Source organism: Alexandromys fortis, unplaced genomic scaffold (assembly GCF_014885135.2).
Source record: "Alexandromys fortis isolate MF-2015 unplaced genomic scaffold, M_Fortis_MF-2015_v1.1 scaffold_128, whole genome shotgun sequence".
NCBI lineage: Eukaryota > Metazoa > Chordata > Mammalia > Rodentia > Cricetidae > Alexandromys > Alexandromys fortis.
Window position 1 is genome coordinate 2,049,311 of NW_026068012.1, and position 71,655 is coordinate 2,120,965.

General features: G+C 48.3%; 1 protein-coding gene across 1 annotated transcript; it reads left to right on the forward strand.

Moving 5' to 3' along the window:
- Positions 1-9,232: 9,232 nt before the first annotated feature.
- Positions 9,233-25,770, forward strand: Ets2 (ETS proto-oncogene 2, transcription factor). Its single transcript, XM_050162069.1, has 11 exons — positions 9,233-9,415; positions 12,936-13,007; positions 15,767-15,878; positions 17,536-17,655; positions 17,949-18,149; positions 19,388-19,471; positions 20,035-20,259; positions 20,961-21,224; positions 22,643-22,761; positions 23,630-23,846; positions 23,892-25,770. Exons 2-10 carry the CDS (start codon positions 12,936-12,938, stop codon positions 23,843-23,845), a joined length of 1,413 nt encoding a protein of 470 aa, XP_050018026.1. The 5' UTR covers positions 9,233-9,415; the 3' UTR covers position 23,846; positions 23,892-25,770.
- The last annotated feature ends 45,885 nt before the right edge of the window (positions 25,771-71,655 follow it).

The window sequence follows — 71,655 nt, forward strand, 5'->3', positions numbered from 1 at the left end:
CGCAAGGTTGGGTGAATGCAAAGCTGTTGCAGAGAGGGGAACAAGGACGCCAGGCGGGGGGGGGGGGGGGGGGGGGGGGGGGGGGGGGGGGGGGGGGGGGGGGGGGGGGGGGGGGGGGGGGGCCTGGACTGAAGGAATGGGACAATGGCAGCAGTCTCCTCTAGAAGCCCAGGGTGAGATTCTAACGCACGAAAACAAGGAATCCAAAGCAGGGGACAGTTCAGACTTTGAACCCCAGACTAGACACAAGCAGTCAGCTTTCCTTACAGTGACTGGACTCTATGTTAAGGGGCCCTAAGAGACCCAGCTCTGAGAACCTAGAAACAGCAGAAGCTGGAAAGCCCACATGACTCCTCTGCTCTTCCTGATTTTCTTGTCCCCGACACTACTGTGGAAATTTCTGGGAAACGGAATCACCAAACGTTTTACTTGAGTAGAGGAAAGTTCACTGCGCCTCCTGCTTTTATGAACAAACTATCGATTCAAATTTGTAAGCTTTTAAGATTTTCAATGTTTCTCCCATAAGAACTGTAGAGACTGGCCATCCCTTGGGGCTGGCAGTTAGCTCCCCAGCATTTAATCACCCCTACAGACTGAATGCTGATCAGCTGACAGCACTGAGTTTACAAGTCCTCCTCCTCCTCCTCTTCCTCCTGCTCTTCCCTCCTTTTCTCTCTCTCTGTCTCTCTCTCTCGTTTCTCTGTGTCTCTCTCTGTCTCTCTGTCACTCTCTCTGTCTCTCTCTGTCTCTCTGTCTCTGTCTCTCTCCCTCTGTCTCTGTCTCTCTGTCTCTCTCTCTCTCCAGGGTCTCACTATGTAGCACTAGCTGGCCTGGAACTCTCATGTAGATCAGTCTGGCCCTGAGTATCTACCTCAGCTTTCAGAGACAGCTGGGATTAAAGCCACAGTCCATCATGCTGGGGTGTTCCCATTTTCATGGAGATATGAAAGCACTAAGTTACTGCCTGGTTAGTCGTTTTAGGCTGTTACTGCCTGGTTAGCCGTTTTAGGCTAATACTTTTACCCTTTAGACTGTAAAGATTTGTTTTTACTCCCAATTGCTTCGGCGAGACCCTCATTTTCTTAGACGGTTTCTCACTGTGACTTCCTGTGTTCTTCCCACTTTCTCTGCGTCACTTCTCACAGGAGATTTATACTAACCTCCTGGGATTGTCATAACTAATTGTACAAACCAAGCATCTTAAATGAGAGAACCCCATGGCTTCAGTGTTCTCTAGGCCAGAAGTCCAGAGCCAAGGTGTCAACAAGGGCCCTGACGGCATTGATGGCCCCCAGGGAAGATCCTTCCTCACCTCTCCCAACTTCTGGTGGCCCCAGGCATCCCCTGGGTATGACTGCATCACTATAATCTCTACCGCCATCTTGAGCCGTCTCAGTGTCTTAGCTCTGCGTGTTCCTCCTAAGGATATTGTCATTAGACTCAAGGGCCATCAGAGTAGCCCAGGGTGGCTTCATCACCAGATCCCTACTGCGGAAGAAAAGTCTTTTTATCCAAATAAGGCCATACTCCTAGGCATTAGTTGCTAGATGAACAGGGTCATCCCTCACCCCTGCAGGACAACATTCCCATCCTTCGTGAAACGTGACTGCACATCCAACCTCACCACAGCGGGATACGAGTCTGGCGGTAGGTTATGTTTGAGGTGTTCATGCTAGCCACGCGGCCGAGACAACTTAGACCTTAAGTTCCAGAACTTTGAGGGCCTTCTAGGCTCCTGAACAAGGAAAGCAAACATTGTTAGGTTAGGGTTAGGGTGGCCTTAGAATGTTAAATCTGCAAAGCAAAGGGAGGTCATGTGTCCTTGAGCATGGACGACCAGCTTGTCTGTAGAAAGAGCAGGGGCCGAAGGGCCACCGAGTCACTAATCACATTGACTAGGGTAGACAGTGCCTGTTCTGACTACCATGGGGAAAGGAGTGGTGTCATGGACCACATATATCTAAAACTCCATTCTGCCTGTTCATGTGGGAGAATATTCTGGAGAAAAACCCCGAGATGGTGTTGGAGCTTCTGGGAGCTGGCTCTGGGACTCGGGGCAAGTGACTGACACCGGATATGACGATGTCACAGAGGGCTGTGGCCATGAACAATGGAAGTATGATATAAACAACGGGCTGACGACATGGCTCAGCAGGTAAAGGCACTTGTCACCAAGCCTGACCACCTGAGTTTGACCCCTGGAACCCATGTGGTGGAAAAAGAGAAATGCCTCCCACAAGTTATCTTCTGACCTCCATATGCACACCATGGTGCACACCTAAGCGTGAGTGTGCGCGCGCACACTCACACATGCATGCATGCACTCACACACACACACACACACACAGTAAATGTAAAAATTAATTGGTTAATCAAAACACCATATAAATGAGAATGTTGGCATTATAGTTTTTATCAGTTAGCAGAGAACCTCAACTATAAACCTTTAATCCTTAGATTTACATATTGGTGATACTCAAGAGGCAGGGCCTTGGGGAGGTTTTCGGGATTAGATGGGGTCATAAAAGTGAGACCCATGTGGAATCGGAGGCTTTATATTTAGAGAGCTGCACTGGTGTGTCCTGCCTGTCATAGCTGTGGCATCACAGCCGTGCTCTGTCGCATGAAGAATACAGTCATGTATGTACAGAGGCCATAAAGGCAGATATGACACTGTTTGAGGGAAAAAAAGGGGGGCGTCAAATGGGAGAGAGCTTGTAGGCAGAAATTTCTGTCCTGCCCGAATCTCAGCGTCGTGGGTTTGAGTCCCACATTGGACGCCAAGAGTGGGAGGAGGAAGAGGAGGACAACAGGATGTAACAGAATTGCCTAAGGTACCATAAGCACTTGCATGACAATGGCCTTAGTAAAGACATAAACAAATGTAAAGTGAATTAAAAACAAAGCCCCAAAGCTCACCAAATGTCAGTGCAGTGCGATGTTCTTAGATTTCCAACCCCTACGACTATGGGCTTAATAAAAGTTTATTCTTCATGAATGACGCGGTCTCGAATGCCTTGCTGTCGCAAGAGATCACAGACTGACTGGCACGACGCAGCGTGTCTTTTTAACTGACGGAACTTTAGGTCGGTGTTTGCCAACTGACATCTTACATCTCCATTTGAAAGGTGACAAAAAGCCATCCTGAGAATAGTTGGGGTGATTTATTCCACAGATATTTCTTAAATGCTATGCCAAGGAAGTGTTCTAAGCACCACAGAAAGGTAATGCCAAACCAGATACAATTCTGACCTTAGTGGAGTAGACAAAGAATTAATGAACAAGGTAAAACGACGAATTAAAGGACAAAGAAATGTAATAAAAGAACACTTCCTTAGCAGAGGCAAGGGCCCATCTCCTGGATGGCAAAACCAACAGCTTAAACTCTAAAGGACATTAAATAACATTGAGGTTTAAGAAAAACAAATAAATCTACATGCCGTAGCCAAGTAAGTCGAAAAGTGTCCCTGACTGGCAGGGAAGCTCTCCAGGTTGCTTCTTAGTTTAGCTAAGGTTGAGTTGAGAGGGAACTCAGGGTGTGGAGTCTTGGAAGGAAACAGCTCAATTGGAAGCCTCCTGCCTGGCAGTTGGGGGTTGTGCTGAGGCCAGTAGAAGAGCCCAGAGTGGGGAGAAGAAGCACTGTGAAGAGATGAGCCAAAGGGAGCCATGGAGGAGGCCCATGGACAGCGAGGTGTCGTGGCGTCCTGCGGGGCTCTGGCTTTTCCTCTGAGGTATGAGAGAGCTACTAGAAGGCTCAGCTCAGGAAGGGCTGAGCCTACATAACACAGCCCCTCTGTTAGTCTCCAGAAGAATTCAAATTCACAAGTTCTCTTGGAAAGTCATTCTCTAAATGTCAAATGCTTGCTCCCCCACCCCCACTAGAGTACAGCAGGTGGTTCTTGGCAGGGAAACAGTTCATTCCTTCCGACACAAACACCAAGGGTGGGATGGAAATGAAGAACGGGAGACGCACACTCGCTAAGTTTAGCCGGCGCGCTTGCTACCGAGAAGCACATATGCTCGGGCTCCTTGCCGGGAGAGGGCTGCCATTGTCTCTCCCGACACACAGCCCAGCTATTTTGGAGTGGCCAAGTGTCTGGAGGAGGCTCTGCTACCCCCCCATTCTGCCAGGAAGGACTAGGCTTAGGGGCTGGGATGGGACATAAGGGGCTGGAGCGTGGCTCCCAATGGGTTGTCACCGTTGCTTCTTGCTTCTTCCTCACCAACTCAGGCTAGTCCAAGAAGGGGACCGTGGTGTTAAACACCCCACACAGTTCAACCATCATCATAGACCAGCCACTTCCCATGTACCTCCAAACAGACATGGGATAATTGGCCACAATAAAAAGGAGAGAGAGTGAGGGAAACAGCAAAACTGCCTTTGCAGCAGGGGCCGCCACCAGGCTCACTGCCGTGACTAAGGTGCTGCCTTCCTGCACCTTAGATGTCCCTCCCAGGCCTGAGCTGGGAGTCCCATCGCAAAATCAAAAGGGATCTCTTGTCCAAAATCTGTGACTTTCAAGCAGGCAATAGCAGAGCTGGAGTCCAAAGGGGCGTTTCTTTGCCAGGAGACTGGAGGTAATTCCAGCACGCTGTGAGAATCTTCCAGCAGGCACAGGATGTTGATCGTCTTTATTAAAAGCTAAGAAAGGAGGTTGGCCCTCTTCCTCCTTGGACTGCAGCAAAAGTCGTATTCAATTCAGCTACACTGGGGACGGAGAGATGGCTCACTAGTTAAGAGTGCGCACTGCCCTTCCAGAGGACCCAGGTTCAGTTCCCAGCATACTACCAGGCAGCTCACAACTTCCTGTAACTCCAACTCCAAGGGTTCCAACACCCTCTTCTGGCCTCTCTGGGCATGCACATACACACGGTAAAAATAAAATACTAGTATAAGAAGCACAGACGGCGGGGTTTGCCCTTGAAGACAGCATGCAACTGGAGCAGAGGTAACTACGCCACAGTGGAAACCGGGCTCTGTAGCTCAGCTATTCTGGAATAGCTGATACTGAGAACATGTGTTCCAGGGCATGGGAGTCTCGCAGTCGCTGAAAAACCCATTCCTCGGAGGCATCACCAGACTCTGAAGCCATCTCTTTCATCTTGAACTGGAAGACGTGAGTTCCCACTGCTCCTCAGCTCCCCAGTGCGCTCAGCAGCTCTCCGTGACCACAACAGACACCCGAGCTTACCCCTTCGGCCTCGGTCTACATCAGCACATGGTTTTTGGAGGGTTGAAACTGAACTATTCCACTTTCTTAATGATTTCCTCCCATGCCTACTTAAGCCTGGTACCTTGGTTTTTTGGTCTTTCATCCAGCTCGCACCTTAATCCAGGCTTTGTCTCATCTCTGCGGGTATTGTCATAGACTGAACTTTCCCTAAGCATTTGCTAGTGGGTCGGACAGAATCATGACGAACTCTTAGTTTATTTGTGGTTCACTGATCCTGGTTACTCAGAGCAAATGTAGGAGTCATGTTTGATTCAGAGAAAAAAAAAACTGAAAAATCATCTCTCTGCACAGGTCTGACTCAGAACAGACACATTTATTTAGAGATTATCAATTTTACAAATACCATGGGTCCTTATTATGAGTTCAGCTGTTCAGACATGCCTAAGGCACACCGCCCTGCAGGTTAATATCAGAGTGGATTTTCGGAGCTGTGATGAGCTTCCAGAACAGAGCCTTATAAGGGAAACAGCTGTGAGAGGTGAGAGAATGACGGACACGGGGCAGTGCCGAGGCCAGGAGTGTGGTCCAGTCCTGCAGGGAAAGCCGTCGAATGTCCCTGAGAAGGGAACCACCCCTCCAGAGGCCTCCGTTTCCTGTTCTGTAAATGTAGGCATTGACCTTATTTATTGGCTCCGTAGTTTTCCAGCTCTGAAATTCAGCATTTCAATCCCTGGTCTCTCTAACTACCCAAAGTCAAGAAAATCAAAGAAGCCATGAGACTCCTGTTGAAGGCACTGCTTTTGGCCCTCTTTGCTATGAGGGTGGGAGGCATAGGGTCTCCCTAGGCAGGGAAATGGCTGTTGTTATTCCCTGCTTTCTGTCCACTGTGTGGCCACCTTTGTTCTGAGCTCAGGAAGCAAGGGACTATGGTAGAAATTCAGACCAGAGAAGCCAAACAACTTGCCCCCAGGGCCACAGCTGTGTAGCCAGAAGGAGGCTTAGTGAGGGTGAGCCCAGGCAATGCGGCCCAGCAGCTGCCCTCACAAGTCAGGACAGCAGGCTCTATCCCAGAAGTCTGTGCATGCCTAGGGCCCTGAGAGACACAAGAGGCCCGAGACCAGCAGAAAACACGCTGGAGGGACAGCAGGAAAAGGTTTCCCCCCAGGGTTGTCCACACTGACACTGGAGAAGCCCTAGGACCCAATAGGCATTTCTTGGGAACACTTTAGGTGGGACCCCACCTCGTACAGATTCCTGGTACCTATACAGGCCAGCACACTGGCAAGAGACGGCTGGTTCGGGAGGCATGGAGTTAGAAAGCCTTGACCTGACATCAGTGGGATTTATGGCCAGGCACTTCTCCCTGACACATTCTAGATCATACATGAATTGGGGCAATTCTACCTCTCCACACATTCCAGGCCTCGCCACTTGCCTCTGCTGCCCCACCCTCTGGGTTCAAAGGGTCCCCTCTGTGGGATTTTCAGTATCTGTGTTCCTTTTCTTCTCCGAGGGGCAGGAACTCAGCCTCAGTCTTTGTCCACCTCACGTTGTGTTTGCTGAGTGAATAAATAGTACCTCTCACACTAAATGTTTAACTTGGAACTGGGAATCCCCCACCCCCGAAATGGTGCTATTGACTAGGATCACAAGGTAAACACAAACCAGGAGGCGGAGCCTCACAGTTTCTGCAAAGGATGGTTTAGGGAGTTAATCATTTTTTATTTCATAATTACACCCAAGGTCCTAAAGAACTCTGTCTGCATGTCACTCTCTAGGTAGTTCGTATTTATGTGATTTCATATTCTGCCTCCCCTTCTGCTCAGCGAAGGGTTATGTTTGCCCTCACACTCCGCCTCCACAGTCCACCTGCTCCCTCTGCTCAGGAGCCTACCAGGCTCCCATTTCCTCCTAACACCATTGACTTTTGATCTCAGAGCAGAAGGGGTGTGCTTTTATTAGATTCAATTTGCAGGAAGGCCCCAGGTTCCCTGTGAATCGAGTTATAATAGCCAATGAATAATCACAGAGCTCAGCCAAGCTCCAGTAACTAGGAAACCGCCCAAGAAGAGGAAGGGGGGAAAAGAAACAGAAAAGGTGAACATGTATCCGTTACATCCCTAACCATGCAACTGCCCACGACTGATCAAGGCTGGGCTATGAGCTGCTTGGCCAACCCAGGTCTCCTTCCCAGGGGAAGGCAGGGGCAAGCCCAAAACAAAGGTGCCTGCAGTCTCTGAGACTCACAGGTCTGCCCTTGGTGCTTCTAGCTGCTATTGCTTTAGATCAGGTTTCACATCCTAAGAACTCTGAGGACTGGGGTGGCTTTAGTGAATGCCTTCTCTCCTCATGTATACGACAGGTTGTGCATCCTAAAATGCTCACCAAGGAAAGATTGTCATTCTATTATTCAGAGCCTACCTCTACCAAGTTCTCAACCCTGCTGATAAATTCCAGTCCAGGTTCCCCTCGGTGACTAACGAACGTTTAATGACACAGGTGCCGTGACATTCCTGTGACAACTTCTTTTGTAGCTTTCTGCTCAGTGTTACCAAGGGCTGCCTTTCAGCCCTCAGCTGGAGCAGCCACAAAAGGTCTGCCTTCTTGGCTCAAGAAGACCTTGAGTACCCAGCCACCAGCGCCCACAGTCTATGGAACACATCCTGCTTGGGTACCTGAGCTTCGAGAGGTCTCTCAGTGTGTGTCAAGCTTCTCAGATAGATACATAGTCAATGCATGGGAATAGGTGGAGGCAAGAAGACACCCTCCTTCAAGCCGGAACTGAAGTCCAGACAACTCAGTACCTTCTCTTATGGTTTTAAGAAAAAAGCTAACATATGTTCCTCCATGTCTCCATGGTAATGGACTAGGGACTCTGCATCCATTTATGGAGTTCTTCCTTGACCTGAGTTCTCTGGTCCTGGCCTGAATACACACTGAGAAGCCATGAGGAAATATCAATTCCCTCTGAACACAGCTGTTTTAGCTTAGTGGAGTGGGCTTTGACTCCTGAAAAGGCAATACACTAGAGAGAAATATCAATTGCAACAGTAACTCAATTGGCCGATAACTTCAGATGGGGGTTGCCATGGAAACCAGGAACCCTGAGTACCAGAGAAGCTGGAACCTTCTGCTTCCCTCCCAGTAAGGCTGTCCTTGGAATGTACCAGTCATCAGTCCCATGGCCTTGCCTAAGCTGGACATCTACAATTTCATATCTACGCTAAACTTTTCTACTCAATACTGAACATATACCTGTGCCTACAGAGCGAACGCACAGGTTTCCAACCATGGACTCGCCACTTTCCGAAAAAAAAAAAAGGGAAAACTACCCTACAGCTGGTGGTTTTGATCATGCGTTTGGGAGACCCACGCTGGACTTGGCATGTAGTTGCCCTGCTAGACTGGGTAAAGTAGAAGAGGAACAGCAATGCCTTAATGAGTTACTGAGTGCTCAACCAAGTTAGCGCTAAGGCTTGGCTCAGCTCTAGGGGGCGCCATCCCTACCGAGGCAGTAGGAGGGGCCTCCCAGAGCCAAGCGGCTACGCCACGTTTTACTCTTCCACTCGCGACTCTGCCACCCGCTCACTTTGCGCCTCCCTAACCCCACGTAAGAGTCTTTTCATGACGGAAGGACCAGAAATCAAAATTCACACGTAGTTCCAAGCACAGGGCCGGCTTCACAGCAGAAGCCCAACCACTTAACCTGAGTGCCACCAGCGCTACTAGCTCGGACCTGCGAGCAGCCCTGTGCTGGGGACGCAGGGGGACACGGCTCTGCCCTGCCCGCTGGACCTCCAGGACACACGGCCCGAGTCGGGTCCCCAGGAGCAGAGGACAGCAGGCAGGAGACAGCGGGCTCCAGAGGCGCAGCGAAGGCCCCGGGAGGAGCGTGGACCCGCTGCTGCGCTGCCCGAGCTCGGGTCTCCTCCCACGCCGGCCTGTAGCTCGCTCCTCCTCCCCGCTCTCCCCGTCACCCCTGCTGTCCCCTCCCCCGGTCCCCTCCGGCCCTCCCCCAGCTCCAGAAGAGCGCGCGGCCAGGGGACCGGGCTGGTTACTTCCTCCACCGCGGAGCTGAGCACGGAGTGGACACCACCGAGCCCCACCAATCCTCGCCATCGCCCCCGGCCCCGCGATCCCGGATCGGCCCTACGCCCTCGCCTCGCCGGGCCTCGCGCGCCGGGATCACCGCGATCTCCTCTCACAGCCGCCCTCCGGCCGGCCCTGCCCGCTGCGACGCGGTAAGAGCGACCCCGTGCGCGGCGCGACGGTCGGTCCGCGGGAGGGACTCCGCCCGGGGTGGGGTGCGGTGCGGACGGCCCCTGCTCCAGCCGGTCGGTCGGTCGATCGCGCGTCCCAGAGTCGCTCCGGCTGGTTCTCACGCACCCAGTGGCCTCGGCGAGGGACCAGGGCACCGGGCAGGGCGTGGGCTGCCAGCTTTTGTTTTGGGGAAACCAGAGCTCGCCTGGTGCGGTTCCTGCCCAGGGCGCGCGACTGCGTTTCTCAAAGGGGCTTGGGCCACCCGAAGAGGGTGGCCGAGGTAGCCCCAGGTTCGGAGTGACTTGAGTGGGGGAGGCGCTAGGCCTGGGAAGATATGGGGGTGCCCGGCGCCTGAAACACCTGGGAAGCTATGGTTCCTCGGGAGCGTGTCACCTGCTTGGCCAGGTCTGCGCCCCCCCCCCACCCTTCCCTTCCTCTCTCGCCTTCCCCCAACCCCGCCAGGGACCTGCGAAGCCAGCGTCCAAGTGGGGGTGCGCATGGCTGCGTTGCTTTTATTTTTTTTCTCCTTAAAGCATATGAATGAAGATGTAACCCGAAGCATTTGTATGTGTATTATCCTGTTTTATTTATTCATTTATTTATTATTTAATCTCGTAAGACTTGTGCTAACCTGCCCTCAATTTCAGCAGAGCTTAAAATAGTGGTTGACTCGCTACTTAATTAGAAAGTAAAGCGGTGAGCAGTCCTGGTTGGAGACGGGAGTCGCTTAATTCACCAGTTAAGAGATAGACTCGCTCCCTGCGGTGGAAGCTCCGATGCCTTATCTGCCTGCCCACACCGCCGCTGATCGGGAGATACATCTCAGCGTTGAGCTTTTATTAAAATTCTGAGTAATCTCACAGTACAGTAAATGTGAACACCGTGCGCCCTACAGGGAAATAGTCCCTCATATCTGGAATTAGTCATTCATCTCTCTAAACTGATCACTTTCTAAGCGAAAAGAAACCGAACTTCAAAAGGGTTTGCTCTTCCCAGTTTTACCTCACTACAGGCCTGTGCTCTCTTATGTAAGTGGTTACCTGCTCCTATAAGGGCACTGTTGCCGGTGAGACCCTTGCTTTAAAAGTTACCACTCTCGGTCATTACGTTTCGGCCGTGTGCCCCCGATCTTCCTATTCTTTTCTGAGTACCAAAGGGTCTAAACTTGAACACTGATTTATCTAGAGTTTTGACTTGTCCCAGGAGGTAGCACGCACATTCAGTAGGATAAGTGAACTTAAATTTGATTAGCTGTGTGTCTGCCTGAAGCCATTTAGTAGAGCGCTTTAATTCTTCAGGGTTTTTTTTTTTTTTTTAACAAAACTCATTAAAAGCCGGGCAACAAAGGAACCCTGTTCTGCAGCTGGTAATTACAGCTCTTTATGTGGGAGTGGGAACCTCCCTTTTCTCCTCCTGTTTGTACACAAAAGGCGGGGAAGAGCTTCCTCGCCCTCCACAGCCATTCATCTCGGAAGCTAAAAGTCAGAATTAAGCCCGCAAGTGTCTGCATGTTGGTCCTGCAGACCCTGGAGGGACCGTGTGGACGTTTCTGGCGCTCTGATTGGTTTTCTGCTTGAGGCTTGTGTTTAGTCAACGGTTCCAGGGCTGACTCCAACCAGGTGGGCTATAAGAAGTTCTCAGGTGGAGCAGTTCACAGGGCCGGGACAAAAAGACCTGCTTCAATCGTATTTATACGCTCTCTGCTTCGGTGGGATGTGGCATTGAGAGCCACATTCGTGGTCAGGATTTAAGGCTCTGCTCACCTGATGTGCAATCTCCATAGACACCCCAGGAGGAGGGTAGCCCCAGGCCAGTGACTCAGTATCTTGGGCCTCAGTTGCCTCAGAGTAAGGAACCTGGACACAGGAGAATTGAGGAGGTGGGACTTGGGGCTTCATTCACACTGTCGTGTTGGCATTGTAGGGAATATTGAATCCTTTCGTGAGTGTAGCTGAGATAATATACCAAGGGAGAACCTGAGCAAATGTGCCCACTGTGGAGACTGGGCAGCCCTACCCTGACTTCTTCCCCCAGAACTGTTGTTCCTTCCCTGCTCCTTCCTGGGCGTTCCTGAGCTACTTGAACTCAAATCTGCATATCTGAGCTCCCAGCAGCCTTCCCCAGGGCCCCTTTCTGCCCTTGTTGCCTTTTATCAAGGTGTGCGTGTGTGCATGTGTGCATACGTGCATATCGGCACGTGCACATGAGTGTGTTTAGCAGGAACCTGTTAAGACATCTGCACTGACCATAATGTTGACTATAAATAAAGAGGACACAGGAAAGAACAATGCCAGCTAAATAATTCTTCAAGACTGTGCTAGCTGCTGCCTCTAGTGAGCGCTATCAATTGCACACTCGTCTTAGTGAGTGTGTAACAGGTGGGCACACATCCAGGAGAGCAAGTGTGGCCCTGAGGTGGCACCAAGGCTGCTGAAGGCGTCTCTTCTGTGACCCGGAGCCTCGGGGGTGGGGGGCTGCCGGCAGGGGCTGATCCTTGGTGGGTGGAAAGGAGGTTCTGCGGCTCTGTTTACCAGGCGGAGGGGACCGATGAAGAAGGCCTTCCTCGCCTTCTTGGCCGACCCAGAAGAACACATTAGGGTCCCAGAAAAAAAATTTTCAGCCCACTGCAAATCACATTTTTGGTTTTCTCTTCAATGTGCTCAAAACCATCTTAGCAGGTCAAATTGATTTTACTATATTCAGTAAACCTAATGTATTCAGAACATTATATAAGCACAAAGTAAATATTCAAGATACTGAGACTCTTTCCTTTTCCCTCTAGTTCTTAAGATCTCACATGTACCCTTGCTGCGAGCCTGTCTCCCTCCACAGGTGCCTTGTCAAATGCCAGTAGCCACCATGGCCATCTGGTGGTCAGCCCAGCTCTGGGATAAGTCCCTCTAATTAAAGCAAGGCCTAACTTCTTGGGGAAATGCAAAACTGTGCACATAAAACTGTGCACACAAAGCAGAATAGTTCTGAGATCACACACTCAGAAAATCTGCAGTGGCAGGGGCCATGTGACCCAGGACCACGTGCCTCTGCATGGTTCTGAGAAGAATGGTGGGGAGGAGGTGGTCTGGTTTGACGCCCATGGGAGCTTCCAAGGCAGGTGACCACCCTCCCTCCGCGTGCATGGCTCCCACTGGGTGCCCAGATTGAACTGACTGCTTGTGCAGACAGGAGGCAGCGTCTTGTGGCCCTGCCTAGCTTGACCTAAGCTGTCATCTCAGCTGCCCATATCTGTGTAGCTGGGACTCAGGGCACAGCCTCCTTGCTCAGCTAACCCAGGGTGTGGGAGCAGCCCCTAAGTGGGACTCTGTGGAGACCCTCGCGTGTCCTCCTTGAGAGCTACTTCATCTAGAGTCCTCTTAAATAATGATTCCCCATCCAGGCGCCGGACTTCCGTCACCTGAAGCTTGATGCCGCCGCCAGCGTCACCTTTCAAGTGTGCTTCAGTGCTGACCTCTCTGACTCTTGTCTCTTTTGTTTTTATTCAAGATGAATGATTTTGCAATCAAGAACATGGACCAAGTGGCCCCTGTCGCTAACGGTTTTCGAGGGACACTCAAGGTGTGTGCGTCTTAATTAAATTTTCTTGACAATTTTCAAAGTTCCATTAATAAGAGGGGAAAACCTATGTTGAACTGTGTTCCACAAAAAAAAAAAAAAAAAAAAAGAAAAAAAGAAAAGAAAAAAAAACTGGTTCTGGCCCCAGGTTTGAAATATCTGTGTGGCTCTAGGGACATGGTTTACTCTCTCTGAGACTTAGTTTTCTGCACTGTAAAATGGGTATCATGATGCTGTTTGTACCTGTCCCCTAAGATATGAAAGGGTTTCATTTGCGGATGAGGTGGCCGCTACAGGCCATTCATGAGGCTCCCTTCAGATTGGGAAAACCAGGCCCACAATTCTGGAAAACAGCTGGAGAGGCTGTGTCCACCACCTTTTTTATGTGCTCAGGAGTTTTCGTGACTGATTAAAAAGGCTAATTAATTTTTTAATTTGTTGTTTACATTCACATACCGTGATATACATGTCGAAGTCAGGGGACAGTTTGTGGGAGCCAGTGCTCCCCTTCTTTTTTCCATGTAGGCCCTGGGGAATCAAACTCCGGTCGCCAGGCCTGGCACCAAGTTCTGCCCACTTTACCCACTGATCCAGCTCTCCGTTCCCAGAAGGAATTCAGTTTACAGACTGAAATGAAAGAGCTGTGAGGTTTCCATCAGGACGGGCTGCACCCGCCAGGCTCTAGGGAGACAGCTCTCTCTGGTGCGGCAGCAGCAGGCCTGTTTATACAAACCCCAAACAGATTAAAGATGCAAGACCTGGCTCCCCTGAGTCAACACTTTTCATGTCACGCCAATGGGACACTCTCGCAGCATGAGCTGGTAATTTCGTGAGTGTTGTGTGTGTGCACACACGTGTGTGTGCATCCACACGCGTACACACGTGCATGCACATGTAGTGAAGAAGCCAGCAATGAGTGTCTTTCTCTGTTGCCCTCCACTTTATTTTTGGAGACAGCGTCTCTCACTGAACCTGTTCCTCACCTGCTAGGCAAGACTGGCTAGCTATTGGGCTCCAGGAGCCTCCATCTCTGCTCTCCTAGTGCTAGGATGACAAAACCACAGGACAGTCGCTAGTGCTGGTTCTTGCCTTCCCCTTATTTGAGGCAGTGTCTCTTGTCCTCTGCCTTGTACACAGGAGCTTCTGGTCCCGAGCTTCTGGGGACTGTCCTGTCTGCTGCCCCTCTTCCTAGCACACTGGGCTGACAGACAGGGTCCCTTGTCCAGCCTCATGTGGGTTCTGGGGATCCCGACTCATGTACCCCAGCTTGCCCAGCAAATGCTTTTTCTGCTGAGCCTTACCCCAGCTCCCTAAACCTTTTTTAAGTTATGTGTCTAGTGCAGGCTCCAGGGGCAGAGCCTGGCACCCATTACAGTGAAGTCACCAAACCCTGGTGCGCTTTCTTGTTTGATTTGGTCATGTGTCTTCAGCATAAAAGGCACAAGGAAATGTGGCAGAGCAGAGGCCACATACACCCCTCAGAAAAAGCCTTTCTGTCAACGGAAAGAACTTGCTGATGTCCGGATTCGGAGAAGGCATTCGCCAGAGACTATGTTGAAATGCGTAGCCAGGCTTTGCATTGTTCTGGAACTTCCTGGTTTTAAAAAAAGAACTTCCAGAAAGATACTTCCTAGAGGCCCGGGCAATATCTGGGAGGGGGCAGTTTTTTGTTAGACATCTATTTAATATTTCACCAAAGTCAACCCCTCGTAAAGTCTCTGATAAGTCCAGTTGCCTGCCCGCCTAGGTCGTTGGTATCTTGGGGGCTTGGGGCTTGGGGGCTTGGGGATTGAGGGCTGGGGCTGGCAGCCTGCCCTCTTGTGCAACACACCCTTTGCTCTTCTGCATTTCTGAAATGAAGGCGCAGCGCTGAGCTGATTTTATTTGTAAATGTGTTACACATTTATTTGCCCATGATGCAACACACGGGTCATCGTGTTACACACGATGTGGGATTTCCAGATTATGTTGGGAAATGGAACTTTTCTTCACGTTTCCTAAACGAGCCCGGCAGGGGTGGGTCGCCCTGGTTGGGTGCTTATTCGTGCCCCTCCCATGCAGGGCTGCTGTTTTTCATAAACTCTGCGTGTGTGAGATCATGCAACCATCGATGGTTTCCAGGGCTTGTCTTTACGTGTGTATCCGATGCTTCCTGAAAGATGCTTTGGAAAGTCTCTCAGTAGTTAGTTTGAAGTTTCTTTTCTATAGTCTTTTTTTAATTTTATCATGGAAAACATTAAAGGCTTTATTATTTTTCACGGATTACTGTTATCTGAGCCACTGGCGTGCTGAAGGGCTTCCCTCATTTTACTTAAAGTGGTAGATACTTCAAAGTAACTGTCCAAAGATAAGAGCAGCTTCCTCTTGCTTCAGCTCCCCAGGTCCTTCCATCCTTCCATTTTTGTTTGATGTGTATTTGCTTTTTCTTTTCCTATGCGCCTAGTCTGGCGAACTGGGGGCCTCTCGGTGTAGTCCTAAGGTTCTGCTGCTTTATAAGTTGGCTATGCTGCTGAAAGAACCTCCCAGGCCATCTGACCCTGTCCTATTAATTAAAGAATCTAGGGTGAGATAGGATTGTTTGGATTACTTTGAACTTCATAGGAAGCGTGCTGCCAGCACCGAGAGGCCACTGGCCAGCGTTGCTTTAGAACAGTTGATGTCATCGGGACCTGTCGTCAGGTTACTGTGGATCACTAAGAAAGCAAGCACGTCATCAAATGAGTTCATGCTATACATCTCTTTCTTGTCCCTGTGTTTTGCAGCGCCAGCCAGCCTTTGACACCTTTGACGGTTCTCTGTTTGCCATGTTCCCCTCTCTCAGTGAAGAGCAGACACTCCAAGAAGTGCCCACGGGCTTGGATTCTGTCTCCCATGGTAATGTGTTACTCCTAACCTAGCGGAGAGGGTGCACGGCTTCCCTCAGTAGCTGGGTTAATAAAGGCATGATCAGTTAGCAAAGACAGATCATTTTGCAGCCAAAAATGCTGATATGTTGGGTGTAGACGGTCTGATAGAAGTCAACCAGTCATCCCTCACGCGGTGCCCCTGTGAACTAAGGAAATCTGGGAATCCCACGTTAGGTGTTTTCAAACACTTCCTCATCTCCCTGGTGTCTTCTTCATATAGAAGGTAGTGGACATTGAAATGTGGCCCAGCTTCTAATGCTCAGTTCACATTTCTAGTTAACACATACACACCCTTTCCCTTTGAGTTTTGGGACCACAAACTACTCTTGCTCATCTTAATCCTTTGTATTCTGGTAGTAGTTCTCACTGCCATTCTTTATTCTTCTCAAAGGGCTAGCATGTCCAATACGTCTCTGCGATTACTTCATAGAGTTATTGGCTGGACACATTCCAGACTGATGTGTCATATGAAGTGGGTGCTGGAAAACGCGGCCCAGAAAGATCTATCAAAGCGCCCGTGCTTTCGTAAGCACGGTGTCGTCTGGCCGTCACTTGTCGTTCCTGAAATTTCTGAGCGCGTCAGAGAAGACTTTTTTTTCAAAGATGTTAGGGGCGTGCCTGTTTCACAGTGCAGAGTGCTGTCTGAGCCCAGCTTGCCCAGTGTCCTTTGCTGTCTGCTCAGCTTGATGGACACAGCTCCCACATCGAACACTCCCAGCCATGGAAGGCAGCCAGGGACTGTCCCACCTGCCGCATTGCCGTATGCATTGTCATCTGCAAAGGCCACCCTCAAGAGCCATGCGAAAGTTACCAAAAGAGTAAAATCTCATGATTTGAATACTTCTGACAGTTTTATGCCATGTTTCCAGCTGTCCTTGACTATGTACAGGGCACAGGCTGCAAGATCGGACACATCTGAAGCCTTCTGAACAAAAACCATACAATTGAAAGTATTTAAATATGATTTAGGTAGAGGTGGTGTCAGTGTGTCCTTGCTTTATGAAGCTTTGAAAAAAAAACGATACTCAAAAAACGATACTCGATTTTTATTTTAAAAGTTTGACACACACACACACACACACACACTGGGGACTTTGCCAGGCTGGCTCGGAACTCACTACGTAGCTCAGATACTCTCATTATCCTCCTGTGTCCGTCTCCCAAATGCTTGAATTACAGCTGTGTACCACCAAACTCATTTTAACTCTGGATTTTTCTTTTTGTAAGTGGAATTCTAAGAAGCATGATTGGTTTTGGTTTTTAATGTCATTGCTTACTTTTTTTTTTAAAAGAAAAAAATACCATGTCAAGTAATATCTCTGTCATTATTATGACAGTATACTTTTAAAAAAATCTTTTCTTGTTGCTTTTGGAGGTTTTTTTTTTTTTTTTTTTTTTTTTTTTTTTTTTTTTTTTTTTTTTTTTTTGTAATACTGGGTATGGAACTCAGGCCTTCTGCATGCTAGGTGAATGCAAGCATCGAGTTACACCCCAGCCCCACAGCTGTATGCCGTTAAGGAATTCGTTCTAGATTTGTGATCACAGTTCTCAGAAGACCGGGGCTTATCCTAAGCTTCTGTTGACATTGCCACCCTGGTCTTGACGTCCCTGTGTTCTCTGTCTAGACTCAGCCACCTGCGAACTGCCTTTACTCACGCCCTGCAGCAAGGCGGTGATGAGCCAAGCCTTAAAAGCCACCTTCAGTGGCTTCCACAAGGAGCAGCGGCGTCTTGGCATTCCCAAAAGTAAGTGCTGGACTTGGAGGCTGGGGAGTCCCCGGAAGACAGGGGTGGAATGGTTTAGCTGAGTCTGCCTTTAGGATGCCCTTGGTAGGAAGAATGTAGGAAGAGTGTTCCTGCCCTGGCCTGTGGCCTGCTGCACCCCTAACCCTGCACTCATCAAACGCCGAGTGTCACTGGTGTCTTAGAACATGCCTGGGTCACCGCATGGTGACGTCTCATCATTTCGTGGGTTTGGAGCTTCCTCCCTGCCTCCCGGCTGTTCACCCGTGTTGTCCTTTCTCACCCTCCCTGCGCAGACCCCTGGCTCTGGAGCGAGCAGCAGGTGTGTCAGTGGCTACTCTGGGCCACCAACGAGTTCAGCCTGGTGAACGTGAACCTGCAACGGTTTGGCATGAACGGTCAGATGCTGTGTAACCTCGGCAAGGAGCGTTTTCTGGAGCTGGCACCCGACTTCGTGGGTGACATCCTCTGGGAACATCTGGAGCAGATGATCAAAGGTAAGGCTGGACTTGGGGAGGCGGGGACCCAGATGGAGGAAGGCGTGCCCTTCCACCTCAGGCTGCCCAGTGGTCAGAGTCCATTGCTTCAGAACACCCCCAAGCGAGTCAAACGGGGAGGTGCTGATGGGTCTTCATTCCACGGAGGGAAGTGTGTGCGATGTCCGTGCCAGGTGTAGCCACGAGGCGATAGCCTGAGTCACCAAATTGCCAGTTGCTGCCAGGCTGCGCTGGTTGTGCCAGCTCAGAGCACCTTGGATATGTAGGCCAGCCAGAGTGCCAGGTGGGTGAGCTCACTGGAAGGGCCAAGAGAGACAGCGTTGCTTGAATGTGAGGTGGCGTACACAGGTCGGTGTGGATTTTGTAGGAAACTTGCTGCAGTCCACTGAGGATTTTGGAGCTCAGACCGTAACTGATCAACTCACATACACACTGAAATGTTGAGGGAAAGCCCTGAACTCAGGAATCTCATTGAGACTAGAGGCACTCTTGTCTCAGAACTCAAAGATCACCCAACCTGCTTAAAAGATACCTGGGTTTAAATGAGAGACAGTTCCCGTAAGACGACCTTTGTTTAAAAAGCCAAAAGAGTCAGAAAATGGTTAGTGTCCTAGGTAAACACATCTGCTTTCAACGTATAAACTCAGAATCTCATTTGGGTTCCTATTGCCAGGCTGGTTTAGTTATTGCTTCCTAGAGCCAAGGGAACTGACTTTAAAGAAGCCCTGATTCTTTGGGAACATAGACTGGTCTCACCCTGTGTGTTTCTGGGCAGCCTGTTCAGCATGTACATTTGTGTAGCGCGGCTTCACGGGATGGGGTTTGTGATGGCGTGTTCCTCATAAGGGTCCTTCCACAGAACGCCGACTGCTTGCCCTGTGGACCTCACAAAGACACCTCAGACTAACCTACAGAGGATGTTCAGCCTCTCAGGGGCAGGCACTGAGTCTATTTCCTTCATCCACTGTTTCCCAGCCCAACAACAGATGGTTTTTTATAAACATAGGCGTGAAATGGATACACAAATTGGACCGTCCTAGACAGTGACGTCATTGATTTTGGAAAACTTATCCTAGATTATTAGAAAAATATATTGTAATTAAAAAAAAAGACACATAAGGGTGTTGAAATCAAATCAGCAAGGTCATTCCAATATCCACAAAACAGAAGCATGGAAGTACTGCAGTTCTTGCGGAGTCTTTAAACTGGGTTTCATGTCTTCTGCGTCTGTTTTTCAGAGAACCAAGAAAAGACAGAAGACCAATATGAAGAAAACTCACACCTCAATGCGGTCCCTCATTGGATCAGCAGCAATACATTAGGTCAGTCAGGTGACCTTTTCCTAAAAGCTCTGGTTTTCACCTTTCAAGCCCCTCAGGTAGCCCAGCCCTCTTCCTGTGGTGGCTACACATGGATATCGTTCGACTAAGCAGCTGCAACATGGTAGATCCACGTGAAATGCGTAAAGACAATCTAAGACTCTGACTCATCTAGACTACCTCAGAGGTCGTAAAATGAAACCAAGAGTATAAACTATTCCTTGATGAGTTAGGATAGTGTTTATATATTGAGGTGACCACTGATATGCTGACCAGTTCAAGTGGAAAATTAACTTCACCTGCTTCTTGCGTTTTTAATGTGGCCACAGGAAAACTTAGCCTTGCTTAAGAGGCTCATATAATCTCTAGGAGTTAACACTGCTCAAGGCCACTTTAACCATAAAGAGGAAAAAGAAGTCAGGAGATGCTACAGTTGCTGTGCTCTGAATGGAGACACCTGTCTCGAAACAGGGTCTCCTGCTGGTGGCTCACAGGGTCAGGTGTGGGGCTAGCTGTCGTGATGTTGGCTTTAACAACTCTGCCATCCATCCCGTCCTTGTGTTCAGGCTTTGGCATGGAACAGGCTCCGTATGGAATGCAGACACAGAACTACCCCAAAGACAGCCTCCTGGACAGCATGTGCCCGCCGTCGGCGACACCTGCCGCTCTCGGCTCTGAGCAGGAGTTCCAGATGTTGCCCAAGTCTCGGCTCAATACCGTCAGTGTCAATTACTGCTCCATTGGCCAGGACTTCCCTGCTGGCAACTTGAATTTGCTCGCCAACAGCTCTGGTAAAAGAACACTCTAGCATAAGGTTGTTGTTGGTTTGTCCTGGAAGCTGTCAGTATGAGAGACTCTTGGTTAAGGGCATTCTGTCTTCTGCCGCCAGAGAAGGTTAAAAGACAGGGTCATCTTCCATGTGACTTTCCAATAAAGCACAACCTGTCTGAGCCGGGTTCTGTAGGTATCCAGTGAGCAATACTGAATAGCTTAATAGCCTTAAGCTAATTTCCTCACAGTGGAGTTACTCTGTTGGGACACAGGAATGTGTCAGATTCCTGTTTAAGGGTATAGCAGACACAGTCCACACATCTCAGGGTGTCCATCTGGTTGAGATAAGATAGCTGGGTACACCTGTGTTACAGCCATCCACGTGGAGATAGAAGCTTCACGCGGATGGGCCCCTGCTAGCTGATTTCTTCAGGGTTTGTCTTTTACCAGCCATTATGACCTAGCTTTTTTCATGGCTATATAGTGTTCTACATTTTATCCGTGCTTCTGTTGGAAGAAGGTATCCTAAGAAGTTGGCAACTTTGTTGATGAGTGCTTGGAAGGGTCTGGGTGATGCGGTACCTGGTGTGTATATCGTGCTGGGGCTCGCTGACAGTATTGCAGGGATTGGTACCCAGATGCACCTGAATTGGTGATCCAGGGGCCCAGGCCTCTCACGTCTCAGAGGAGGTCTCAGCATGTGTTTGGTTGCTGTCACCAGGGAAAGCCAAGGACCACGACTCCGCAGAGAACGGTGCGGACAGCTTCGAGAGCTCCGACTCGCTGCTGCGCTCCTGGAACAGCCAGTCGTCCCTGCTGGATGTGCAGCGGGTACCGTCCTTCGAGAGCTTTGAGGAGGACTGTAGCCAGCCACTGTGCCTCAGCAAACCAACCATGTCCTTCAAAGATTACATCCAAGAGAGGAGTGACCCCGTCGAGCAAGGCAAACCAGTTATTCCTGCGGCGGTGCTGGCTGGCTTCACCGGTGAGTGTGCGCTCGGGGTCCCAGACAGCTCCTGTGTGACTGCGGTACCCGTCGTGCTGCCGAGACGATCTTCCGCACTCAGAGGCTCCCGGGATCCAAATCCCGCAGGAGTTTTCACGTTCGGGTCTCGGGGTGGGAGGAGATACCAAGTCACACCCTCTCCCTGGAACAGGAGGCGGAGGGGTAGGAGAGGGGACAGAAGGACAGACTGGTCCTGGCTCTGACTCACACTCCGGATCTCTAGGAATGTAAACTGGCCTGGGGTAGGGCGGGAGCTGGCTCAGGGCTTACCGGCACTATTTACCTCGCCCCTGGCCTCCAAAACCATCGCAGAGAAGGGGAGGAGAGCTCTTCTAGACAGAGAAAGAGTCTTAAAGCTGTTTTTAGAACCAGACAGTTTCAAAACTGGGGCAAAAATACCAAGAATGTTCATTTTTTACCACTTCAGAGGCCTTTAAATAGACCCTCTTTTCATATCTTTTCATATGCTGGCCATAAGAAGCCACTGTGGATTTATAAGGTGAAAGTGAGAATGTGTGGATTTTTTTCATTGTCAAATGACTATGTAGATGTATAAAGACTCACAAAGGGGTTTGCCCCTGAGGCCTTAGGATACCTGGGAACCCGAGGACAGCTAAGGGAACCGCACAGCATTAGGAGTGTCTGCCTGGGTGGTAATAGTAGAGGACTGTGTGTCGTCTAGCCCAGCCTGTGGCCAGTGGTGTTACCGTGGGTAGTATGGAAACCCAATGGGAAAGTCAGTTCAGAGGTGGCCCCGAGTGGCCGTTGAGTGAGTCGGCTCAGTCTGGTTCCATCCGAAGTCTTTCCGAGCTTCCCCAAAGCCTTTTCCTGTTTGCAGGCAAGGTGACCTCAGCTTCCCTAGACTGTGATGGGGACCCAGGAAAGGTCGCTGTCCTGAGTACATCCTTAAGAAAGACAGCGCTGCAGCCAGCGTCCCTCTCAAGGGGGTGCTTCTAAGTTCCCGCGGAGTGGAGATAGGTGGTTGCCAGTACAGGTCACCCCATGGGTGTGTTTGCGTACCCCACGAAAGTTTGCTGTGGTCCTGAGAGCCATGCCTGTCATGAAATGATCCTTGAGTGTCCACCCCAGCCCTGCTGGGTGTTTATAGAAATGAACATCTAAGGTTCTTTACTAGGAAGCATTAAACAGCAGGAGAATTGGTGCTGATGGTGATTGCTAGCCCTGAATCCTCCTCCTGGGGGAACAAGCACAGCAGCCTAGGAAGAGCCATGCCCCAGCCATCCTGCTGGAGGAAGAGGAGGCCACTGTGGCTTCTGCGCATTGAAGTATTTCCCTGAGGCCCCAGCCGCTCATCACAGCAATGCCCGGTGGGGTCCATGTTCTCAAGACAGCCTGGTCACTGGGAGGGTCAGTAACCTGCCTCTCTTTGTCCCCAGGAAGTGGACCAATCCAGCTGTGGCAGTTTCTCCTGGAGCTGCTCTCTGACAAGTCCTGTCAATCATTCATCAGTTGGACAGGAGACGGATGGGAGTTCAAGCTTGCTGACCCTGATGAGGTATGGCCACTTGCACACTCAACCCCAGTCCATCACCTTGGGCTCTAAGGGAAGTCAGTCAACAGAGCCAGTGAGAACCCTCCCCTGACCACAAGTTCCCTGGCTCTGGGGATAGCTGAACTGAGGCCACGGTCCTTGTTGATGCACGGGCCTGGTGTCCTTTGGGCAGTGCCCTCCCTCTGTGGACACTGTCTGTTGGAGGCTGGTTACCTTCAGTAAGTTCTGGAGGGAGTTCCCCTTTGTCCCAAGTTGGACAGGGCACATAGCAGCCAGGCAGCCTTCAGGGCTGGCCCTGGGGCCCTCTGCGGGAGACAGCTTTGGTAGGCATGATGCCAGCGATATAAGTAGTGTGATCTGTCGCCCTCTCCACGTCTAGGGAAATAAGCATGTCTCACAGGCCAGGATAGGCGCATCAGCCGTCACATGACTTCAGATGTGTCTCAGTTGGCAGAGTGGCTGCCTAGCTTGCTCACAGCCGCGGCTTCCATCCCCGGCCCCACATAAATCAGGTGTGATGGCTCATGCCTATCTGCCGTCAGAGCGTGGAAGTGGAGGCTGGAGGATGAGTGGCGTTTTAAAGGGGGGTGGGTGTTGGAATAAGAGTTATGGAGGGTGGCTGATAGCACCTGTCCCTGTGTGAGGGACCCCTGGTTCCAAATGGCTGGCCCAGGAGGCTTAGCTGAGCTGGAGCTGGGGGCACAGACAGCATCATCACTGACCCCTGTCCGGTGAAGCGTCAGTGCACATTTAAAGTGACCGGACAAGTCCCTGTGACTTAGGGTCTCTAGGGTGAGCATCCATGGCCAGGGCAGCCAGTCACGGCTCAAGAGTGGACCCCGGTGACTCTGACCTTTCTGTCTTCCCAAAGGTGGCTCGCCGGTGGGGAAAGAGGAAAAACAAACCAAAGATGAACTACGAGAAGCTGAGCCGGGGCCTGCGCTACTACTATGACAAAAACATCATCCACAAGACGTCAGGCAAACGCTACGTGTACCGCTTCGTGTGTGACCTGCAGAACTTGCTGGGATTCACCCCCGAGGAACTGCATGCCATCCTGGGTGTCCAGCCTGATACAGAAGACTGAAGTCCCTGGGACGACCCTGAGCTGGCCCCGGGGCCCGGGGACTGAGTGGGAAGTCCGTCCTGACCCACTGCTCCAAAGACCCATGGGAGGACAGGATGGGACCCCTCTGGGAGTCGCCAAGCAACAGTGGCCTTCTTTCATCCCTTGCCTCTTCCACAAGGCCAACTCCCCAGTGGTGGAGGGGGCATGGCCTCTCTGTCCTTAGCGAGACCTGGAAGGGAAGACGCTCTGGGGAGCCACCAGAGCACCCAGGCTGTGTGTTTATCACAATCCTCACGGCTGTTTGAGGTGTTCCAGGGAGCCAGCATGTGGTGGACGCAGAGACATTGAAAAACATTGTTTTTCCTTTGGCCTTTTGCCACCAGGAGTAGCAAATGCAAGAGCCACCTCCTCTTGAGAGTGGGCTAGGCGGGTGGTGGAGCGCAGCGATTGCTCCAGTTCAGAAGTCATTTTGTACATATTATTGTATCTTATATAATGTCGAATCCGCCAACAGTTCTATTTAACAGAAATTGTATATTGTATTTAAAGTAATTATCACTGTTTGAAAGAATGTGATACCTGCTAGGTTATCTTTCTTTTATTTTTTTTTTCACTAGCACATAGATAGGAATGTCCTTTTACAGAGATTTAGTCTCTCGGAAGCCGACTGAGAGAATTGTGATATACTGTTTTCATTTGATTTTCCAACAGGAATGGGGTCCAAGGAATGACCCCTGATTTTTATTTTTGTTGTTTTTTGTTGTTGTCGTTGTTGTTGTTGTTTTGGTTCTGACTTGCTCATTATCTGGCCAGAACTTTGTATATTGGGATTTTTTTTATAAGAAATCTAATGTTATTATTTGAGGGTGCCTCAGGCCTCTCCACTTCCTCCTGGGCTGTAAAGTAAGAGCTGAAAAGCAGTATTTTTCTTGACAAATGGCACATGTTTTCCACTTCTCTGCATGCCTTAAGACGGTTTATACACAAATGTATTTTATTTTTTGGCGTAAAGGTGTTTTCCAGGCATCTTCCCCCTCCCCCCCAGCCAGCCGTTTCCTTCCTTCGCCCCAGGGTATTCTGTGTGGCTCCAATAAGAAGCCTATTTTTGGAAATATATGACTCCTTTTCAGAGATCAGAAGGGATTTATGTAGCAGCTATTTTTACTGCAAAAGTAACTCACTGGAAAAAAAATGTAATTTGTACGAAAGCTTTATTTTTATCTTAGCTTGTGTAAAGGGAACTGTGCCGGGCAGTGCTGAGGGCACCGGGAGGGGATCTTCCATGGCCTTGACCTTAAATGAAGCATGGCGCTCCCTCTCTCGCTGGCCTGCCGTGTGTCTTACCATCTGGGTTGCATGTTCTTCTTCCTGCTCTGTGTCCTCAGAGAGTTTGCTCCTCTTGTTTCCTTGGCCATGGATACCCAGCAGCACAGACAGGGCATGCAAGATGGGAAAAGGTGTGGAGCGGTTTGTGTGATGTTCTTATCTGGTGAGGAGCTCACCATGACACCGCACACCTTCCTCCAGGCTTCGCTACTTGCCAGCAGAGTGGCCTCAGGGCCAGCAGGTGATACTGATAGAGAGACCTCGCAATGGACACAAGACCATCTGGGTACCTGCTGTGCCAGTCCTGGGAGTCCTAGCCTGCAAGCCCAGAAATAAGCAAAGGATGCCTTTCAAAGGGGCCTGTGTGTCCCTGGGACATGTGTCTATAATATGAACAGACGTGGGACTGGGGACATGCTTTTATAAAAGCCTAGCCATCACTCAGTTGAGCCACATGAAATTGCCAAGTTTAGCCTGAGTTTTGTCAGCCAAGATGGCGGCTTTACATGGTTGAACCTAACAGTTATGGAAGTCCTTGGAAGACTTTGGCGTGGTCTTAAGTATAAAGGTTTTGTAATCTGGCCTTTTCTTCCTCAAATAATAAAATATTTGGTTTAGCCAATGCCTCCTTGTAATGTTGGCTCCTTGGAATATTTTTCCTTCTCAGTCCCGACACAGAGGAGATGCATGAGAATTTGAACCCATTCTGTACCCTCATCTGTATGGCCTACAAGTCCAGTGTACAGCTCATTACCTGGAAACAAGATAGGACCCATTGAGCTCCTCCCCAAGGAATTAGAATACAAATGTTTCATGTGAAAACTTACTTAGGAAAGGATTGGGATAGAAAGATTGGCCTTGGCTTCATCAGAAGTTTAGAGAGGGAAGAGGACGCTTGTGTAAAATGTTAGAATATGAGGTTGAGGCATCGTTGTTGTTTGAGATCCACAGCTCCATTCCCCTCACTGGGATTCTGGTAAGACAACAAGATGGCTCACGGTCACAGAATACATGCCCCAGAATATTTCCACACTCCAGAATCCACAAGTATATACAAAGAAGCAGACCACGCCCGGGTCTCACAATTTAAGTTTGCTATGATTGCACATCTCTTCAATGCTTGGGCCCTTATGTCTTGTTAGTCAAGCCTAACAGATTCATAACCAAATTAAGGAGGAGCACTCAATGACTGTGTCAGATATTGTGGATGCTTTCTATGATAATGCAACAAACACGTGTGTGGTAACAAGAGGAGAGGTGAGCTGTGATTGGGTGTAGCCATACAATACGCTTCCAGTTACATCAGTCTATTCTGGATCCCTGCCCATACGTAATTTTGTAGCCTGCATTGTTTATTTGAAAAAACCCTTCAGATGATAACACAGTTTAGTGGACACTGTCAAAGGGTTACTGGACTTAATGCCGCTGCCCGACTTTACAGAAAAGCTCCAGGAAGCTTATCGGGCTCACAGTGACATATACAGAGTCTTAAACATTGGGAGTTGAACCTTTTATCATCAACAACCATCCTTTCCTAAATCGTTTGCTTTGAAGTGTCGAGCTTGTCTTATTTAATTTTGAGAAACAACCAGCCAAATATCCATGATAAGATATAGTTTACCAATTATTATTTCATGTAAAGATCTTATTTGGATGAGTGGTTAGTTTAGCTGGCAACTCTAACATGGCTGCATTCCCTTGGGGGCAGTTGCCATATTTATTCAGAATGCAGCAGGCTTCTATTACAGATCATATGGAAACTTACTACTGTAGATGTTTCCTAAAACAGATACATACATGAGGGAAACTTAAATGTAGTCACTATATAACGGGTGAGATAATGCCCCATCTGGACATCTTATACTACCAAGTAAAATCTCCAGTGTCAGGAATAGGTTACATCTTGGTGTGTCACTGAACAAAGGGATTTCTTAGACAGCCCCCCCTCCAAAGAAAACCCACAGGCTATTGCAAAACCTATTGGTTGTTCTCCACAATATGATGGTAAGGCCCTATTGTGAAGACACAACTTACTATGTCATCAAACATGGAGACATCGAGCTGGTGCCCTATTAGAAGCTTCACCCTGACTGACTAGCATCATGGTACTGGAAGGTATACCCTGCCAAAGGAGAAAGTGATCACCTATTTTGCCCAGCTACAAACCCTTCAACCTACAGCAATAACTTGCCTGTCAGACACATTGCTGCAACAGTGGCATAAATGCTATGGAAACAACCAAACAGGTTTTTGTTTTTTTAATCAGATTTAATGTCCACTCCATGGGATGGAACTCATGCATGAGTTTGCTAAAGTGGTCAAGAGTCTCGGGCTAAATGGATCACGGACCTAGGGAAAAACCAATTACTGTTATTCTTCTAAAGGACCTCAGCAATAAAATGTAGCCTAATGATGCATGTCCGGAGCCTTAGATCAGAGCAGTTACCAGCATGAATCAGAGACGCTTCTTGCAGTAGGTAGGAATTAACACAGAGACCACAGCTGGACAACGTGCAGCAAAAGAGATGTCTTTAGACCTGCTGGGCACGGCTAGGGGGATGCACATGGAAGCAGAGGTGGAAAGATCCTGAGAGCCAGAGGCAGTGGGTGACTCCAAGGAAACAGTGTCTCCCAGACACAACAGATTGACACAAATAAACTCACAGAGACTGCTACAACAGGCCCAAGACCAGTACCGGTCCAAACCAGACAAAATCCCCGCATGGAGAAGTGGACACAAACTATCATCTCTAACCAAGAAACTGTTCCCAATGGATACTTTCTGAAAAAGGAGAATCAGTGGTCTTCACTGGAGTGTCCGGGGTATATGAACACTCAGGACTAGTCGGCAACACACAGCAGACTGGTGCGGGAGAGTTGTTTGTATTCTGTCAATCATGTTATAAATAAACGTTGGAGGGGTTGGCGGTGGGGAGTGGAGGGTGGCAGCACACGTTTTGTTCCTTTGGATACTTTTGTCCAAATGGGCTCCTGTGTGTGTGTGTGTGTGTGTGTGTTTGATTTTTCAGGTTTTGGATTTTGTTTTTGCTCTGTGAGAGAGAAAGAACAAGAAAACATGAAGTTGTATAGTTAGGGAAGTAGGGAAGAGTTTAGGTGAGGGGAAGGAATCTGGTCAAAATATATAGGTGTTTCTTTAAATTAAAATAATTATTATTTTTAAAAGGGATTATCAATACTGCCCCCCCCCCCAGACGGCACACGGGGCCTTCTCCAGGCTCCTGGTTTCTCCACTCACAGCCCTTGGTTTGCATTTTAAATTACCCGTGACCTCAGAATCTCTTTATTTGTGCCAGATGCTGGCCTGCCTGTCAGTTCCGTAAGAGCAGAACAGAAGGATGAGACCCAAAGCTTAGCAGGGGAAGCCCCTGGTTGCGAAAGCATTTTGTAACTCCTGGGTGGAGGCGATCATGTGAGCCCTGCCTGAAATCCGACACTTGGGAAAGACCATTTTTGGGCATAGCTGGCGCCGATGACACCTTTGCGACTGGAACCGACATGATTTCTGTTCCAGGCGCTGTGAGTAACTGTCCCCTCCCCAGCCTCCCAAAGCCATGTTCAGGTGGCACATGGCTTAAGATTGCCAAATCCAGTTTCCACCAGCTGTTTCCAGGAACGTAGAACGAGGGCGCATCACGTGATCACGTGGTACAGCAGCCCCGGAGCATGGACTCCTGAGGTCCAGCGGACCAGACAGGGTGCGGAGGTGGCAGGTTACACCAATAGCACGGAGCTCTGAAGAGAGAAGGTTCGAGAGTCACCTGCCACCACTTCCATGTGAAACTGGCACGAAGATATAGCTTCCGGTTCACTGACGTCTGCAGCAGTGCCGTTTTCAAAGCTCACATTCCTCTGCCATCCCATGCACACCTCATGCGTTCCGAGGTTGGCTTTACTATGCCCATTTTGCAGATGTGGGGACTGAGGATTAGAGAAATCAAAGTCCTGCATCGGAAGGACTGGATCCTGAGCCATCAGTGGCTCCTGACTTGTCATGCCTGAAGGATCTAGGCGGCCTGGAGCCCAGAGGTGCTGCCTCCTCTGAGTGTGTGGACCTTTCCCCATGGCCGCAGCGGAATCCTTTCCGCACCACCACACTGTCAAGATGAAAGCACCTCACATCTGAACACCAACATCTTGCCTTGATGCTCAGGCCCTCAGTCACCAAATCTGTGTTTTGGATTAGATTGTAGGATGCCGGGTTCCGGTCTTCCTAAGCCATCCTTGGATCCCTGGACAGAGTATGAGGCTCGCTTACACCTTTAACTTCTGTTCACCGTTTCTGCATTCACTCAGCCACGGGTGCATTTATGAGCAATAATGTTAGCCACGGAGACTCTGAAGATGCACAAAAGCCAGGCCCTCCTTCACTCTGCAGTGGAGAAACAGAGGAGGAGCAGACGCAGTAGGAAGCAGGTACCCCAGGACGGGGAGGCTTGGGACCCAGCACTCCAGCTGGGCCTCTGGGTAGGGTCCTGGACAGTATGTTTTAGGGACAGCTCAGGGGTCAGTCTTGCTAAAAGCTAAAAGACTGAGCATCCATTTGTGCGGGGGTGTCTCCCTCAGCCCTGCATTGGGAGCTAAGGCTTCAGTTTCTGCTCCTCTTAGCCCAACCTCCCATGTCTTGAAAGCACTGACTCCCTAGCTTGGCATCAAGGGCTGAATGCACACACAGCAATGTTTATTTATCGTGGCTCTTCGGGCCTGACTGCACCATTAAGATGTCAACAATTTGGGTCCTTTTGAGTCCGGAAGGATCATCTGTCCCCAGATCCTCTCCTGGTGTGCAGAGGGCTGCCTACTTGGTCTGGCTCCTCAGTTCATCCTCCATTCACAAAAATACCTGTGCCTATATTCTCCTGTCCGTAAGAAAAGAGACCTAATCCTAATCCGGGTGCCTCTGTGAAGAGGCTGTCCCCAAATCCAGGCTCACCTTGAGGCTCCTTCCGTACGTGACTCTGAGAAAATTCAGTTCAACTCATCTCCTCCAACACCAAGCAGGTTAGATTCAGCTTCAGTCCCTGGTCCGTATCTGTACTCTCAAATCTTTCTTAAACATATATTGCAGACTCAGAGGGGCTCTTACGATAAAAAAATCCACAAGAAGTATGTTCACACTGCCAAGTGCAGGAAAAAAATACAATCAGATCTAATGCTCAGCTGAAGCTGAAGAGAAATGAGGATTGGAAATGCAGCTTAGGGGTAGAGAGAGCACTTGTCTAAGTTTGAGCAAGCCTCTGATTCCAAACTAGAGTAGCAGCGGGGGAGGGGGGGGGGCGGGAGCAGAAAAGAGAGGAAAGGAAGGGAGGAATAGCCAGGGAAGGGAAAAGGGGGAGAGGGGAGAGGAAGGAAGGGGAGAGAAAAAACCTGGAGGAGACTGGAAATCAGGGAGAGGAAGGGAAGGAAGGAGATAGGAGGAAAGGGCATGGTGGCGCACGCCTTTAATCCCAGCACTTGGGAGGCAGCAGCACACAGATCTCTATGAGTTCGAGGCCAGCCTGGTCTACAGAGCAAGTTCCACGACAGAGAAACACTGCCTCAAAAAAACAAAACAAAACAAACAAACAAACAAAACAGAAAAGAAGATCAGTGTTTGTTTTTTAAGGTTTATTTTTATTTTATATTTTATATGCATGGGTGTTTTACCAGTCTGCATGTATGTACACCATGTGTATGCTTAGTGCCCAGGGAAGAAGAAGACATTAGATCCCTTGGAGCTGGAGTTAAAAATGTGAGGTACCATGTGGGTACTGGGAATTGAACTCAGGTTCCCTGCAAGGGCAGTGCACGGTCCTAACTGCTGAGCCATCACTCCATCCCCGACAGTGGAAGATGGTTTTTTGAAAAGGACACAGACAATTGGTAAACAGGAAACAGTACAGCAGATATTAACTCAAATACATCAAAGCATTAAGTAAACACCAAAGGGGCTCTAAGTGGCCATCCCTGTGGCCTTTGTAGGCAGGGAACCTGTGATCAGAAGGGGCTGCAGTCAGAATGAACCTTACTCTGTTTTGCCAGCCTTAGGTGAGCAGAAACGGACCCAAGAGGCCTGCTATGAGATGCTAGACTTGGGGGGCTGGTGCCTGGGAGTGGGGCACTTCACTTGCAGTGAGCTGTTCCCATGTTCCCAGCACACCCCATGGACCATGCTGTTCTTCACTGTGTACTGAAAAACCTGGCTGGCCTCTGTCCTCCAGCCCAAGAGAGGCTGGTCCCGGTGGGCTAGGTAGTTTGCCTTGGAGATGGGTTCTGAGCAGGTGGCTGGCCTGGTGATACAGGGTAAGGAAGCAGAGGCATGAGGTCCTCCCCTGTGTCCCTAAAGTGACTGTGAATGATCCTACTGATGATTATGGGCCAGGGTGGGACTGAGATCCTCAGAAGTTGAACAGCTGTGGTAGCCTTGTCAATGAAGAGACCACACACCTCAGGAGGAGGAGGGAGGGAGCTGAGCAAGGATTGCCCTGCCCTCCAGAGTGTCCACAGAAATGATCATCAGAATGCAGAAGGAATGACAGGAGCCCGGGAAGCTGCAAGCCAGCCTCTACTGCAACAGTACTCTGGCGTCCTTTAAGCACCCGAGAGCCCTTCCTGCAGGACTGTGCAGGCATTCTGGGAAGACAGTAGTGAAGCACTCCAGCCTCCTCAACTTTCTCAACTGATGTTGCAAAATACGTCTCAAAAGCATCAAAGAGCGAGGGGAAAATAATGGGTGGTTGGGTAAAAATAGCACACTGACAGAGCCTAGACACGCTGCTCAAACAAGAACACACAAGGAGGAAAGCTCACAAGTAAAGGATCAGAGGGGACTCGGAGGGAGCTGCACACACCAGATTCCCACATCTGCAGGAAGGAGGCCAAGAGGGGTATCTCCGCCATGAGGGAAAGCTAGGGAGGGCTGGTACCCTCTTTGTCTTGGTAACTTTCCTGTTGCTCCAACAAAAGGGAAAAGGGGGTTATCCTGGCTATATATTGGTCAAGGATACAGGCCATCATGGCGGGAAAAATCTACGTAGTAAGAGCTTGAATGAGCTCACATTCAAGAAGCAGGTTCACACTGTTCCTCGGCTCCCATTCTGTTTCTTTTCTTTTCTTTTCTTTTTTTTTTTTTTTTTTTTTGGTTTTTAGCACTCCCCCTTAGAAAATGACCTGGTCCACAGTTAGGATGGATCTTCCCAAAACAGTAAACACAGTCAAGATTACCCCACAGGCATATGCAGGGACTCATCTCCCAGGGAATCTAGATCCCATCAAAGTGACAATTAACACTCCCAGTCACACTGTCCCCACAGTGGCAAGGGAGGACATCTGGCTCAGGCTCCAGGCTCCAAGACCCTCAAACATAACTTGTTCCCAGACTTTTGCTCCTGTCTCTTTAGGGAAGCCAACAGATGTCTGGAAGAGCCACAGTTTGAAGCATTCTGAAGACTCTGGTGTCCGTCCCAGTAGCCTACAAGCTTGAGTCACCCTTCCCAGTAGGGGCCCAGACACCCACAGACCATCTGCCTTATCCTGGGTTAACTCTTTCTGTTTAGCCATTGCTGTTGGGAGAGGCCATTGTTTCTGCTAACTGATGTACTCATCAGTTTCCACAAACGTCAGAAACACAGGAGGCAGCAACAGGGGGGGAAAGTGTTCTTGCCTTGAGGGAAGTGGAAGTGGTCTTATCTGAACCCAAGGAGGTGACAATTGTCCACACCCTTATTCCTGTCCTCCCACTGGCTACCAATGCTTGGGCAGCCATTGGCCAGCTGTCCTGGCCACACAGACCCGAGGAGCCTCACGGGCACAAGCATGCCAGCAAAGGTGCATTAGAATGCGGGGCGCATGGCACTGGGCTATCCTGATGACAATCTCCATTGTCCCCCTCAGTCTGTTGAATAAACTCACTGAGCTCCCTCCAGGACTTCTGCTCTGTTCCTAAGAAGAGGGTGAAGCAATAGAGAGAACATCTCTGGAGGCCTGAGGACCCCAGAATGGATGACAACTTATCAATGTGAGATCACCAGGGGCAGATAGGCACTGGCCATTGTGCTCTGAAGACATTCCAACAGACTGAGGAAAAATGGGGGCAACTGGAGAATACCCAGGTAGTGACAAGCAAGCTAGGGTCTAAAGACCAGAGGCAGGCAGCCTGGGGTGGTCAGGGGGCCTTCGTACGGCCGGCCGTTTCTTCTGAATCGAAACATTCCCTCCAGGAAGGAAGGGGAGGCTCCATCTACAAAATTGCTCAGTGATCTCTTCTACTATTCCAGAAGAAGAACAACAAACAAAAACCTAAATCCCAAAGCACTGGATGTAATGTTTTAAGTGGTATATGCACATAAGACTTTTAATTTTGGTTCATGCATTCATCAAAGAACCAAGATTTTGATATACAGCGACAGACAGACAAAGTCCTAGCTTGTAAGAGCCTCCCTTGACTGAGAAGCAGGTAGGGACCAAGGCTGTGGACTGTGAAGTTTCCCTATGGAGTGGGGGTGGGGAGTTGCTTTACACACAGTGTGGTTAGGGCTCTCTAATTACAGAGGTGGTCAGAAGAGATTACAGAGGTGATCAAAGGAATCAGAGCACAGGGCTGGCTCAGTAGGAGCAAGCTGACCTAGCATGCACAAGGCCCTGGGTTCTACCCAGCACCTCAAAACCAAAGGCGAGGCCTCATGCCAGGCATATAGGATGCTGGAGACAGTGCCTTAGGATCCCCCATGACCTTTCTCTTCTGCTTATGATTTTATCTGTCACATGCTCTCTCTGCCACATACCACTTCACTGTGGGGCCATAGCAACAAGGCCGGATGGTGGGTAGTATCATCTCACCGTGGGGCCATAGCAACAAGGCCGGATGGTGGGTAGTATCATCTCACTGTGGGGCCATAGCAACAAGGCCGGATGGTGGGTAGTATCATCTCACCGTGGGGCCATAGCAACAAGGCTGGATGGTGCCTGATGGAGCCGGATGGTGGATAGAACCCCCTGAAGAAACTGCGACCCTAACAAGGCTTTCTTCTCCTAAGTTAGTCATCTTAGCACATTGGCCACCTTTGTCACTGCTGTCACCAAACACCTGGCACAAGTCACTTAAGGATTTATCCGCACTCACAGTTTGAGGACACAGACCGCAAGAGCAACAGCGGGTAGCTGGTCACGTTGCACCCCCAGCTGGAAGCCGAAGGATAGGAATTTGCTGCTCAGTTCTCTTTCCTTTTGATTCAGTCCTGGGAATTTCAGCCCAGAGAAAGCGCAGTCCACACTTAGAGTGAGCTTCTCACTTCAGTTGACCCAATCCAGAGGCAGGTACACTCACAGGCACACTCAGGGATTTGTTCCCTCACTGATACTAGAGCCTGTCAAACTGCAAGTCAGGACCAATCCTCACATTCATGGATTCTGCTCCAGTGATGGGAAGTTAACTGACCCAAGTTCTTAAAAATCTACTTGTAAAAGAAATTTGTGCCAGGCGCTCACCTTTAGTCCCAACACTCGGGAGGCAGAGGCAGGTAGATCTGTGAGTGTGAAGCCAGCCTGGTCTACAGAGCCAGTTCCAGGACAGTCAAGGCTACACTAAGAAAACCCTGTCTCGAAACAACAACAACAACAACAACAAAAACGCTTATTTAAAGGAAACACAGTATGAATAGAAGTTTTTTTTTTTTTTAGGGTAGAGGGGGAGGGGACACAGCTCAATGACAGTTTCCAGTAAGACATCCAGCCTGCCCTAATAGAACCCATGTACTGCTGCTGAGTCTAAACAGAGGCCCTTCTGTGTGTAGGAGGTGGCTTTGCTACTCTTTTCTTCCTAAAGACTGCACCCTCATGGGTTAAATCTGGATATTTAAAGTGTTGGAATATATATATATATATATATATATATATATATATATATATACACACACACACACATATATATGTGTGTGTATATGTGTGTGTACATCCTATATATTACATACACAAACGTACACACATGTACACTGTTGCTCACTATAATACACTGTTGGCTCAGGACCCAGTGGCATTTTTCTAACTACTTTGTAGCCCCATAACTGTGATTGCAGGAATGTGTCCCAGGTGCCAAGCCTTTTTATGGCATCAGCAAAGACTAACGAAACCCCTTTTTTCTGAATTTCCTTCATTTCAAGAGTTTTCTAATAAATCAATCCAAATAAGTGTTTCAAAATAAGACAGATGAATGAATAGCCCAGAGGTGTCTGAACAAGGCCTGGAGTCAGTAACCCTCAGAGAAATGTAGATCAAACCACGAAAGAAGTTTCCCACCGGTTAGAACTGCAGTTTTCAAAAGACGAATGATGGCAAATGCTGGCAAGTGTACGGGAAAAGCAGACCCTTCACAGTGCTGGTGGAAAACGTGGGAAACAGTGTGGCGCTTCCTCAAATTGCTACAAATATAACCGCCATCTGCGTGATCCAGCAATCCCACCTGCATTGCCTGTGTTCAGTAATTGGGGGGAAAATTCTTGCTGCCAGTTGGAAATCAGGCAGAAATAAAAACATGTTTCATGTTTTGCCCCTATCCACGTTTATTCTTGGGCCTTGAACTTCCCCGGGTGAGCTCCTATCCCGGAATAGCAGAATCATGGGACTGGAGGAACACACACCTTGTCCTGGTGTGAACCACATGGAAAGATCTAGATGCCGCTGAATAATTCCACTTTGTTTTCTCCCTGCAGCTCTCTGAAGAAGCAGCATTCTGTGGCGAGCTTGTCGGAGCAGGCAATTGTCTCCCATGAGCTCTCTTTATTTGCCTGTATATTAAGTTCAGAGCCACTCTGGAGGGTGGAACCGAGATGGATCTGAGAACTTGTGTGCTCAGTGGCAGTCTGGCGGAACAGCTGTTGAAACAGGCTTGTCCGTCCTTTGTTGGAGTTATTTACAAAACATCTTCAGCTTTTGGAGTTCTATGAGAAGAGGTCTTTGCAGACTTTCCTTCTCCCAAATGTCATTTCCCTCCTGTTTCCACTAGTTACCAGGCCCAGCCTGTTCCAGCTGCCCGGAGAACGCATTCTCCCTGGAAGCCGCTTTCCCAGCGCTCGGTGTGATGTTACTGGCCTCCAGCCCCACTTCCTATCTGTGGGACCCCCCAATAGTCTCCATGCCCCTGCCCCCATATTGAGTGAGATACCCCAGCTGGTACAGGTTCTGCCTCAGAAATAGCCAACAAGAGCTTGAAGTCCAGCACCCAAGGCCTTCCTATCCCTTTTGACTACCTTGGTTGAGAACTGAGCTGTTACCAGCCAGAAAACAGAAGGCCAGAGTTCCAATGGCTCTGCTAACCATGGATCCCACTTTTCCTGAAGCCCCATGTTTTGGTTTTATGAATTTTCCAAACCAATGAGCTCCTTGGAAGCTTATGACAATTTTCTCTGCATTTTTCCCTTTAATTGTGGATTATATTGGCATAGCTTGTATGCACTCAACAGTGAGAAAAGTCTGTCATAAGTACGATTCTCTGTCCAGAGTTACAGACCCCTTCAGAGAAAACACACGAGGAGGCTACAGGGAACTCCATCTTCCATGTCCAGAGCCAACAGTACCCTCCCTCTGGGCCCCAGCTGCCAGGCCCCTCCCTCTGGGGGTCACCTGTTGTCCACTGTGCACCTTGGCCTTTGTTCCTTGGGGCCATTCTGGATTGGGAGTATCTTTGCTCAGTTTTCAGACCTTCCCAGGGAACAGAACTGGACAAATGGAAGACTATGCTTTCCAATCTTCCCTCTGCCCAGAGAAGATGCCTTTGCCCCAGCTCCTGAAAACTGGAATGAGAGGGGCAGAACAGAGCCACAGGTATAAAGGTGGATTAATTGCTTTCTATTGCTGTATTAGAACACAATTGACCATGGCAGTTTAAAGAAGAGTTTGCTTGGGCTTAAAGTCCCGGAGAGTTTAAGAGTCCATCATGGCAGCAAGCAGCAGGCATGGGGCCAGGAGCAGAACCTGAGAACTCAATCTTGAACCACAAGCAGGAAGCAGATAGTGAACTCAAGGTGCCGCAAGACCTTAAACTCTCGCCTTCCACCCCCATGGTCATACTTCCTCCAACAAGGCCACACCTCCAACTTTCCCAAACAGTGCCACCAACCATGAACCAATTATTAAGATGCCAGAAACTATGGGGGACATTTCATTCAAACCCCAGTACATGGATTCCTTGGAGTTCCTTGGGCATCAAGATACCAGGTACAGTGGCAGTGGTCCAGATAGGGACCCATCTTCAGACACAGCAAGGGTGACTGGGCTCCTGAGCTCACATGAGGCTGAGCCACATCTTTGCTTCTCCTCCCTTATCAGTACCTGACTTCTGACCTCCACAAACACTGCTGAGATCCTATTAGCTCAAAGAAAGACCAATCTGAAACTGGTTTTATATTAGAATATTCTTTCCTGTTACCTCTGCTGATGAAATTTCAAGTCTGAAGCATAAGATGGGGCTGAACAAAAGCTGCTAGATCAGAGTAGTGGTAAAATTGATGTGTGAGGACAATACTTCTCTCTGCCCCTGCCTCACTTCCAACGTCAGGTACCAGACACAGTCCTTCAAAGAAAATGAAGTCTGGGGGTAAAGATGTGAGTCAGTTGTCCCCGGCTGTCAGGATCCACAGAAAGCAGTCTTCACAGAGGCCTGGTATGGCTTCCTAAATGAAACCCTCACTCAAGACCCTCTCATGAGCTTCCTAAACACATAATCCCGGAGGTTCGGCTGTGGTTGTCAGAACCCCCACCTGTAATGCTTGCCTTTCATGAAGACCACCCCAGAAAGGCATATGCTGCTGCAGCTGAACCTGCCCAGTGGCCCCGCACCTTCCTGCTTCTTCTTGGGACTCAGCCAGTGTTCCCTCCTTGAAGTGAAGCCCTTCCTTTTCTAACACCTCACTGGACACCAAACTACAGGGAAGAGAACAGGTTGTCCAGTCACCTGTAACCCCTCTGTGTGAGATGGATTGACTCTAAAATAACCTAGAACCACGTGGGATGCGTAGGACCATGTGGGAGGTTGCAAGAGTATCATGAATACTGGAGATGGAATCACCATGGCAACCAGTTCTCTATCCCTCTCTCCCTGTTGCCTGGCCCAGACTTTCTCCCTCTAGAACATGTGGCCTGAGTCTTTTCCACACCCTGCAGCAGGACCTCGCAGGTCTCTGCCAACTTACAGAACTGGGCAAAATGAGCATTTGATGAAGTGTTTAGTCCCTGTGTTAAGCAAGGAACCTAAGTCCACAACCTTTCCAAGGCCTCGGGGTCAACACTATTTGAAGAGGTTTTTGTTTTGCTTTGTTTTTTGTTTTACGGAAGTAATTAGTTAGGATAAAGTCATAATGGATGAGGGTGTGCACTGCAGACAAGGACTCCTTATACGTGAGAAATGAAGTCAGGGAGATCCACAAGGATCAGCATGAGGAGAGAAAGGGACAGGCAGAGGCTGGAGCAGGGGAGCCACAGAGCAACAGCAACAGGGACAGCCAGCGTGGAACCACACAGGGGCTAGGAGAGACGCTCCATCGTACCTGGGCTGGATTTCACACTTCCGGAACCAGAGTTGTGTGTGGGAAGGCCTTGTCAGCAGTACTGTGCTCCTGTCGTCACAGGAGGCTCATACAGTACCACAGGGGATCGATGGAGGAAGGTCATTGGTTAAATAAAAAAAAAACTGCCTTGGCCCTGATAGGACAGAAAATTAGGTAGGCGGAGTAAACAGAATAGAATGCTGAGAGGAAGAGGAAGTGAGCTCAGACTTGATAGCTCTCCTCTCTGGGGCAGATGCGATGAAGCTCCGACCCAGGATGGAGGTAGGCTAGAATCTTCCCGGTAAGCGCACCTTGGGGTGCTACACACATTATTAGAAATGGGCTAGTCCAGGTGCGAGAGTTATCTGAGAAGAGGCTAGATATAATGGGCCAAGCAGTGTTTAAATGAATACAGTTTGTGTGTTGTTATTTCAGGGTATAAGCTAGCCAAGCCGCCAGGAGCCAGGCTGTGGGAAGAGGCCCACAGCTCTTACTACAGGGGATGGCTTTGTTTGACTCTGAGCATATGCATCGGCCACACTGCTCACTCAAAGCAGCCAGCGATCTGTTCTGTCTTCTAAAGTCTGCTTTAATATGATAGCTCTAGAGTTGTGAAGCAGGCTGATGCTGACCAATAGGTGATAGCAAAGGAGTAGATGACTTGATGCTCGGTGTAGAATTCTTGTTTCCCTAAAGTTCATTTCTTTTGAATAAAAAAATCTTAAATTAAAATGAATCACCCACAATGGCGGACATTTGGAAATGTTGTTGATGTATCTTCCATGTTTACAGGTGTTTGTGTTAGTGTAGTTGTACCTATTTGTGGAGCACAGTGTGGTAATTTGATCTATGTATAAACACAATGACAAACTCTCGGCGATGTGCATTGCCATCTCCTTGGACTTTTACTATTTAGTGTTGGGAGCTATTGAGTACTTTATCCAGTTCTTTATAAAATATACAATAACATCCAAGTCACTGTTGTTTTAATACTTGCCCCTCCCCTTCACCTTTCAGTGACTCTCGTGACGTCTGCTCTGCTTTTAGCGTGACGTCATCTTCTCTGGCTTCCACATGTAAACAGGAACATAACATGTGCCTTCCTGTGTCAGGTTTGGTTTACTTAACATAGTTTCCTCTGTGATTAGATGTATGCAGAGATGTGCTCCCCACCACCACTCAGCCTTACTCAGACATCAGCTGAGTTCACGGCCCCAAGAAGACTGCTCATCAGTTTCCAGTCCTTTGCCGAAATCGGTGAACATACCGAGATTTGTTTCCATTGCAGATTACTGCCATCGTGAGGGGTGTGCCACACTGTGGGAAACCCTGCTTGCTTCTTTCATCTTGGCTCTAGCACTCCCATTCGCTTGTGTATTGGCAAATATTTCCAAGTGGAGAGTCACTTAGAAACACAGGAAAGTCGTTCTCAGCCCAGAAGGGGCTTTTGCCAGTCTTTCCTCTGTTTATCTTTATGCAGCTAGTGACATCATATCTTTTAAAAAGGACTTTCAGGGATGGTGCCTCGGTCTGTGTCGTGTTCCTTGCGCCTCTCGATCTTGCTGCCTGCTATTTCGTGAGGAGCCTGCTATTTCCAAACACTGGAAGTTTGGATAAACAGTGTTCTTCTGAGTAATTAGTATCCAATTAGGCCACAGTTTCATGTCTGCGTGAGTCAAGCCTCTTACCCAACTCCTGGGAAGAATTAAATAGGTCAGGCCTCTGTTTACAGAGCAGAGCCACGCTGACTGCTGCAGGCAGTGTTCAAGTTATCCCTAGTAGCGAATGGAAGGCTGTCTATGTTCTCATGGTGGCCATTGTGAAAGGGGCTGGACCAATGGCCAGTTGATTGAGATCCTTCTTCTCTGACATGGGCTGTGGGAGGTTCCCCAGCTCACCAGTCTTGGGCCACTACCAACTTATGCAGACCATGAAGGAAAGCTGACCCTACCCTGTAAGTGACAAGGTCACTGTCCCTGTAGGCAGACTTACTGTAAAGGACACCTGTGATGAGTCTCTCTGCTGACTAATATCTAAGCTGCTTTGTTGTTCCCAAATGCGTATTAAATTTTTTAAAGTGTATGTCTGTGCACACATATGTTTACATAGATGTAGGGTCAGTAGGCAACATCCAGTATTGTTCCTGCTAGGTGAGTTGACGTGCAAGTGTATCTTTTTATGATTATTATCTGATTTTTTTAGGCTTAAAAATTTTCACTCTTGTCTACTTCCTATTTATTGTTTCCTTCTTCCTATTTTTGGGTTTAATATTTTATGTCTTAACATGAAAGGTTAGCTCTTTTCTTAGCTGTTCCTGCAAACTCTAACATGCTGTGTTGTTGTTCTCATTTGGTTCAAGCTAGTATTAATCCTTCTTATGACTTCTTCTTTGACCCATGAGCTATTTAGAAGTATTTTGTTTAACTTCCAAATATTTGGGGATTTTCCAGGTTCTTCTGTTGTTGACATATTAAATTCTGCTGTGGGCAGAATATAAACTTTGTATGATTTCAGTCCTTTTGAATCTGCTGAGCCGTGTTCTCGGGTTCAGCGGATGACCAGTCTGGGGGTATGAACAAGAATATGTGTCCTGTGCTTGTCACGGTTGACATGGTTACATCTGATAGTCATCTTTGCAAGTTTCACTTTTCAGACCTTGCATGCCTTACCAAGTTTCTGTTTGTTCAAATTTTTATGTAATCGTGTGTGTGTGTGTGTGTGTGTGTGTGTATGTGCGTGTGTGTTGCTGTGGGCGGGTGTGTGCCTGCGTGCATGATGTGTGTCAGTGTGTGCATACCACTGTGCACATGTGGTGGTCAAGGGACAACTCTGGGGAGTCAGCTTTCCCCTTCCACTTCTATGTGAGTTCTAGGAATTGAACTCAGAACACCAGGTTTGTGCAGCAAGCTCCTCACCCACTGAGCCTTCCCCGGTCCATATTTTCTCATCCTACAAGATATGCCCATTTCCCAAATTGAATTGGGAAAATGGAATGGGCTCTATCTGATTTTGTTTACATTTTTGTGTGCACTGGGTGTGTTGCTTCTCTGTGAGGATCAGACACTATCAGAAAGAGATGTCCCTCATCCCTTTCACCTTTCTGATGATATCAGAGTTAGGACTGATCAATCTTGATGATTTATTCTGTTGCCCCTCTCTGACCGTTTGCTTTTGCCTGTCTTTACTGACACGTATCAAACATAGGTTTTATGTAGGTCACCCATGCCCATCTTTTGTGGGTTTTTTTACCCTCATAAGCTCAGTCTTTCGATGAGAATGCTAATCAGCTGTGCATCATACAGTTACAGGATAGATAGGTGTGAGTCTACCATCTTGCTGTTTTCCCTGTATCCCATAGACCCTTTTATTTCTTTTCCTCCCATTCTAACTTATTTTCAGGTAGATGCATATTTTTACTGTTCTATTTTATACAGACTGTCTATACGGAGAGATATAGAGCTGTATATTTGGCTGATGTGGGATTCCCCTCTGGATGCTGTGAATATGTTTTATTACAATTGGTTAATAAAGAAGCTGCTTCAGCCTATGACATGGTAGAATAAAGCCAGGAGAGAAATCTGAACAGAGATAGAGAAAGAGAGTAGGCAGAGTCAAGGAGACGCCATGTAGCTACTGGAAAAAAAGGGCACACCAGAACCTTACCAGTAGGCCACAGCCTTGTGGTGATACACAGATTAATAGAAATGGGTTAATTTAAGATGTAAGAGCTAGTTAATAAAAAGCCTGAGCTAATAGGCCAAGCAGTATCTGTTGTGCTGTTTATTTTTCATATAATCTTAATTCAAACATATGTTTTTGTATTTTGCCTTAAATTTTAAGTACTTTTCTTAAAGACAGGGTCTCACTGTGTAGCCCCAGCAGGCTTGGAACTCACTGTGTTGACTAGGATAACCTCTAACTCAGAAATCTACTTCCTGTAGAGGTAAGTCAATGAGAACAGAATTCTGGGAGGGAGGAAGCCCATTCCTCCCCAGTCCTGTCCAGATGTCGAAGAAGGAACTTGTGACTGCCCCACTGAAAAAGGTACTGAGCCATGTGGCTAACATAGATAAGAAAATGGGTTAATATAAGTTATAAGAGCTAATAAGAAGTCTAAGCTAATGGGCCAATCAGTTTATAATCTTATGGAGACCTCTGTGTGATTTTCTTTGGGGCTTACCAGCTGTAGAAACTGGGCAGGACAGAAACCCCAACAAGCAGGCCCTCGTATTACATAGGTCTCTTATTCCTGGGGGACTTAATTTAAAGTCACTGTCATAAAATTTACAGTGGGTCCCCTGGAAGTGATTTCTCAGAGCTGGTATTTGTTGGGAAATTATTTTGTTTCCATTGCCAAATTACTATTTTCCATGCATATACAATTACAGGCTAATAGGGCTTGTTTACTATCTGCCAATCTGTCTAACACATCTTGTTTTTCTCTTTGGCACTATATGGTTTTGATGGGAAGTCTGTAGCCACTCTTGATCTCTTTGCACATACAATCATTTTCTCTCTCTGTTCACAAGAATTCTCCTATCCCTGTCTTAAGCTATTTTATTATGATATTTTATCATGGATCATAAGCACATGTGACACGTACATGTATGCATGCGTGTGCATGTGCATAAGCATGTCTGCACCTGTGACCTGTAATAGGCTTGTGGGGCTCCTTGGGTGCCTGGCTATATGATTTTCTTCAAATTTGGAAACATTCCAGCCATTATTCCATCAGGGTTTTCTTCCACTCCTCTTTGATGTCTTCGAGGATCATTGTACTGTAGAACTTCATGCTTGTCTGAATATCACTGAAGCTCAACCCCAGCTGGGTCTCAGGTTTAGACTTGCATTGCATGCTGACTTGTGTGGGGACCCAAAAATGTGAACCTAGTCCACCTTGTCTGAAGGTCAGAGAGTTTGAGCTTATTTTTGCTCTTTCAAACTTGTTGATAACAAATATAGCTACAAAACAAGATATCCTGACCTAGGGTGTGGTTACTTGGTGTTTTGAACATTAAGATAGCCCATAGAGGTAGATCCTCTCCACCCTGATCAAAGGTCAAAGAATTCAGGACATACTCCTAGGCTCCTTCATTTAAAATAGGAGGTTTGACTTCGAGACTGGCTGCCTACAGGATACTTGGTCTAGGGTAGGTTCACTGCCCCAAACTCAAATGCTTTGCTCAGGAATTAATGGCTTGATGCCTCAGGTATTGGAGCAAGTAACTGTTCTGGTGTTCCTTTGTTTCATGTTAAAGCAGTCTTTTGCCTTCTTCCCCCATTTTGTATTGGGATATAAAAGTGTATGGAAAATAAATTTAGGTGAAATTGAGCATTCAGGATTCACTGAGTTGCTCTCCCAGTTCTTTCCTGTGTCTCTGTGCTTCTTCCTTAGCTCTGTTTCTAATCCTCACACCCATACCCTGGAATGTACAAACCCATTGCAGCTAGGATCATGGCAGAAGTCACCCCAAAAAGGTGGCTTCCGACAGACTGGCCCCTTGGCTGGTATTGGCCCTAGTTGTCCTTTTGTTCCTTTCTCATTTCAGCTGAGCATCTTGTTCTACTTATTACTGTAGTAGGCATCATGTCCAGTGTGATTTAGGGTCTGGACAACTTCAGATTTCCTTATAGGCTACAGGGCTTCCATTTGAAAGGAAGCTAAGTTAAGTACTGAAAGCTAGACGACCTGTTTAAGCTCTTCTAGGGAAGTGTGAAGTGATATTGTTCTACTAGAGTCCCATTCTGTCCCCAGCACGAGTGGCTTCTCAAGGGTGTTCTGCATTGACCCCCTTGCTCTGATCATTCAGAATTAACCTCTCCACATGGGACCTTGAGTCACTTTCTGGCTCCCTGGTTGTTTTCTACCTAGAATTGTTGAGGTTCATGCTGCAGAGGAACAAATACCACAAAGCCCCCATGCAATCCACAGCTACTCTCCTGGGTAGCCCCCTCCTCTTTGGAACTCTGCTCTGTAGCTTTCTATAGCATTAGTTCCCCGTCCCCTCTGAACTCCCGTCCCCCCTGAACTGCTGTGGCTGCCTCTCCAACTCACTGAGGCTGCTGGGCTCTGTTTAGGATGCTATTTCTGTATCTATGGTCTGAAAAAAGTACCCCTGGATAGAGAGTCAGGCACTTGTAGAGCTTAATCTTCAGCTGGCCTATTAGTGGGGCTCACGGTCACCAGGGTCTAGGTGTCACTTATCCCCTAAGGGTTCGTGCACTTGAGGCTTGCGCTCCAGACTGGAGAAGTGAGAGAGGCTGAGACTCCTAAGGAGGAGGTAGATTACGTCACTAGGGTGCAGCCCTCAGAAGGTATTTTTGGTCTCCCAAGACTGGATGGTTGCAAAAGATTAACTCCATTTGAGAAGAGCAAAGGGTCCAGAAGGAGGAGGAAGAGGACGATGGGGGACTATGATCAGAGCATTCTGCCGACGTCGCAATCAAACTTGTTCTTTTGTACGACCAATGCGTATTCTTATTAAAGTTTCTATTTGAGAAAAGGAAGTGAATCTGATTTCTCCTCCGTGCTAGTTTTCTTTCTTGTCATGTGATCTCTGTCTCTCACATGAGATTCCTTCACAAGGCTACCTACATTGGCAGGAGGCTCTGACCCAGCCCAGGGAGATAAAGAGAAGGGAAGTCGGTGCGGTCACCTGGATTTCAGCCTCTCTAAGCTAAACAAACCTCTTTTCTTCACGGGCTCTTCAGCTCAGATATTGCGTTGTAACAATGGAAAACAGGCTAACAATAGCACTGAAACACCTACCAAGCCACGTCTGAGAACAGCTGTCCAATCTATTGTGTCCAGATGTCAAGAAGTTCGTGTCAGACAGGAAGCCTGGGTCTTGTTATTTCCTCAGGATCAGAAGGCAGCAATGTTTATTTTTTAACTTCATTGCGTCAATAGTTATTTCTCTTTTTGTGGGTTTTTTTTTTTGTTGTTGTTGTTGCTTGCTTGCTTGTGTGTGTGGTACCTTTTTCTTAGATTGACTTCTGTGCTTTGTTGTAGTTTTTTAATGAAATAAATTTGACTTTATCATATCTAATGCCTTTAAGTTCCTATTCATTGAATGTCTGTTTTATCTATTGGTAAGGTTTAAATACATACGTTTCCCATAGGCTCCTGGTTTGAAGGCTTAGTCCCTGCCTGGTGGAGGAGGCGGGGCTATCTGGTGAGGCGGGGCTATCTGGTGAGGCGGGGCTATCTGGTGAGGCGGGGCTATCTGGTGAGGCGGGGCTATCTGGAGGAAGGTCACTAGGAAGTATCTCAACTCCTGCCCACGCTGTTCATCTCTGCTTCTGATTCCACCACACAAACCCTGCCACTCTGGCGTTCTTCCTTGCCTCGGCCCAAAGCTGTGAAGCCAGCTAATCTTGGGTTGAAACCTCTGAAAACCAAGAGCCAAAATAAATCATTTCCTCTCTTCAGGGGCTTGTCTCAGGGATTTGTCTCAGCCAATCTCTGCCACCCCCTTTCCTTCCGCCTTCTTTTTTTTTTTTTTTTTTCATTTGATTTTAAAGCTCTAACATGGAGCTACGACCCTCCTGCTTTATTTTAAACTTTTCAGTTTAAATTAAGTTAGGACTGTAGATCACACAATGTGCACCCCAGAGTCAATGAATCTGGACCAAGTGAGTGGTGCTCTAAGTGAAGCCCAAATAGTCTCTTACGTGACACACCACAACTCACCTCCATAAAGCACACAGTTCGGTGTTTTACAGAGACTCTCGGTGGAGGGCTGTTCATCACCACCAGAGAAAACCACGCATCGCAGTGTCTCCCACTCACGGTATTTCTTTTGTCTGTCCTGGTAACTGAACACAGGCCCCCACAAGCTCTTTATCACCGAGTTGCCTCCCTATTCAGTTAACGATATCTCTCCATCTTTCCCCTAAACCCTTGGCAACCACTGGTCTGTTTTCTGTCTTGGCGGACTTGCTCGTTACAGGGTGCAGTGGACACAGAATCGCACAGGAGCCGGGATGTGACTGGTTCACTGAACGCACAGACTTCAGCTTCCACCCAAGTTGAGCGTGGGCTGCATTTCATTCCTCTTCGTGGCCAACCATGAGCCCTGTTTCGTCTCTCCTTTCCTTGGCTGACAGTGTTCGCCTTCTTGGAGCATTTTTGCACAAACGTCCATGTGGACACATGTTTTTAATGCTCGTGGAGCAGAACCGCTGAGTCAGATGGCGATTCCAAGATCAGCTCTTTGGGGAACTGTCCAAAGCAGCTGCGTTTCCAGCGTTTCCCACTGTCTGTCTGTCCTTCTTTCCCTGCACTATCTCAGCCAGTGATGCACACCACACGGTGACTCTTATTTGTGGAGCTTTTTTTTTTTTCAATGAAGATTTAAACTCCGTTTATTCACATAGCTGTCCATTCTCTTTCATGAGATCACACCTGTATTTCTAAGACTCTCACCGATGTATAATTTCCTTTTTTTATTTTTGTTTCTAAAATTAACATACAAAGCGTTATGTTACACTGTGACATTCTCAAATGTCTTTTGTTGTTGTTGTTTGTTTGTTGTTTCTCTCTCCTCCTCCCATGCTCCTGGCCTTCCTTGTGTCCCTCCATTCATGGCAGCCTCTGATCTTTGGTGCCATGCATGTAAACCTGACCTCCGCACCTCAGTCAGGAGCGCCTCCCCTCTTCCCGTGGTGCCCCTCCCTAGTGACACATCCATAAACACCGAAAGCCAGAGTCCCCCATGAGAGAGGCCATGTAGTTTTTGCCTTTCTCAGTCTGAGTTACCTTTTCTCTCAGCCAGGCTTGCCAAGGCTGTGCTAAAACACCAAGCCAGCTGACAACTGTCTGTCATGCGGGTGAGCAGGCTTCGCTCTTCCTTACACACTTGTTTTCTCACTCAGGGACTATAACTAAGAATATCAGTGGGTGTACTGAGTTTGGGTGGGGAAGACGGAGGCGAGATTGCTGGAGTCATGTTTCCTTTGAGGAAATAGATTTCTGTAGGTGAAGAGACAGCTAAGAAGAGCCCCAGCAGCACGGAAAGACAGAATTGGTTGTTTTATATCCAGCTTCAGCAAAGTCACAGAAAGGCAGCAGCAGGATGGAAGATTCACTCCTGTAGAACAAAGCCACCCTGAATAGAGTCTTCCAGGACCTGGGACTGAGGCTGTGGACATCGGGTTTCTTGATTGCCTTTCCCTCTTCCTGCCTATCAGCCTTCTGGTCTACCGGAGGCTAGGAAGGGTTCTGGGTCTGGAGGAGAATCCTCCAGTCAGGTGCTGGCAGGAGACACATGGGGTATGAGTGAGTGAGTCTGTGGCCACCTGAGGCCGTCAGAGTGGGTGTTTTGTTTGCTTCTGGCTGGGTTCGGAAGTCCAGTTCCTAGAAACAGGTACAAGGCACTAGGTAGTGGGAGGAGTTGATAGATGCATGATTGGGCATTTCCTCTGGTGTTAATTGTTTCTAATTACATAGCAACCAAATATTCCCCGATCTCACCCAGGTCCTGAGAGATTTATCACACCATCTGATAAGTCACTCTCATCTGGAGTACATTCTGCCCTTTGTGTTATCAACAGTGGCCATTCATCAAAACCAGAGGCGGGTAGTTAACACATTTTATTTTCTGCAGAAACTCAAACTAGATAAAAGGCCCACAGAAAGGTTTGTCTAAGAGGAAAAGTTAGTGGGCTACCACTTGGAAGGAAACTCAAAAATGTCTGAAACAAACCCTGGCGACGCAAGGAGGGAGAGAGACTCTTAAGTATGATTTCCTACATGCCGACCAGAAATATATTTGGCAACGGAAAGTTAGTACTGGAGAATTCAGAGATACTAGGAAACAATCTGTCACAAAACACATTGCCACCAAACAATACCTGAAAACCAAAATCTAGTAATAAGCCGTGGGTGTCCTTTGTTGGTGCAGCAGACAGGGTGCTAACCTCATGAGATCAGCACTGAAAGCGGGGGATGACGGATGAGATGCTGTGCAAGAAGCAAGCTTCTCCTAACACACAGTCTGGCTCAGTGAGCCAGGGTTGATATCATTCCTACGGGTGAGAGCTTGGAAGAGTGGACAAACACTTGAAAAATGGCAAGGAGCCCCCTCAGAGGGTCTGGAAAATGGACGCTGGCCTTGGAAGCCCTGTGCGTGGTGGCTTCCCATGCGACACCCATAGATGCTATGCCTGGTGTCTATTTCCTTGTCTATCCCCAGGGAACCAGAAAGGCAGAGCAGGCCACAGCTGGGAGGCTCTGGCCAAGGAAAAGTTTGGGTGATTGGACTAGGAAGGCTCCGGAGGCTGACGCTCCCAAGCCCACTCACAGGAGTCTGTGAAGGGCGCCAAGCCCACTCACAGGGGGTTGTGAAGGCATACTGCCAACCCAAGATGGAGCACGGAGACAGCCACTGAAGACACATTGGCAGCTCCTGCAGCCTGGACACCGCATGAAAAAGAACTGCCAGGCAAGGGACCCAGCCACCCTCCTGCAGATTCTCACACAGATCTCAGAAAGAACATTAGTGAAAAATTAACATCTGTGTAAACACCCATGCACACACTCCAAAACAACGGACACAGGCCAAGACACAGGGGAAGAGATAAATGGGTTTTGCCGAAATGGGAACACAGCCTAAGGAAACTGAAACTAAACAGGATCAATATGTTTGGAGGCGGCAGAGAAGAGAGTGTCAGAGTGGATGCCATTCAGTGTTGAAATGTTGTCCCAGAAGAACCCCGTGTATACACAACCAAGAAAATGGCGACAAAGAATAAATGATAAGGATAAAATCTTTTTTTTTCCAGCTGGGCCGTGGTGGCACACTTGGGAGACAGAGGCAGGTGGATTTCAGTGAGTTCAAGGCTAGCCTGGTCTACAGTGGGGTGAGTTCCAGGACAGCCAGGGTCACACAAAAACTCTGTTGAGAAAAACAAAACAAAAATCTTTTTCCTTTCGGTTAAGCCAACCAAGAAGAAATAGGAAAGGTAAGACATTTCCAGGGGACAAAAAGAGCTGATGGGAGAAATGTAGACATCCAGGCAAGGAGTCAACTGGTTAACTCCACGCAACCAAACAAGCCACGTGCACAGCAGAGGAAGGGAGACAAGAGCACGAAATAGAGAGGTGATGTTCAGTGGTCATTAGCGGTGGTGGTGCCAGGCTTTACTTTTCCAATACCTATTCTAGAGAAGTATTTATATCCCTCTACATTGAGGAATGATGTGTTCAAGAGGCAATGAGGGAGGAGATAAGTAGAGGGGTGGAGAGAGGAAGGCCCGCTGTGAGCCAGACCACAGTGACTCAGAGGGCAAGGAGGCCTAGTGTGCTAGCCTGGTAACCCGGGCTCAATCCCCAGAACTCAGGGAAAGGTGAAAGTCCAGAACTGACCCCACACGTTGTGCTCTGACTTACAAACACTCACACACATGCATACACATATGTACACACATAATAAATATGTTCTTTACATTTTGAAAAAGTAAACTAAGGAAGGAATAGCATGACAGGTGGCTTAATACTCTACTCTGAAAAAAATAATAAAAAAAATCTTCAAATGGCGATGCTTTAAGGGTCATGTTACCAACACTGATTTAAGAAGACATGTTAAATGTAGACATGTTAAATGTAGACATATTACCGTCTACAGATGAAATTTAAAGCATAATTAGCATATCTCAAAAGAGACTTTCAAAGTTTAAGGAATTGGTCACATCAACTGTTTCATAGCAGAGAAAACGATACAGAGACACAGCCTCTCTCTGGAGGCTAAATTAACCCCAGCTCCAGTATTTGACAAAGATAACACAAAAAAAAGATTACTTATACAATATCTTAAAGAACTCTAGTATCACTGAGGAAAGGTTGCTCTATCTTAAAACTGAATGATGTTAATACTAGACATTATAATGCCTTTTGTCAGTAGTTTCTTCTAATCGTGGCTCAAAGGGTATTAAATATCAACTAAATACATTTTTAAAGGGCCATAAGTGAGGTGAGGTGTGAACACAGGCTATGAAACTAGAAAGAACACCATGCTAGAGGGGTAAAGGTATTGAGGAAGAGAGCTGTAGGGTACACGAGACATTAAGCAGGATATGGGGGCTGTGGAAGGGTACAGGGAGATCTGGGGGTCGGGGAGAAAAGGAAGGAGAAAATCAACAAAAACAATTTGCTTGAAAATGACACCATAAAAATCTAAAACCATTGGGTGGTGGTGGCACACACCTTTAATCCCAGCACTCAGAAGGCAGAGGCCAGTGGATCTCTGTGAGTTCAAGGCCAGCCTGGTCTATAGAGTGAGTTCCAGGACAGTCAGGACTTCACAGAGAAACCCTGTCTCGGAAAACAAACAAAATGTAAAAGCCGGTATGGTAATTTGAGTTTTTAAAGATAAAAGGTCTTGGGAAACACTATAACTGAAGAATGGCCCCTTTCACATCGCGGTACAAACGACAGTATCTTACTGGATGGAGGAAGGTGGAGGAAAGGACGCTGTCTTCCTAAGTTATTACTTCCCACGGCAGAGGAGATCTGAGCTGTTTCGTGTGTTTTGAAATAGAAATTACAGCTGTAACTACTGGACAGGGGAAGGTCAGAAGTTCACTCTATTCTGATGACGATTAAATAGCATTAAATAGCTGGTTCCCAAGGGGACCAGTGCTAAAACACAGAATTAAAAAGAAAGCTTTGGTAGAGGGGACAAATTTAAAACTGCTAAATATAGTTTAGCAGCCTTTCCATACAGCCCACAAGCAAACTAGATCCACATTCCTACTGCCACAAACCATTTCAGACTTCCAGGAACACACACACGCATGCACAGGCACATATACAAATAAACATACACAAATTTACACACATGTATACACACGTACACATGCACACACTTACATACACACATATAGACATATATACACATATATTCACATATACACATGCACACACTTACACACATATATGTATATACAGACATACACATGCATACATATAAACACACATACATACACACCTACATACATACACACAAGAAAAGAATAAACTTCTAAATAAAAGCCAACAGACGAGATACACGTTATGTTGGTGTGTCCTGATCTCTATAATGGGGGTTGGAGAAATGACTCACTGGTTAAGGACAGTGACTGCCCTTGCAGAGGTCCTGAGTTCAATTCCCAGCACTTATATGGGCTCATAACTCTCTACAATGAGATCTGAGACTCTTTTCTGGTGTGCAGATGTACATGCAAACAAAGTGCATAAATACATAAATAAATAAATCTTTAAAATAAAACAAACCTATAATGATGCTTCAAAATTGTTCTGGAATTAAAGAAAACAGAATCAACAAAACCCCAAATCCCTCTCTTTATAGGAGCATATTCACTGCAGATATACACACACACACAAACACACAAACACACAAACACACAAACACACAATTAATATAAAAATCAGATAGAATTGCAGAAAAGCAAAAATGACTGCAAGTGGAACCCGATATTTTAAGTCATTATTTTTATTGTTCAAATTTTAAGACAATTTTTATTTCTCTATGATTTTATGCCACATTGCTAAAATATGCAATTATTACTTTCTAGACAAAAATATGATCTATTGAGTTGGTTTTAAGTTTAAAACACGTCAATTGTAGAATAATATATTTACTGGTGACATAGAACTATAAAGATTCTGGATTGTTCTCTGAAATGTTTGAAGTTATGAGCTTTTCCAAGGTGCAGGGTAACACTTGCAGTAGAACCGGAGAGCAGCTGGGGAGGACAATGGTGGGAACGTTTCCCCGGCCGCCTGAGCTGGGCAGTCCGCCTAGAATCTAATTTAAGAAGAGAAGGTGACATCATTGCAGGTGTGTCTCCAGAACATAAGTTTATAATGCTTCTGGCTAGCAAAGTTGGAAGGGAGACAAGGATTTTAAAACCCTCAAGTTATTCTCTTTGTAGACACTCAGCATCTTTATCTTCAAATAAAAGCATCTGTGTTTCTCCCTCCACCCCCTGGGCTCCAGTCCTCACTGAGAAATGTCTTGTAACCCTCAGAAACAGAAGAAAACACGAGGTGACAGACAGCACAGAACACGCTCATCTTTAACACTATACATACTTTGCCTTCAGGAATCTCCAATCAAGAAAACTTCAGCTCTTCCTAAATCTGCAAAAATGAACTATGACATTTGTGATAATTCTTAAATCCAAGTTGTATATGCCAAATCGGCTGATAACATTTGAAAATGAATCTCTTGGATGTTTATGAAAGGTCAACATGTTAGGGAAGAAAAATATTCATTCAAAAACAAAAACAAGGGTCTGGAGAGATAGCCCAGCAGTTAAGAGCATTGACTGCTCTTCCAGAGGACCTGGGTTCAACTCCCAGCACCACATGGCAGGTCACAACTGTCTGTTACTCAACTTCCAGTGTACCAAAACACCCTTGTACAGACATACATGGAGGCAAGACACCAGTATACAGAAATTAAAAAAAATAAAAAAGAAAAGAAACAAATCAAAAACAAAGTAAAGGCATACTGCCAGCCACCCCCCCCCAAAAACTAAAAAAACTCCTCATTAAAAGCTCTGTGGTGAATGCCCTTAGCTTGAGAGGCAGAGTGTGAGGCTAGCCTGGTCTACAAAGTGAGTTCCATGTCAGCCAAGCCTACACAGAGAAATCCTGCATCAAATATATATTCAACTCCCAAACCCGAGTTATTTAGTAAAGTTAACAGGCTATACAAGCAGAATTCTTTTTGCTAAAATTCCTACATTATTAAACATCTGCTGTTTACTAAGATTTCTAGGAGGTACTAGAAAGAAAATTGATATATCTCAAGGAACTTGGAGGGTAACTATAAAAAATAAAAATTTTAAAATAAATAGTATAATGCCTATAAATCAACATTAAAAAAACCCAAATAATCCTATTTCAAACCTGGGACAATGCAGACATGGGCAGAAGTATATGACTAGGCCATAAACCCATGCTAAGTTTCTCAGCTTAACTAGTGGAGAAATGGAAATTAAAGTGACAGCAAGGTGTCACTCCATAGTATTAGAATCTCTCACGTAAAAATGATTGACAGCAAAAACGGCGGGTGGGATGCTTCATACCTGGGTCAACCATGCACTGCTAGGGGCAACAAAGAGAGACAGCTAAACACACATCCACCCCTAACCCAGAGGATTCATTTCTAGATATGTACCTGAGGGAAATCATAACATCTAACTACGTAAAGATATATGCAAGAGTCTTTATAGATGCTTTATTTACTCAGATGAAAAATAATTCCCGTTATCAGGAAGGTGGAGAAACAGTCTGGATTGTCAGACACTGAACTGTGAGGGAGCAAGTTACTGACAAGTGACGCCACACGGCTGTCGGATGTCACAATATAGAGAATACACATTGGAAGTGTCTACTTCAAACTCTACAACAAACAAGCTTGTGTTATAGACAACACATAAAGACAATGGAGTTGGTACATGGGTGCCTTCAAGACTCACTCCAAGTGAGTCTGAGTGTCCATAACTCACTCAAAATCTACAGCAAGGAAAGCTTGGGGGTGGTGGGCGTGTCTGGACCCTGAGTGAGCGGTGGTTGGGCAGACCTAGGATTGTCCAGTTTATCAAACTAAATATAAAAGTTGTGTGCTATGTTGTTCTTTGGTTACACTCCGGTTTTCAATGCTTGGAAAATGTCAACTTATAAATAGATATTTGTGCTGAGGGTTTGCGTTGTACAGACTTCAAGATCCTTCAGATTGCTCCGTACCACCACAGAACACAAAGTTACCAGCAAGTCTCATCGTGATGGTCAGAGGAGGCCCTGGTGAGGCCTCTTGCTCTGTGGAGCCTCAGACTGAAGCCTGAAAGGAACCCCATCACAGGCTTCTATGCATTAGCTCACAAATGCTTTGAGTTTGGGCACTTTACATCCAAAATACAATTACCACATGAGATATGTAGTGATGTTTCATTTGCATTTTAATAAATAAAGCTTGTCTGAAGATCAGAGAGTAAAATGGTGGCCGTGTTCAACAGCAGACCAGGCAGTGGTGACACACACCTTTAATCCCAGTAGCCACACTAGTTTGCCATAGAAACTGGGCAACGGTGCTGCAACCCTTTAATCCTAGCCCTAAAGAGGAATATAGGACAGGAGGAGACAGCTCTCAGGCAGTCTTATTCTGAGACTCCTGGAGGCAGGATCACCAGTTCAGACTGAGGTAGAGATGAGAGCCAGTGGCTGGCTGCTTTGCGTTTCTAGTCTTCAGGTTGAATCCCAATATCTGCCATTGGGTTTTCATTAATTGTGCAACTGAGATAGAATGTTATGAACAACACAAGAAGTACATGGAATGTTTTAAATGAGAGTGAACGCATACGTTCTGCAAAGTAAGACCAACTGGACTAGGACAAACGCATCCATCCTTAAACAACACAGCCCCATGAGTGAGGAGGGTGACATTGGCTCTAAAACTTCCCGACACATGGGCATCTCTAGTGAAACATCCAGCTCCTACACTGAGTCACAGTCCTCGTGTTAGTTGCTTTTATTGTTCTAATGGATTGTCTAATTGAACAAAGTAAGAGGAGGAATTGTTTCTGCTCACATTTTCAGAGGGTTCAGTCAATCATGGCAGAGAGGGCATTTCCTGCCAAGGCAGGAAGCAGGACCCTTGTCTACCCTGTTCCTAGCCCTTAGGATCGTGCTGCCCACATTCACGGCTTTCTGGAAAATTCTTCACAAGGCACCCAGACTGGTGACTCTAAGTCCAGACAACATGACAGTGAAGACTAACGGACCCCTTAAGAGCCTTGAAATTCTACCGTGTATCTCCCAGACCTCTGCTCAGGTTAGCATGCAGTTACCCTAAAGGTGTTTGCACACTGCCAAGAACTTAATGTTAGGGCCCCCCAAGTTCACATGCTGCGATTTGATCCCTAATGTTGTAGAACTGAGAGGGGGATGGGAGGCCATTAGGTCATGAGAACCGTGACGAATATTCATGTTGAGGATGGCATAGAGACACTTGGGACTGGAGAGGGGTCATGCAGGTAGGTAGGTTGTAACATACAGCTTGTCTCCTCCACTGTGAAAACCACTGGTTCCTCAGGGATTCAATACAAGCACCAGGGTGCTCCTTACATGATTCTGCTCAAGTCTGAGGCCATCTTCCCTGTCTCCCTTCTCACCTGATTCCTGTGTTCTGGCCCCACTCCTGTTCCACCCCAGTCTCCACTCCTTCCCTCCACTGATACCCCAACCACACTGGCAACCTGATGTTGCTGAATACACGATTGCTCCTTCCTTTAGACTTACATCCAGGGGCAGGAAAGATGGCTCAGAGGCTAGAGCACTGGCACCTACATGGCAGCTCACGACTGTCTATAACTTCAGTTCCATGGGATCTGGTGCCTTCATATAGCCTCTGTGGGCACCAAGCACACACACGGCACACACATGGCACATACACACACACACACGTAGGCAAACACGTATACACAAAATAGAAACAAGTAAATCTTTTTTTTTTTTTCTGAGACAGGGTTTCTCTGTGGCTTTGGAGCCTGTCCTGGAACTAGCTCTGTAGACCACTTCCATGAAAGCTTTTCCATCTGTCCACTCCTTTCCCCTTAGGTGTCCCGAGAGCCAACTCCTATACCTTTTGCAAACCTTTCTATAAAGGTCATCCTTAATGGACAACCTTGACAGTCACTATTTAAAGGTATATCCTGTCTCTCCATTGGCCGTTCCCACCCGCTCCTCTCTTGCCCTACATTGCCCATGTGTCCACTGCACCTGTCACCTTCACACCATGGCTTGTGCTGCTTTGTCGCACGTGTGACCTCATCACGCGTGTGACACTATTTTAGTCTCATTCGCCCACTCACCCTTCAGCCGTGCACCCACCCATTGCACCAACCTTTCTGTTCATTAATTTCCTCCAGCAAATACTTATCACATCAATGTGTTACTTTTTCTAGCTAACTTAATCGACGACGGCGCCTTTATCATTGTGAGTATCTATTTCTTCCCTCCACCTACACAACCCTCCACTCGGGGGATAATAACGAGGAGTGTTTTGACCATCAGAAACTAAAGTGCATGTTCCAGAAGGGCTATTGTGATGGCAATAACGGAGGGAAGCTTGGAAACCAGCCTTGGGCCTATGCTTCCGTCTCTAGCGACTTCTATGAGTGGCTGCGACTACTGGAGGCCAAGGCCTCCGGCCTTGCTGCATCATCTTCTTCTCCCCCACGTCCCTGACTGCAGTACAGCATGCACCCAATCATCACGGCAAGCGCATACAACAGCTGCACCCGAGCAGCCTTTTCCTTGAACTTGAGCTCCAACCAAAAAAATCTGAAAAATCAAGCTGGTGAGAGTTATGGCCTTTGTTTGCCCCGACTTGTGGGTGGATCCACCCATCTCATTTGATAGCAGAAAACTGACTTGTGATAGTAACTTAGAAACTGGTGGTGAAGGGTGTGTGTGTGTGTGTGATAGCGAAGGGGAGAGGGATGGGGAAAGCGAACAGATGTACCACTGCCCTCACACAAAGGGTGAACCATGGAGGCTGTTGGGGGTTACATGTTTCTGAAGAAAGTGATCATGTTCTATGTAAGTCATTCTCATCTTCACCGTGGCCATTAGTACAACTCCCCTGCCGTCTGCTGCTGTTTGTAGATGTGTCCTTATCCTCTTCGTATGACCATCTGACTGGTATCATCCACGAGGGAGAGAGAGAGTGAGACCGTCTTTGATAGTTGTTATGAGCTCTGGTAATGGTGCCTGACCCCTGGTACCCCCTAGGTCATCAATAAGGCCACAAAGTAGATGCCCTTGGTTTGGGCAGGAATTTCCTGCCAACCAAGTCCATCCTAAGGACAACATGATGGTTAAGTTCATGTGTCAGGTTGATGTCTATGAGGGTGAACTGGTAAACTGAGTAACAGCCATGGCCTGCTGTGATGTGGGTGAGCCCCATCGGTCAGCTAAAGATCTGCATAGGATGGGAAGGCTCTGAAGAGGAAACTCTTCCTTTTGGACCACTTAAGCAGGGACACTAGTCCTCTTCAGCTCCTCTTAGGCCTCTGCCATGAATCTTTGGGTCCTGGGACTTCCTGGAGGGGTCAGCCCTGAACAGGAAGCAGTTGTGGTACTTCCTGCATCTCTGCTGTGTGCTGAGCAGATCCAGCAGGCTGGGCAGGCACAGCAGATGTAAGAATGATGGTTTCAGTAGAGTCTGTAGAGGTCTTCAAGACAAAGAGGGGACCCAGGACGCCTGTGTTTGACAAGAATGTGACTAACTCCTCTCGTGAATCCACTCTTCTTAGGACAACTGTAGCCATACTGGGTTTACTCTACACTGCTCCAAGTACCTAGGGTCCCAGACTCAGTGTTTGGTTACTGAGGTAGTTTGAATGTAATTGGCCCCCATAAGCTCATAGGGAGTGGCACTATTAGGAAGTATGGTTTTGTTGGAGTAGGTGTGGCCTTGTTGGAGAAAGAGTGTCACTGTAGAGGCTTTAGGTCATATATATGCCATGATCGATATTTCAGTGCACTTCCTGTTGCCTGTAGGATAAGATGTAGCTCCTCCACTCTCAGCGCCCTCTCCAGCACCATGTCTGCCTGCGTGCTACCATGACAGTAACATACTTAAACCTCTGGAACTGTAAACACCTGATTAAATGTTTTCTTTTATAAGAGTTGCCATGGTCATGGTGTCTCTTTACAGCAGCAGGAACCCTAACTAAAACAGTCACTATGCAAGATCTATTGCGTCTTCCACTCCCTGCGATCTAATTCTAGCTTTCGGTTTGGAGAGCATGTGGCCAGCTTACTGTGACGGGCCATTACTGTTATACTAACCCCATAGCTTCCAGTTACTCCCTAGCTCCTTGACTAAAACATCAGAATAGCCCGAATTCCCATCTCAGCAAGAGCCCGAAAGAGTTTCCCTGAGTACGAGGACAGCACAGGAGGGCCCATGGACTCCATAGACTATCCACATGTCTGTGGGCTTCCCCTGGTCAGCACAGGGCAAGTAAATGCAGTGAGCCACCTGTAAGGACAGGGAAACAGAGGTTTCTAAGCCTGCATGGTGCCTGTAAAGGTCTCTTGTCTGTAGCCAACCCCCTCCCCCAGGAGGAAAAATCACAGGTATGTAGAAAACAACCTGTTTGCTGCCATAGCCTAACGACCACACTCTATGGTGGAGCCAGGGAGACAGGCACTTGGAATTACCAGATTGCCGGGTGTTCATTTTCAGCAGACATTTCAGAATGCCTACTGTGTACCAGCCCCTGCCTTTTGAAGCAGGCTCCCCCCTGTCTGTGTTTTCGTTCGGTCTCTCCCTGTTCTTAATGCGCTTGAAGCTATGAGGAATGGAGTGCTCCGTGACAGGCCCCTACAAGCCCAACGGAGTTGGCCCAGTCTGTGATTCATGTCTTCTCCGTCCAAAAAATAAAAATAGAGGCTGATCCATTCCAACCATCCTGAGAGATTAAAAGATTTCTAAGCCAAAACAAGACCTGAGATAAGCTGCCTACGTGTGAGGGAGGAGGCCGGTGAGTCCCCCGTGCCAGCAGCGTCCGGGAAGAGCTCCTGCAGCCTGATGGGACTTGTCCTGGCAGCCACCAGTCTCCCTAGGTCTTGTTACACATGTGCACAGGAGGTAACAGAGGCGCCGGTGTGCACAGCCCTGGATGCCCCCAGCACCTGCTGCCGTTACTGCGCAGCTCCTACTTGGAAAGTAGGAGATTCTTTTTTCAAGTTTCTTCCCTATTGACCATAGATACCTTTAATAAGTAAGTAGTTCTCTCTAATCTGCTCCATTGAAATAAATTTTCCTTGAGGATTTCATACAGTATGTTTACCATCATCTTTCCCCTTCCCCAACTCTCCCAGATCTTCCCCCACTCCCTCCTCTCTCAACTTAATGTTCTTTCTTCCTCTTAAAACAAGACAAAAACAAACAAAAAAGGAACATCACCAAGAAACACAGGGCATTGGCTTTGTGTAGGTTAACTACCCCTGCGCATGAGGCCTTCCCTGGAGTGTGCTCCCTGTTACAGCTTCAGATCCTCGAGAAAGTAACCGGATAACCACTCAGCTTTCATACGGGACTTCAGCCTCCTTCAGGAGGACTCTCCGGAGAGGCGAGGGAAGACTGCAGTATTTGCAGGGTGATGGGGAGGAAGGCATAAAAGGAGGCTAGCTTCTCCCATTCACACTCAGACCCCGCTCTCCCCCTGGAGTCCTCAGCCCCGGTATCAGAAGTCCTGATTTCCCACGGTAAGCTTGCGGTTGTCATGTAGCTCTGTGTTTATGTCTCTCATCTTAGAAGGCCTCCAGCCATGTTAGATCAAATGCTGCTCTACTGTAGCATGGCTTCAGCTCAACGTGATCATGTTTCCCAAGTTCCATTCCAAAGAAGGTCACACTCACAGGTCCTGGGGGAAAGACTTCAACTAAACCTTTTGGGGATTCGATTGAACTTACAACAGCTGCCAAGTCCTGTAGATGTGAGCTTCCTTCATGCAGCTTCTGAAACCCTGTGCCCAACTTTATGTCCATGTTCTTGTCTGTGTTGTAGCTCGCCTTCCTAGGCTTCCAGATGCCTCCTCCATGTTGACCATGGCCTTTCATTTCAGGGGTGTGTGTGTGTGTGTGTGTGTGTGTGTAGCACACACATGTGAGCTTCTGCTACCTTTCCATATATAATGCCTCAAGGACATCAGTTAGGAGATATTTCTAACCATTCCTCTATCCTTTACACAAGGAAGGTATAAACTTGAAGGTTAATTTCACATGTCAGCCTGCCAAAGAGCCATGGGTGCCCAGATGTTCAGCTGAGCGCTGTCTCTTGGCACATGTAAGACATTTTCCAGGAGAGATTATCATTCACTTGGGCAGACCGAATAAAAGTGAGCCCCGTGCAATCCTCTGGGGCTTGTAATCCAAGGAGAATAAGCAGAGGAAGAGGAGTTCTCACTGTTGGAGCCTGGCTGCCCACACACTGAGACTCACACTATGGTGGTTCAGTTCTTCATCTCCCCTCCCAGTCCAAACCAGGATGGTCCCACCAGGTGCTGGGGGGCCCCAACCCGGAGGCAGACTGCAGGACTCTGGGCCTCTATGCATAGGTGCGTCTTTGTAAATCTTGCCTCTCCTACCCTTCTACACTAGGTAACAGTTGGTGAAGGAGTCCTTCACCATGAGGGTTACCCTGCTCTAGAATTGGGCACTTGTGGGATGGAAGCTCCCTTCCTCAGGAGACATATCTCTTACTTGAGTCCACTGCCTCTAACTGACCTCATGAAGCAAAAGAAGACGGGCCACATGCCTATGATTTTTTAGGGTGCCAAAATCCAACTGGAAGTTCTATTATTCAAATGGCTTTGGATCCAACCGCACGCTATATTATTTGGCTTTGGGTTATACCATAGGTTACTCTCTAGTCCTGCCGCTGCCCTTTGGTGTCCCTGTACCCCTTGAACAAACTGTCAGCTTCCAGACAACATGTCACAGATGACATTGGCCTTCTCTCTTCCTCACAGGACTACCAGAAGGATTCCAGCAAGCTTAGACCCTAAGAGGGGCTGCAAGGCTGTGGGACAGGGAGAGCAGTTGATGCCAGCTAGAACTGTCATAATTTCCTCTCCTAAAGGAAATGGTTTCTAATAGAAAGCAACCATCAAGCCCGGTGGTGGTGGTGCACAACTTTGATCCCAGCACTTGGGAGGCAGAGGCAGGTGGATATCTATGAGTTCAAGGCCAGCCTTGTCTACAGAACAAGTTCCAGGACAGTCTCCAAAACTACAGAGAAACCTGTCTTGGAAAAAAGAAAAAAAAAAAAGGAAGAAAGAAAAGAGAAAATAAAACAACCATCGAATTATTCATGGTTTTTTTTTTTCAACTTCCATCAGCAGTCAGAAAGAGAGCCTTTATTAAGCACAAGTACCTGCGTGCTCCAGAGAAGATCCTAGAAGCATGAGGCTTCTCCACAGAACCTCTACAAGTGCTCGTCATTGGCAAAAGGTCAGATACTGCACCCTCGCCGAGTGCCTGAAGCTCTGACATGCTCTGTCACAGAAGCCAGGAGAAGACCCCCCATTTCCCACCCTCCCAGGCAGGGAGGTACCAGTCTAGGCCTAGAGCAGTGTGCGCCCACCAAGGCACACACAGATGATGCTCTTACGAGAAGTGGCTCACCTGAGACCTGAAGAGGAGACAGGCTTGGGTGTGTCACTCAAGAAAACGGCCATCTGGGACAGTTCCTAATCCTAGGCCAGGTGCTTGTCTGGGTGGGGAGCCTCAGAAGGGGACTTCTAGAAGTCCTTGGAAGCTTGTGTGTACATCTGGGCGGTGCTCACACGGCCATAGCCACACCAAGTTCTTCCCATGGTGAGTTTACCTGACTGCCCCCTGGCCATCTTCAGGGATTCCCCCTTTTTTGTCTTACATGCTGCCTGGAGGACACACTCTTGGGGCCATAGAGGAGGGTGCTGTGGAGGTTCCCGGCCCTTCCCGGAATCGCAGTTGATGAAACACAGCCTAGAAAACAGCCTGCTCAGTCAGCGCACGTCAGCGCACGTCAGCAGCCATGCTCCCGGGCACTGCTGTCAGTAAAAGCGCAGCCAGGCCAAAGCTCTCCGTAGCTGCCATCTTGTCATTGAGCCAGCCCAGCCTGTCTGCCTTCAGGCCCGAGGCAGCTAGGCACCCATAACCCTTGCCTTGCTGGCTTCAGGAGCATGCGGAAAAACAAACTCACATTCTAACTTGGAACTTGACGACTCCCCCTCCCCCAGCTTCCTTTCCAGGGGGTGGGCCAGCAGAGCAAATGGTGCGGGATAAAGGCCCAGAGCATCAAGGCCCTCAACTGAGCTGCCTGGGTGGGACCCACAGCAATACTGTGTCGTTGTGGTCCCCTCCCCCACCCCATGGTGACACATGTGTCCTGTCTGCGTGAATCCCACTTGAAGTGTCCCTGTTAACTCTTGAGACGAAGAGCAGCTGTCTTGCCAGAACGACATCAGCAACAGTCCATGGAGAGGAAGTGAAAACTGACCAGGACAGTGAAATGAGGTGGCCGCCGGACAGAAAATACTTTCCACTCAAGCATGAAAACCTGAGTTATACCTGAATTCAGTTCCTAGCACCCATGTAAAAAGCCAGGCATGGAAGTGTACACCCATGATCCCAGCACTGGGGAGAGGAAGGCAGGAGGATAGCTGGCTCCTTGGTCAGTCAGCCAACCAGCTAGCCTAACTGAGGAGTCCCAGTCCCTACAAGCAAGGAGAGAACCAACTTCTCTGACCTGACATATGTGGTTTGTATGTACATCCCCCCCAAAAAAACAAAACAATTAATATGTAATTTTTAAAAAGCCAGGTGGCTTCTGAAAAAGAGCAAAACGCACATGCCTGCACATGCCACACACACACACACGTGCGCCTGCACATGCCACACACACATGCGCGCACACACGTGCATACACATGCACACACAAGCACACACGCATGCAAGCACGCATGTGCACACACAAGCACACACGCATGCAAGCACGCATGCACACACACGTGCGCATGCACACACACACACAAGTACAACTGGGAACCCATGCTGCCCTGTTGATAATATCCAAGGTGGAGCCAAGCTTGGTGGCACTCTCCTGCCATTGTATGACTTAAGAGATGGAGGCAGGAGGATGAAGAGATTGTTTAGCCTCACCTAAATAAAAAGTCTGAGGCCAGCCTAGGCTAGTGAGACCACAAATCAGTAAATAAAAATAATAATTAGATAAGCATCCATGCGAAGAGAAAATGAGACCTGTGCTAAGCTCCACAGCTGTTCCAGTGTCCAACAAAGCCCCCGGGCTCCCTCTCTGTTCTTCTAGAAGGAGTAAGGAGAGACCTGCTGATGGCGTCTGAGCCAGGAGTGGGCATCTAATAAAATGTGATTAAGTCACACCAAAGACGATACGGATAATCACAGTAGTGACTGCTCTACACCAACATGGACATGCTCCTGAGGCAGGCGCTGTGTGCTCATTGTGGGATCTGCACCCAGAGTAGTCAGGGGCAGGCGCGTGTGCTCACTCCCTGCAGGATCTGCACCCAGCTCGAAATCTAAGTTTTGGACAGATGAGTTCATGTGTGAACTTGTCAGTAATCTCTTCTGCCCCCATGCCAAACCCACATATGATTCTCCTCCAGCACATGTAAGAAGGGGGCATAGGGAAATCGGGAAACTGTCCAAGGAGATTATAGCTGCAAAGTGGCCAAGCTTAGCCTGGAACTACTGTCCATGTCCCTCGGAGACTGTACAAGTTTGAAGATCAAATCCTTCTCCCTACGTGCTGCTATCATTAGCAAAACCACGGTGTGTGTGTGGTCGTGTGTGTGCGTGTATACACGTGTATGCGTATGCCCGTGCATGTGTGCATACGTATGAGTGTGTCTGCGTGAGCATGTGTGTTACTCTGTATGCTGTGTCCTAGAATGAGAGCACTTAATCTTCAAATCTTCAGAAATGCCTACGATAAGAAAAAACTTAGGAATTGTTTCTGAACTTTAACAGAAAAAGTCCCCAGCTGCCCAGGCTGTCTGTCCCCCTCTTAACCCTGATCCGGCCACATGGAGTACCAGGAGGAAGAGACTGCCCAAGTCCTGGGTTTCTCCTATCTCTGAGAGGAGGCTCAGAGTTGCAGGGAGGCAAGAGCTGCTACCCTACATGAGGAACAGGAAGCCCTGAGACACCGTGAAGAGAGGATGAAGTTCCCAATAAACCCCAGGGGAGGCCGCACATTCTTGCCCTCCTTCCATGGTCATGGGGCAGGTTGGAGGGAGGAAGGTGGAGAGCTATGGAGTATAAGGATGGCTCTGGAGCCCTTCCCGGTATGTCCGTGCTTGGATAGGCTAAGACCAGGACAGACCCGGCCAAGGGAGCGACAGTGGTCACTGCTGACATTTTCTTGGCTTGGTCACATGTTGAGAGTGATCTGCATGTCTCAAACTCACTCACCAGTCTCAGGAACTCTCTGGAACCACAGAAATAGATCCGTAAGGACCAGCAGTGAGAGGACCATGGAGAACAGGTTGGATCATCACACCTGACTCTAATTAGAGACTGGAATCTAGGGAGGTCCGTCCAGGGGCTGTGTGCTGGATGCTATGGAGGCTGCAGTTCTTGGTGGTCTGTCCAGCATGATCTAGGCTTGAGCTATCTCTGTGGCAACAATGGGCTAGGGGTCAGACTCATCCAGTCCCAGTCCCCGTGTGGAGCAGTGGCATTGATGATATTGCCTATGCCCAGGGCAGCAAGGGTGGGCTGTGCACACAAGCTTCCTCGGGGGCTCCGAAGTGACCCACAGCTCCTTCAGAAGCCACAGCTGCCATCATCGCCACGGCAAGGCGGGTACGGACTGAGTCAGGTTTTGCCGGGGGATTCCTCTCTAGCCTGCCCTTATGTTTGCTAAGCACAGGGCATCCTGCTCCATGCAGCAAAGAAATGTGTGTCATTACTCCACGTGACCCAGCTCCAATTGCCCGGCTCCTCTCCCGCAAGGTCAGGCTGCTCTGGGCCTACAGACAAGATAGGGGAAGTGACGTGTGAGTGCTACAAGGGCTGGTGTCTCTGAATAAGCCTTCCTAAAAAGCAGTCACACAGGCCATTCTGAGAACAGCAGGTAAGATCATGGCGTTGAAATAAGCGTGATGCGTCCCCTCGTTCCATCTGCAACTGGCTACCTAACAGCCTCTATGTCAGGTGGCCTTCTCTCTGAACGTTCACCCTGCAGAGTAGGATCATGGCCCTGGGATGCACCATGGCCCCAATGCATGGTGACCAGTGACCTTATCAACGCCCGTCTCCAGCAGAAGCAATGGCAATAGACTCAGGGGCCGCCAACGTCTTTGGAGAAGGAAGTCCCAGGCTGCTGTGGTGGAGAAATGGCCAAAGGAGCCCAGGACCAGCAAACAGCCCACAGGCTTCCTTGGCCTCCTCCCAGCATTCTTAGAGCGTAAAAGACAAAGTACTACCCAGCGACACCAATTCCAGGCCGAGCCCTGCCCTGTGCCCGGCACCAGCCTGGTGTTGCAGGAAGAAAGCAAGCAGCTTTCAAAGAGTCTTCAAATTACGGTGAATCACCGTATCTGATTCAAATGAGAGCTTAGGTGGATCTGAAGACAGCCCATTGCCTCAGACTAATGCCCTATTGCCTCAGAAATTAATTTAGCTCCTGAGAGTTTCATAGACCAAGGGAGCATGCATTTGCATAGTCTAAACTCCCAGGCCCGGCAGGCCACCCACATGGAAAGGCCCAGAGAAGCCTGACCCCAAGTGCCTGGGATTCTCCAGGGTTTGGTCCTCCCTTTCTCCTCCCGGCCACACCCAGTCTAAGCTCCTGGGTTCAAGTCACAGACAGAGAGGATCCCTGAAGTCTTGGCTGTGTCTCCTGGTCACCACGTTGGATACACGGTGCCTGCACCCTAAATCTCCACTAGGCCTCTCTCCATTCCCTTACAACTCCACTGTCAGCTCTTTCCGGCCACCTGGGGACCTCCGTGAATGTCAGCTCTGCGTGTGGCCGGCAATCTCTGTGCTGTTATTCACAAAGCCGATTCCAGGCTCTCCTGGACACAACATGGCTGTGGAACATTTTACTGTCTCATCTCTGCTCCTTCGGGGTTCTCGCTAGCAGAACAGCACTCAGAGGAGAAGCCACTTCAGGAGCTTCCACACAGTTCTCACCTCCAGTGTTTGAGCTGCTGTCTCCCACGAACAAAACCTGAAGCCCAAAGTCTCTGTCGGCATCCCATCCCAACCATGCAGCAGACCGGTTTCCATTAACCAGAACCCCGCATAAAACGTGCTGTCTGGACAGCCCTTTCCTGGCCAGAGCTCATCCTCTGGGTTTGGGGACTAAGTGCCTCTGACTTTGCTTCTGTTACCATTACCTTTCTGCAGACGGCCCACCGCTGCTTCCCTGTCGCTCTTGGGCAGCAGACAAGACAATGGTCAGAGTTAGGGAAGCATCTGGACTTGTTGGTCTGCAGTGTGCTTTACTTGACCACACAGGCTGGCTTTTTTGTTACTTTTTGGGTAGAGGGGAAGTTCAGACAAGGTCTGGCCATGGAGCCCACGCTGACATCCAGCTTGGAATCTTCCTGCCTCCGTCTCCAGAGCTAAGATTGCTAGCTTGTATTAGCACATTCACAGTTTAGAGACCCTACGAATCCAATTCTTCATGCTGCAGACAGGTAAACTGAGGCTTAGAGGAAGACTTCCGGAGAACCACAAATATTCAAAGAAAATGTCATAGCACAGATATCCCAGTACTCAGGGGCTCCTCGGGGACCTCCTCAGTCAGGAACGATCAGCATACTACACAAAGTCTACCAACTCATTCATAAGAGGAAGAGGGGGAAATGAGACAGATCCCACAGTGCAAGGACATAGATAGCATCCATTGCTGCTGAACAAAGAAAGAAAGAAAGAGAGAGAGAGAGAGAGAGAGAGAGAGAGAGAGAGAGAGAGAGAGAGAGAGAAGGCATTCTGGCCACAGGGCGAGCTAGTTTTTAAATCTGAGACGGAACAGAGCTCGGGAGCACGCCACAGCGCAGCTGGCAAACCACAGAAGCCTGAGATGAAAGATGGATGTCGGGATTTCACATCTGTGGACTGTTCAAGTAGGCCAGCCCTTAGTGGCTTCCAGAGCCCGGAGTGGAGGTGACAGATGGGGACTGAGTGCTGATGGGTACAGAGCTTATTCTGGGACTAGCAGCAGTGTTCTGAAATTAGACAGTGAGTTTCCCAACAATGTGAGTTTTTCAGACCACTGGATTGTACTCCTTAAGATGCTCAAAGTCATATTATGGAATGGATGCCAGTGACATCTTTTTGTAGGAAGAAGAGAGCAGGTTTGGAACCCAGGGCATCACAAAGACTAAGCAAAAATGCTCTGAGCACTGGGCTACAACCCAGGAGAAGGACGGCAGAAAATGAAGGGTGTGAGGAAGAAGCCCTCCCTCCCCTTTGCTCCCAGCCAACCCACAGAGGCAGAAGCAGGCAGGTTACCTCACAGCCTCGTGTCCCCTGTGTCGCCACCCTCGGCACCTCCCCCAGTTTTCTCTACCTGGAGCTTGGGTGGGAAGTGTCACTATATTCTCAAACCCAGCAAATGGGGTCTAGTGGGCTTGTTCTGCCCTGTAAGAAAGAGCTCAGGACACCAGCTCCCGGTCGGTGTGAAGTCTCTCTCTGGTTCATACCCTCATGATAAGTCCCTCCTCTGCAGGCCATGCAGGCTGCCTCTGCCCCGCTTCACATGGAATCTGCAAGGCAACTACAGAGCCCCGAGAGGCATCAGCCAGCTCAGGTACCTGATGGCGAGGGGCATAGCTCTGCTTCTGGAAGCCTGGACCAAGGGGGCAGAGTGGAGTGCCATGGGGGTGGAGGAGAGGTGAAGTTTCCCAAGGATCCCAGCAAAGACGAGAAGCAGTTTCAAGCTGTTCCAGAGGAGGGGAGAAAAAGAAACTTCAAATCCTGGAGTCAGTTGGAAGCTCTCGTTCCTTTCATGTTGGCTTGACTGATCCTGTGTGGGCGGCACACAGCTCCTGGCAGCACCCGTGTGTGGGTGGTGTTCTAAGAACAAAAGTTCACTGCTGCCACCAGAGCCAGCACCCAGGCAAGGGCTTCTGGCCCTCCCCTTCTAACCACCAGGTCCACACACCAGACACAATATTCCCCACTCACGTGTACGCCGTGCGCACACATACACACACACACCACCCATACCATACACACACCACACACACACCAGTAATACCACACACACAGCCCCCCCACCACACACACACACACCACATACTACACCTATTCATGCACACCACACATACATATACCACACACCACATACACCACAGCACACACATAAACCTATACTACACACCACATACATACCATATACCACACACACACCACATATCACAGCACACATACACACCACACACAGATCATACCACACAGCACACTACACACACACACACCACACAAACCAAACACAGTACACACAAACACCTTCTCTCTCTATCTCTTTCCTTCCTGTCTGTCTACACCCACCAGGGTCTCACTGTGTGAGTGAGGAGCTTTTTAACTCTGGCCTTTCAGGCCTCCAAATGGAGGGAAGAGAACATTAAAGCCCAGAGAAGCCCGCTGTTATCACCAGAATGAGAGCCGGCTTTCGTGAGATCTGAGCGTCTTCAAAGAGCTTGGCAAACACAGACTAATTACGCCTCCTGGTCCCCCCCCACTCCTGTCACAGATGAGGACAGCAACAGCTTGCCCAGCCAGGGCTGATCTCAGGCAATGAAGGCTGGCTTCCCAGCCCAGGTGACCCAGCCCAAAAGGCCTGCTCTGATCTCTGGAAAGAGTCCTGTGGAAACCCAGGAGCAGCTCTGCAGGAGCCAAGAGGGGTTGAGCAAGGAGAAAGACAAGGTGTCCAATGACAGGGTGTTACCTCCTACCCTCACAGGGGCGAGGCCCCCGGCCAAGTCACACTAAGAACAAGAGGTGAGGGGGCGGGACTTCCGGGTCAGAAGTTGAACTGTGCCTCAAACACCTTCCACCTTGGATTGGCAAAATGGGGGGCAAGGCCTTGGAGAGCTGGGTCTAGTACATTCCTCCCCACCCCCAGAAGTCACCTATGAGCACACATTATCCCCAGACTGGTCTCATAGTGCCTCACAGAGACGGACCTCTTTCTCTGTGTCAGAGGGAAAGCTGAGCAGTCACTCACAGCCCAGAGAGACGCTACCATGTTGATGCAGTGGGGAGGAAGCCATTCTGTTCACAGGAAAGCGCTTCAGGAAGAGCTGTTTCCAAGTCTTTCCCTGAACAGGAGCCAACATCCTCCCCTGCTGCCACCACTACTCCTGTACGCCTGGCCAAGGCTTAACTGGAACAAGGCCACTCTGGGCAGGATGGTTTCTCTGACCCATAGATCCGAGGATGCCATCATAGACAAGAGCTGCCCACCTCAAATCCAAGGGCAGCTTCCTTCAGAGCTGGGACCCGGGGACATCCAGGGTCAGAGAGATGCTCAGAAACAGAACACAAGAACACAAGCTTGGCTAGGACAATGGGAACTGCTGAGGACATTGCTCTAGGTTCCTAGGTCAGAAACCTTGTCTCGAAACAAAGAAGAGGAGGAAGAGGAAGAAGAAGAAATCTCACCCACCCCCATTTCTTCTAAAATTATAGTATTTAACCAAAACCACCTTGTAAATGCCCTTTCCGGTGCTAGGCATGAATCCAAGGCAGAGACTTCATTATTAGTGTATATGCAAGCATGCAAATATGTGTGCATGTCTAAGGAGGTGTATGTGTGTGTGCTCTATGTACGCAGGTATGCAATTATATGTGTGTGTGTGTATACCAAGCCTATGCAGATAAGTGTGCTCATGTGTGTGCAAGTGCTGTGCATTGTGTAGCAGCCAGAGTACAAACCTGGGCATCATGTTTTACTCAGGTGCCATCTACTTTGTTTTCTGAGACACAGTTTCTTACTGGCACCTGGAGCTTCCTGAGGAATCCATCTGCCTCCCTCTCCCTGGTGTAGGAAGAGCGAGCACCATTGCCTGGCTCTTTCCTAAGTGCTGGTGTTTAAACTCAGGGCCTTGTGTTTGCATAGCAGGGACTTTACCAGCTGGGCCCTCTCCCCATGAGATGCTTCATCCTCGAGGACAGTGTTACTAGGCAAGCCACTGAGAGCAGAACTCCAACCTTTCGGGTGGGATAGCTATATTGGCAAGATGCAAACTGGTATTTCACACAACCAAACCAACCTTGGATTAGTTACCACTGTTTGACAGCGGCAGAGACCCACAGCAGAGCACTGGGCTGAGCTCCCAAAGCCCAGTTGAAGAATGGGAGGAGTGAGAATGTAAACAAAGAGGTCAAGACTGAAACAGTTTACCTGAGCTAATGAAGCTCACCAACTCCAGCCAGACAGGGAAGGAAACAGCATAGGTCCAAACTAGACCTTCTGGATGTGGGTGACTGTTGTATGGCTGGGGAAGACTGAGGGACACTGGCAGTGGCACCAGAATTTATCCCTACTACTTGTTATGGTTTTGGGGAACCTATTCTCTTTGGATGGATACCTAGCTCAGCCTAGATATAGTAGGGAGGGCCTTGGACTTCCCCAAAGTAATGTGCCTACCCTCTCTGAGGAGTGGATGGGGGATGAGGTGGGAAGTTGGTGGAGGGAATGGGAGGAGGTGGGGGAGAGGGAACTGGGATTGGTATGTAAAATGAAAAATGATAGTTTGTTTTCTTATTTAAAAAATAAATTAAAATAAATAAAAAAGCTAGGGTTTAAATATTTATAAACACTGGCAGTTGGCTATACCAAAGAGCTTAGGAATTTAAATTCTGCCTCTTTGCTTACCTGCCTATTGAACATAGGTTGAGTAACCCCCTTTAGAGTCTAGTGTCCCCGTAGCTGACAGAAAATCCCTCCCAAGGGGCCTGTGACCATCAAGTGAAAAGTGGTCCTTGAGACCCAGGCCTGAGTCAGCACTTCTCACAGTCCTGGAATTTGTTTTCTTCCGGAACCAATTATATGTGCCTCAGAAAAATCAAATAATAATTATTTTACCTAAGGTGCTAACCCAAAACAATGCCTGACAGTGAGGGTTCTGAATCCGTATTTTAGTCATCGAGTCAGTTAGAAGCAGGGACTGGTGAAAGGGGCGGGGAAGGAAGGGGAGAAGACAGAGCCTTTTTAAGGAAAGGAGTAGGAAGGATGGATAACAGAGCTAACCCTATGGCAACCTGTCTTTCTTTGACACTGAGAGAGGCCAGCATCTTCCTGACGTCTATCTGAGGCAGCTAGACTCTGCGGCACTTGGATGTGAAAACCCCATTTACTGAAGCGATTCTGTGGAAGCAGAAATGCAGGGAAGTCCCTG

Excerpts from the sequence above, each read along its gene's own strand:
- Ets2 (XM_050162069.1), top strand. The coding sequence starts at position 12,936 with ATGAATGATTTTGCAATCAAGAACATGGACCAAGTGGCCCCTGTCGCT. Across the intron at positions 19,472-20,034 it reads GATCAGCAGCAATACATTAG|GCTTTGGCATGGAACAGGCT; the intron begins GTCAGTCAGGTG and ends CCTTGTGTTCAG. Across the intron at positions 20,260-20,960 it reads TTTGCTCGCCAACAGCTCTG|GGAAAGCCAAGGACCACGAC; the intron begins GTAAAAGAACAC and ends TGCTGTCACCAG.